Genomic DNA, 72,089 nt, shown 5'->3' with positions numbered 1-72,089 from the left:
CATTCAGCTTTACAATTAAAGCAAGAAAGATCTAATCCATATGTTGCTTATCCTAGTAGGTTATTAGCAAATTTGGTGAACTTATAAGTAGTCTTCTTAGATCAAATAATGACAATGAAAACCAATAATGGTTTTAATTTGAAACAGTAAATCTTTAGTAAATAGAAAATTGGTTTTTGTGCTTCTCTGGCCCTAAGGCATTCAGATTTCTCAATTTTTGAAGTCTTAAAGGGATTGCTAAACCATAATATAACTTTTTCAAAAGAAACTATAGTAATCCTAGTAGTATTTTTATTTCTTTAAAAAATGTGTTGGACATGCATCATGTTTCAGTACTTCAGAATCATCATCTTAATGCGTCGTCACCTGATGATTGTGCTGAAAAATGAAATCTTGAGATGCATAAATAGTGATCAAATGTAAATTTGAAATGATAGCATCATTCATCCCTTAAAAATAATGTCCTAAAAAGCTATGCTGATTTGAAACTTGGCATGGCCATTGGTAATATTATTCATTTAGGAGCACATTAGTCCATGAAAATATTGACCTTATACTCAAGTTTATAGTTGTTCATATATTGAAAATATTTTTATTTGTATCAAACTATAATATCTTAAGGTAAATATGATGTAATCATGATGAGTCGTAGATAAATTCAGGTCCAAATCAGACTGCAATCAATGCATACATCACTTACACTAGACATTTACGATGTATCGTGAAAATGTTCCCTCGTGTTTACAAAATATTTTTTCATGTTGCCATCAGCCACTGGATTCAAATTCCTTATCCCTATTATCCCCATAATATATATTCTTTGGATTTAAATTTTTCACAAATTATGCAGTTGAAACTTAAAGACTTTTGTGCTGTTACTCAATGCATATCTCAAAAATGATTCTCATATCACAAATGTCAATTGTTCAATTGCATTCAAAGGCACAAATGGATTTATCCCAGAAATCAGAATGAATTGAGGTTTAATGTAGGTATCTATCATGATTAAATGGAAAGTACTGTGTACTTGAATGACTGTAATTTTTTAATATTCCTTTGTATTAATGTTTTTATTTCTTTGGCCTCATGATTAAGTATATTTAAATACTTATTTTCTAATTTATTAAAAATGGTTTAAATAGGGAAGTGTAAATGCATAATAATCAAGCTTTACCACTTAGTTTAATTGGAAAAGATTTTCAAACAATGATATTGCCATTTCCATGTTAGTTTGTTCATATTTGTAAACTATTGCAAAAGTTCAGAGAAGCAAATTTAAACAATTGATAGTTATTTTGTAAGCTTACACTGGACAAAAAATGTGGTTATGAATAAACCATCTGGCAGCCAAGCAAAAAATTTAATCAGGGCTTAATTTTGCATGGGAATAGTTGGAACCTCCAGTTCTAGAGGTGTGATTTTCTTTTTGACACAATTCATTAAATTTCAGAAAGATGAAGTATTTCAATCCCCACAGATGGAGACGGCATTCTTTGATGTGTCTGGACATATTAGAATAGCTCTCCTTGCTGTTCTTACACAGATGCTACTTAACTCTTCATAATATTGGTTGATTTTTGTTTTGGAGTGAATTTTTTTATATTAGTGGGTGGTGGTGATAACAGAAACATTATAAATTGGTGTGAAATACTTTCAAACGATTACAACCCATTTTAAGGGAAAAATTCGCGAGCTTGAAAAAATATAAATGCTATGGAACAAAACTTAGGGAAATGTGAGATTATTGCCCCATTCTTTATGTATGCAGTAATAATATGATTCCAAAAGTCCAAATCCTGTAATGAGGATTTTATTTGATATGATAGTAAAATAGTGTCATTTTACATACAGAGTTAATGTATATCTGTTCTGTAAATGAAATGTCATCTCCAAACAGCTCTATGAGAAACCAACTAGGATGTTACAGAATAGGTAGGGTTGTGCTAGTAGTTTATTTGTGGAATACCCCATTTATGTTTATGAATATTTTCAGAAAATGATTCTATGTAAATTAAAAGTTCACAATATTTTGATAAAAATAATTGGATTGGAAAATTCAAGCCTGGAAGTATGCAGGTAACCAGAAATTTTCTTCATTAAATAGAGGTAGAGACAGGATAGAGAAAGAGGCATTGAATGTCCTCTTTTTCACAATCTTGTTCATTCTTGAATACTAGTCTTTATGTTTCTTGTGCTACATATCTTAAACTTCGATTATTAGGATTCATTGTGAATTCTTTTGTTATGCTAATTTTAATTTTCTATCATTCACTATATCCGATCCCTTTCAATAGTTTTGTCTGGTTTGTGCATGTTGCCCGTTTTTGCAAGTTTTTCCTCATCTTGTTAGTTATTTATTATGTTGTAGAACAGTGGATAATAGGGTAGGTGCATTACTTACATTTCTACCTTATAAAAATAAAATTTGCATGTGCTATATTAAGATATTTCAAGAAAAGTAACTTCTACCTACTGACTATTAATTTTAGTCCTCCTTGCTACGGTCATTGTTTTCTATAATATTTTGATAATTTCGATTGCTTCATTTGTGCTCAGTATGTCTTACTTAAAGAATTCATTTTATGCTTACTTACTCATTATTACACTTTAATTAAATTGCTGGGTTTCTATTTTATATGCTCGCAGTATTCTTCTCTTGTCTTGGCCTGCCTTGATGTAAATTTTTAAAGTATTTCACCCTGTCATTACCATTATTGGATGTATATGAAATCATTGGAATGGTAAACATGGTCTGTTTTTTCCATGAATATATCATAGGCCCTTGATTCTACTTATTAATTTTTTATAGTTTTTTTGCACAAAGTTGAGTGAAATATATTATTCTAGTCACTCTGTAATGGATTTTCTATTGAGGCAGAATACTTAAGATATAACTTTGGTCCTTTTGTTATACTTTAATACAGATGTTTGAGGAAATCTTTTTTAAAAGAATACATGAATGAATGCTGATTTCTTCTGTTTGTAATCATTTCATGAATTGAGAGTTCTACACTTTCAATATGTCAGAGTGTAATATTATATAGAATGGAGTGTTTGCTAGTCACTGAAGCAATCGCACTGGTCTACAATTCGGTGTATTACATTTCCTAATACCTTCTTGGTGAATTCTGCAGGATGCTAGGAAAGCAGCATGCGATACCAGCCTGGTACAGGCAACAAACAACATGGAACCAATTGGACGGATACAGATGCGAACCCGGAGGACCCTCAGGGGACATCTTGCTAAGATATATGCAATGCACTGGGGCTCTGATTCGAGGTGACAAACTTTCCCCCACCGGATATCCCTTACACCCTTGTCTTAATGATTATTTTTATTTCATGCAACCTGACATTTTCAATTTAAACTAAAATACTTAAGGAAATGCCGGAAAGAACATAAATTGCTACAGTGACGTCATGACATTTTCTGAACAAGTTTCAAGAATCGTTTTTCTGTCAACTGCCACCACCATATTTGCTTAATAATTTTTATTTTTAGGTGGCATCTTTTTGTTAAATTTTCTATTACTCTTACTAATTCTTATTTTAAAATGAAATTAATACTTTTAGCTGTCCTTTTCATTTGATATAAATCTTGATTGATTAAGAGGGGTAAAATATTCGTTTTTATGATGCTTAGAAAACAACAGGTGTTGACAGCAATAGGTACTCATTATGTTTCAGAAAAAGTGCTGCCAAGAATAAATTGAAAAATATCATTACTATGAATCATGAAAGTTAAATGTCAAGCTTTCAAGTTTAAAAAAAATGACAAAAGAAGCGCACATAATATTTCTGTATGTAAAAGTAGAAATACTCAGACAACAATTTGGCTATCAGACAGCCCTATTCTAAAATTAATAGTTAAAATAAATGATCATAGTATTGTGATCTAAGTAAATTTGCATCAATATAGTATACTAATGTGCATTCATAATTGTCCGAGTATACTGAAAGAACCCTTACTCATAAGCTCCAAAAACTTTCATTGGTTAACTAGACTTGTAAAATGACACTAACTTCAAAAATATACTCCGATATCGTGAGGAATGCTCATATCTGCAAAGGCATGTTTTATCACTTGCAGAATAGGTTATAAAGAATGGAGAGAGGGAAGTAAGCAAAATCAATTATTTCTCTAAATGTTCTCAATCTCTGCTCATGTAATGAACCTTATCACTTACTAAATTAACACTTAGCATAATCTAGAGTAAGTAAATATTTCAAATATTTGAGACTAAATCATTTTAAAAAATTTTATAGGAATGTCACGTCACTATTGTGCAGGCATGTTCATTTCGGTGTGTTAACACGCTAACATGGGCATTTTCTTTCACAAAGAGATTCATTTTGACTAAACGGGAAACCAGATGTCATAATTTTTAGTTTAAAAGTATCAATCAATTACACTATCCAAATTAATTATTCAGTGAGTAGATTTGAATTGCACCAAGGTCTGGTGGAAGTGAACTAAAAAATGTCAGTTAAGTGAAATGTTGTATATTTAAAACTAAGTTCACTTTATTTAACAAGTATATTTCTGCCGTCAAAATATTTGTCCATTTCTCTAAGGAAATGATGAATTATATGTCGAAGCTGACAATTCATTTCTCAAGATAATGTTAAGTGCTTTGTTGAAAGTTGAAGCTCACTTGTTCTTGCCTTTTTCATGCATTGGTACCTACTTGACATCATTCTTATGGGAATCCCCTTTTATCTGATGAATTTATTTTAATATTTCAAGTTTTTCCTGATATACTAAATGCTTCAAGTTATAAAGTTAGCTGAAAATTAAATTAACGAGTCAAGAGTAACTCAAAAATTAAATTTGAAAGTTAACATTAGCATGTACTACCTATCTGATTACACACAATCCATCATATAACCTGTGTTAATAATTCCAATTTGTCCAGGTTTATCAATGAAATATTGGTGAAGAAACATCTGATTTTGTTTTGAAAAATGCATAAAAGTGTGGTCTATTTAAAAAAGAAGAAAATAGTGACCTTCTGTAATAATTAATGTACTGATATATTGGACTTCCCATCTCCAGGAAAAGGAGATCAGAATTTTAAAAGTCATATATTGCCTATATTTCAATATTTTACCAAGGATACAATTTTAAATATTCATAATTCCTATTAACATGTTCATAATCATTTTGGTTTGATTGTGTATATATTTATATCAAAACATTCTAAGTATAATTTAAAAAATTCATTTTTGCTTATAAATGAATAAGTCCTCTAATAATTATAGCCCCAGAAAAATTCACTATCATTTATAATTTAAGGTTCATATCTTTGACAATGACCTTCAGTTGCTAGTTCAAGTAAATGCTCTGGTTACATTATGAATTTATATTCAACTTTTTGTGTTGAATAATTTGTGCTTAATCCAAGGAGCAAAATGGTTCAATTATAATTTAGTTCAATAAAATCAACAGAATGTCATTGTATGTGCTGCATGATAAATAAACAATATGGAGCAGCTTGGTGTTTATTTGCTTAAAAAAATGTTTATTTTGCCGCCGTGAATGTTTATTTTCTGTTTAATCTGGACAGAAAAAGCATTGAAGGTGGCTCGTTCTTTACACCCCTATTTTTTATGTGTGTGTGTCTGGGCATGACCTGCCCATCCCTTTGCCTTGCCCCTTTCGCTTCTCGCGCTCTGCTGCAGGAACCTAGTGTCGGCTTCCCAGGATGGTAAACTCATCGTCTGGGACAGCTATACAACCAACAAGGTGCATGCCATCCCTTTACGGTCAAGTTGGGTTATGACATGTGCCTATGCCCCATCAGGTAGCTATGTAGCCTGTGGAGGTCTCGACAACATCTGCTCCATATATAGGTAAGGAATTCTGCATTTCTGCCTTCTTTCTTGAAAAGTATGATCACTTTCTGTAAATCAAGTTGCATCTTTTCTGATGGCTTATTTGTCAAGCCTCTTGAACAGTCCAAGTAAATTGCTCAGTATTATTTTGGTAGGATAATGAATGATATATCTTTGCTTGAGCTCTTGAATGCCTTGAATGACTAGTTTTCCCAATTAACATTACCAGTAGTAAGAGGTGGTTAAAAAACTTTTGCAATCCTATCTGGAATTATAATAAGCTCTTCTAGACCTTCCTGTTAAATGTCTTGGTTTAAAAAGTTGTAGAATTGTGTTGTATTGAATATGCTATAGTAATTACATTTTTCCCTTGGCATTCTTCGTATATCATAAATTCAAAGTCACATTGATGAAAGATAGAAATACTCATATTGTTTAACCAAATAAAAACTTAACCACATTTGTCTCTCGAAAAAGAGAGAGAGACATAACTGTGAACTAATTTCCTGTTTTAATGGAATATTATTTGTTGACAATTATGTAAAACTTTCTTTGTTAGCATCCTCATTAATATCCTTAATGTGAGATGAACAACTCTCCATTTTCTTTTTTCAGTCTTAAAACTCGAGAAGGAAATGTCAGAGTTAGTCGGGAACTTCCAGGACATACTGGATATCTCAGTTGCTGTCGTTTCCTAGATGATAATCAAATAGTCACAAGTTCAGGGGATATGTCGTGGTAAGTTCATTTTGGTATTTTGTTTTCACATTTAACAAGCATTCTATTTTTTTAAATGCAGTGAAATGAAATTATTATATCAGGCTTATTTGATTCCACAGATCCATTAAAAAACCTGTCTATTAATGCCAAATTGTCTTGATTGATCCAATCAATGTTCAAGTTACATGCATTCTGGGATTCAACTAAAATGTATTTGAGAATAAAGACCGGAAAATTGTGTCCATTTACTTCACATGTGTGTGTGTGTCCTGTATCTTTGGTTGTTTTATTTTATGACTATTGAATGTACTAGTTGCTCCAAGTTTTGTTCAACTTCAAGTAAAACATGAATTCTGTGGTTTTGATTTGTTGTTGACCAAAGGATTGAAAACCCATTTGATAAAACTTGTTTTTAAAGTCTTTGCCATTTTGGAGATCGCTGAATTAATTTCATGAAGATTGTCAATATGCGCATGGAAAAATCTTTGCCAATCCTGTCTTATCTTGAAGTAATTAATATAAAAATTACTAGGAGCTTGGGTAGTCTTCTCATATGATCAGATGGAGAACAAATTATGTAATATCTCAGAAATCGACAGATTTAACGTAATGGATCTTTAAGCCTTTATTTGGGAGGGTATGGGGCTAGTAGTAGCAGTTATTTGCAGGAGGTGACCAACAGACTGAATTCATTAGTGCCATTTAGATTTAAACTTGGTATAGTTGGATTTACAGGGACTGTGGAAAGGGTGGAGAGAGGTCATTAATATCCCTTCCATACTCCACCTGAAGTGCTCTTCATGTAGCATTCCAAATAGGGATTAGGTATCTCTGAAAAATCCTGCCAGTGCTTGGAATGAAACCTAGGACCCCATTTTGGAAAACCATGAGAATACTGTTCCAAACGCCAGTAGATTATGGCTATGTTAATTAAAATTTTTGCTGGAGATTGGTTTGTTGATAATAATTGGCATGATAATCTGTCAGAATGTGTGTTAACCACACACACAGAAAGTATCTCAACCACTTTTAGTGAAAGGTCGTTGTCCTCATTTTACTGCATGTAACAGTAGTATGATATGGACCCCGTTCATTTGGATAATCAACTGTATTTTCAATGACAACGTGCATATGCTGAAGCATTTGTACTGTAAAATTTCTGCCAGACACAAGTGAATCAAGAAGTTTATTTTCATATCCAAATTCACAAAAGCCAATCATCCAAAGTGAATATTTTGGATATATAGTATTTTATTAATATATCCTTGTTCCTAATACCCTAGTCTGCTGATGGCACAATGTATTGTTTGTGAACCCGAACATCTTATATGAATTCAACTAGCAACTTAAGGAAAAAAACTTAAATTAGAGTTATTCTAGAGCTGCTAGTATGCAATTATTATGAGATCCGTCATTAACAATTTTAATACTATGATCTCTTCATCAGTGCGCTGTGGGATATTGAGACGGGACAACAATGCACATCATTTATTGGCCACACAGGAGATGTTATGTCTCTTTCACTTTCTCCAGACATGCGGACATTTGTGTCGGGAGCCTGTGATGCCTCAGCCAAGGTAAATTTTTTGTCTGATGCTTGTTTCTAGCTGCACTTAAGAATGGCTTGCTCAAGTGTAAATGTTACTAACACTTCATTCACCACTCCAGTCAAATTTCTACTATTCATAAATATGTACGAGGGTCATCCGGAAAGTAGTACCCGTTCGTGAAATAAAGACACAAAAGTAAATATTAACAAACATAAAAAATTTTATTTGAAAGAGGATACTTTAAACTACTTCTCAACATAATCTCCAAGCAAATTAAGGCATTTGTCATAACGTGTGACAAGTTTCTGTATTCCTGCTGCATAGTCCTTCGCCGCCAGCTCATTGAGATACGCGAGGGACCCATCTTGCACAAATTTTTGCATAATGCAGATGGTGTTTAACAATTTCATGAACAATTGTTCGAGAAACATTGGGAAAATGCTCACAGATGTCATCAATTGTGACGCGCCGATCGTTCCTCACGAATTCGTCAACTGAGCTCACCAGTTGGTCTGTAATGACAGACGGTCTCCCCGAACGCTCATCGTCGTGTGTGTTCCCCCTCCCCATGTTGAAGTTGCGACACCACCGCCGAACAGACGACTCGTCCATTACATTGTCTCCATACACCTCCTTTAATTGGCGATGAATATCACATGGGCGAACGTTTCTTGCATTGAGGAATTTAATCACTGCCCTCACTTCACAACTGGCGGCGTTCTCAATTTTTTTAAACATTGTAAACAATCACAGAAACAACACAGGCAATGCTAGCGTCACGCAACTTGGCTCAGAGAAGGCAGACAAGCCACTGAAGCTATCTGACCTCGTCCAGCGGCTACTCGCGTCGTCAGCACTTCATGCGGCACGAACGGTTACTACTTTCCGGATGACCCTCGGATGTATTGTAAACTACATTTCCTTTGCTATTTTTAATTTCTTGTAGTTATCCTTATTTATTTTAGAAATGATGTTCAATCTATTTTACTTGTTAAAATAAGTTCACCAAATAAAAGGGTTGTGGAGAGAGGTAACGATTAAATTTTGAGCAGTCTTCATTGAAATTGAGAAACTTCTAGCATTTACAGGTTTTGTATTTAATGACTTGGGGACACAAAAAGTAAATGTGCTAACTAGGAAAGAATTCTAATCAGTATACTTAGTGAAGATAATAGCATTAAAAATAAATATGATATGCAATACTTTATTATGGTATTTGAAAATTATTTTGTTGATTAATAACACTTGTCTTTTATTTCTTTATTTTTCATTTTAATCTTGTGCTGTGGCAGACATAAAAACTATAATAATAATAAACTTTGGCATGTTTGATTTTCTCTCTTATTTGTTCAGATAAAGCAAATATTATCATAAAAAAATATCCATATCAAAAAATGGAATTTGTATGAGTAAGAAATGTCTTAATTTAATTATTTGCTGGCCATGAATATCTTATCAAAAGTATTTCAAGAATGAAAAGGAGCTTAGATTTTCACTTCTGAGATTATTGAATGAGGTGTTTATGAAAATAAAGTAATAACTTGTAATGAGGAACTGAACCTGCTAATCAAGGTAGGTGATAGTGTAAATTGGACCATTTTTTGTGATGAAACTGGTAGCTTGCCAAATAGTTATTAGCTAATAATTAGCCAGCTTCAAATTTCTTTTATTTGATTTTTCTCTATGTATTTTAGTTCAAAAAACTGAATAGTAGCTATCTTAATTATTTATTCTAAACTCTGTGTAGATTGAAATATAGTTGTGTGTGAAGAAATTTTGACAGTTCAGATTTGTTACAAATGTATTTGAAAAGCCTGAATTCTTCAATGTTGGAGTAAGGATGTGAGCAATGGTAGGAATTGCTGCTAAGCATTATCTGTACTATAAATGTGTGCCTAATATATCCAGCTCAATAAAAAATTTCGATGGAATTTTATCTTAATAAATTTAAAATCCATACTTTTAGGTTTTTAATATGGCTCTCCTTTTTAATTTCAGCTTTGGGACATACGGGAGGGTATGTGCAAGCAGACATTCCCAGGTCATGAATCGGACATAAACGCGGTCACTGTGAGTTTGTTTATCGTATTATTTTTTTGCATACCATATACTGACCCTGCATAATCAGAGAGATAATAGATTTGTATTTCCAGGGGTTAATATTCTCAAATCAACTTTTTTTATTAATGATAATGGCCAGGTAAACTCAATGAAGATTGTGCAATATATCCCTTGTCATTAGCATTCATTTAAAATATTTCTTTTATAAATGACTCGAATGAACAATTTTGTGTGATGTAATTTTCATATTATCAGTTTATTTTCCATAAACTGTAACTGAAAGGGTGATAAAGAGGGGAAAATGATTCCCCACAATACAGTGTTTAATTATTTGAAGTTATTGTCACAGTATTAGTGATGAGTTGCAGCGACTCGTAACACTGAATGCTGATATTTTTTCTGTAATATTATTTTTAGATAATTTGCAAGGGCAAATACTTAATCCTATTTTTGTGGCTCAATTTGTTACTCACTCTAAACTTATTTATGGAATTACAAAAAATCACTGGAATCCTAATTACAAATTTAGTGTGTGAAATATTGGGGAATGAAGGGTTGTTAGCTATATTAAGGATTTTTCCCAATCAGGAAAACCTGTATGGATTTGTCTTGCTTTAAATTGTGGAACCCCCTTAAGTTTTTTGCCAGTGAAACAGTATACAAATAAAAAAAAGGAATCATGGACCTGCAGATTAATTTTTATTTTTTGAAACTTTCATTGTTTCTCATGTTAATTTTATGGAATGATTTAGATATATCTGATGTGTTTTTCCTATTAAGTTTCATTCAGATACATTGTTCTTGCAAATATTTTTTCACCTTATAGTATCAAAATGATGGTAGATACCTTAGCTTTTGTTTTCTGTATGCATGACATCATTTTTGAAATTTTTTTCCAAGTTCTTCCCGAATGGCTATGCATTTGCAACTGGCTCAGATGATGCCACATGCCGCCTGTTTGACATCAGAGCAGATCAGGAACTAGCCATGTATTCACATGACAACATTATTTGTGGGATCACCTCTGTGGCATTCTCGAAATCAGGTCGCCTCTTACTCGCCGGTTATGACGACTTCAACTGTAATGTGTGGGACTCAATGAAAACGGAGAGAGCAGGTAAGTTGTTGATAATTGTCAGGGAATGTAAGATAATGGCATTGTGACAGTTGTTGTCATGGTGTATGCCAAATAATACTATGATTGCTATGGATACATTTAATAAGAAACCTTGGATTATGCCTTCTAGGTAGAAGCATTATTGTTTAGAAGAAAAAAAGCTCCTTTTAAAAACCCTCATTTAATTGTGTGGGATTATTTGATATAAAGAAATGATTGATTGTTCATTATGTGGGTGCCTATCATCTTCTATCCCTCATTTTAAAATGTCTTTGTAGCCAAGGAAATGCAGAGTTTGCATATAAACATGTTTTTATTCAGTTGGATGTTTGAGTCATTTTTACAAGTATAATACTGTTAGTATGTGACAATGAATGTTTGCCTCTACTTCTTGGCTCCTTTGTTCAAATATTTGTTTGGCTGAAAGTATCAATTCATTCATAGGATAGAAATAAATCTCAAACATCAGCCTGAAGGTTAGTTTGACAGGTGTTAGCAGTGTTCACATTATACTAATTCCTACTGCATGTGCAATTCATCAAGATATGGGTGTGAATTCCTTTCCATGTTATAGCCATAATAAAATAAAGCCTATATGAAAAGCTTCCTGAAAATGAGTCTCTTCGGCTGCGGAATTCCTGTCAAAGTAATGTTTTCAACTGACACTAAAAAATTTTTCCCCATCAACTTATAAAATGTAGATGTAATGTATTGCAAAAAAATATAATATTTTCTGACATGGTCAGGGTGGTGCAATATAAATTTCCAATTTTATTATTCAGTGGATTGGCAAGAATTACGACGCATGATCATAAAGTAAGGGCCGTTTGGTTACAGGAGAGAATATACTCATATGAAACACATTTTATTGGCACATTTAGTTAGCTACAAACCTACTTCACTTCTCCACATAATCGTCGTTCACTTCTAAGCATTTTTCGTACCGCTGCACCAGCGTCTTTAAACCCTCTGCGTAGAAGCTCACCGCCTGAGATTTGAACCAATGGACAATGCCGTTCGCGAGTTCCTCTTCGTTTTCAAAACTTGTTCCACCGAACCACTGTTTCAAGTGCAAGAAGAGGAAGTAGTCGCTAGGTGCAAGGTCAGGACTGTACGGTGGGGGGCCCAAAAACTCTCGTCCACTAGACATTCTTTGTGGTGGCTGGTGAGCATTTTCGGTACCCACCTTGCACCCAATTTGTGGTATCCGAGGTTTTCCGTGACAATATTGTAGACAGTAGTGTATCCAAGTTGAGGAAATTGTTCTGCCATGCCATTAATCGTTAATCAACGATCACATAGCAGTTTTTGTTCCAATTGCAAAACAATTTCATCTGTCTGAATACTAGGTCTGCCTCTTCGCTCTTCATCATGGACATTTGTTCATCCATTTTTAAAATCACGGCACAATTTTCTAACCTTTCCTTACCTCATAACTGTAGGTCCATAAACTAGGCATAACTCTTGATGAATTTCAGCAGCCGACGATGCTTTTGCGTACAAGTATCATACGACAGAACGCACTTCACTGCTGGTGGGATCAACAATTGTCGCGGACATTGTTGTTTGAATGCACAGACAAGCAAACGACTTCTGAAACAAAACAAATGCTGCTGTAGCTTCTCAATGAATCAATAGTTGGCACTGCAGGAGTAAAAATGTGTTCTGAAGTGCTAATATTTAAATATAAGCAATAGGCCCTTACTTTATAAATATGCCTTATATTTATATTTTTTTAATTGCTGTTTTGAAACTTGGTCTAGACTTTATAAAAATTTGCATTAAACAATGTATATTAATGGTCTTTCATGCCGTTAAGATTGGCATTTTCATTCTGCAAGTAGAGTAAAAAGTAACACTGGATAGCCACAGTTATGTGGGATCCTATGGTAAAGTGTGTACATATTTGTCTTCACATTAACAGAAGGTAGGAGGGGCAGAAGAATACAGTGCAATTCTGTCATTTAGATATAGCCAGGCCCGAATCTTTGTGGCTAAGCATATTTGGTGATCTTACTCCGACAATCCTAAGTGGTTAAAAAAGTCATCTCTCTGCCAATTTAAACCTAGCAAAATATCTAGTACAGGTCTGCTTTCCATCCAATTATTTGAACAAAATATGTATATAAATCCTAGAATTTCTGTCACTGGTAGGGGAAGCAGATATCCAAAATAACATCTTATCTGCTATTTTAATGGAAAAGTTATCACCAAGTTATGTATTTTAGATTTTTATGAAAGTCTACACTTGCTGTGGAATAGAATGAAAATTTTTGGTTAGAAACATTAATACTTTGTTTAGACAGTGAAGTGCCAATTTTCTGATGTCTCATTGCTTAATTGTTTGGCTTTGCTCATATCGAAAGATATTAACTCTCCTCTCATTTAACCCAGACTTCCCCCTATGTCTTGTCTCAATACTAGCAGTTCATTATATTTAATTCACTAGAAAAATTGTCCCTGTCATATTCAAGTAATTTACTTACATATTTTAAATGCATTGCTCTATGTTTAATTTTATACAGCATTGCTCCATATCAGTACAATCCTAGCGAGCAACTGTTTATGCTCCTATCACTGAATTTTGAGTAATCCTCTTATCCTTCAAATTATATGTTTTAGAAAAAAGAGTCAGTGCTCGATTTAGATGTAAAAATTATATGAAAAACATACCGTGAATTTTCATTACATTAGCATGATCTAGTGCATGAAAACATATGAGGATAGATGCAATGAATGCTATTGCATCAGCGAGTGCATTAGTTATCATATTTCTTTTCCTGAAAATTCAGGATATTCAAAAAAATATTTCTGTAGTCAAATTGAATTTTGACCTGGAAATTCTTGAATAGCTATAGGAATATATCTATAAGCCTTTCACTCCTGAATTTATGTGAGTAGTACAATTGGGTAAAATGTTCTTAAATTACTTTTTGTGTGCCTGTGTAGGTATCCTTGCTGGTCATGACAATCGTGTGAGCTGCTTGGGTGTGACAGAAGATGGCATGGCCGTAGCCACTGGATCATGGGACAGCTTCCTCAGAATCTGGAATTAAAAACAGAAGACTGTGAGGGAAGAGGAGGAGAAGGATAAATGTTGGTGTAAAGAAAAGGAAAATCACACAAGAGGTTTGGAAGAGAAGATTTTAAGAAAGAGAACTGGTGGTGACTAAAGTATCACAAGAGAGGATGGAAATTGAATGGACAAATGAAAGAGAGAGAGAGATTAAACACTATAAAAAGTTATTGATGCTATGTTTATGATCGGGAGAGCGACTCACTGGGATTTTTTTCTTTTCTGTTTTTTTTTACAGTCTTCTGTTATCCATGCGGAAAGAAGCGTAAAAAAAATATCACTTCTGCCACCGAAGGTTAATGGCAAATGAGGAATCATGTCATGTGTTTAGGCTGGCATGTTTTGCTGTTAACCCCAGAGTAGGTAAAAAGAGAAGGAATGTAGGAGGAGGAGGCTTTACAGCAGTAGAGAGACTGCTTTCTTCCTCACTGCCCCACCCCCTCTCTCCAGAAATGCCGAAGAGGGGGGAGGGGTCGAGGCCAGCATGGACCTTGTGTCTGGGAAAAGGAAAAAACCAGCTTTATATATATATAAATATAGAAAGATGCTTCAGTCACTCAGGCTCGAGTTCATTAATAGCCACCCTGTTTGAGTGTCAAGTGTGTGGGCAAGTGTGAGTGAATGTGGATATCTGCAATTGTGTCTGTGTGTGGACTACATGCATTTGTGTATATGTGTGTGAGAGAGAGAGAAGTTGGTCTGTATGTGTTTATTTGTGTGCGTAGATGTATGACTCTGTGTGTATGCAATGGCTGGAATTTCCATTCCTATGAGAGGAGGAGGTATCACTAATTGCATTTTTTCAAAGGTATCATGTCTACTAATTCTATGAAAGGGTCTTAGCAATGAGGCTTGAGGGTGTGTAGGTTGAAATTGAGGGGTTTTGGAGAGAACAATTTTCATCGGTCTTTTATACTTTTTACACTTAATTTACTTCAACATACTCCGTTACATTCTATTTGAATACTAATTTCTACACTGCCCAAGTAGTAGCAGTATCTATTGTGATAAAATATTTTTTTCTCTAAAGGTAAACAGTAGTACAATACGCTACATTGCATTCATTTAAAGCTGCTTGTAACTAGCCAATGTGTTAATGTTATGCTGGCTATTATTAATTTCCCCTGCTGTCTATGATCAAAGTGATAAAAAATCAGTAGATTCTTAGTGTTAACTTTTTCATCTGTTGTAATTTGTTTGACAGGAAATTCAGTGAAGCTCAAAGATTTCCCCTCCCCTAAATCAATGGCTATTAGTCTCTCCCTTCACCTATAAAACTTCTGTAGCTGTTACTAAAACTACTCGGTAAGTGAAATTTTAGTATTATTAAGCATTTGGTGAGGGAGAGTGCTTAAAATGTGTCACTGTGCACACCGTTTGCTTTGAAATGGGCAGGTGAGAGGGGAGGTTTGAAGGGGACGGGTTAGATGAAATAAGGTGGCTGGCTGGAGTGCTAGGAAAGAAGATCTTGTAGTAAGCTGAGTATGCAAGCAAGAATTTCAGTGAAAATTGGTGCCACGTTCTCTCTCTATCATATTTTCTCTCTCTCTCTCTCTTTGGGATCCTGTGAGACAATGGCCCAGGACAACCGATTTGATGAGGTTATACATGATTTTCTCCCCTTAAAACTTTGAAGGCAGCAGTACAGTTTCACTACCAATTATTGATTGTGTGGGTGTCAGCCAGGAAAACAAAAGACTTCTTGTAATAGTTATTTATATCATATGGCTATGTGTTCATAAATATGGCAGAGGGAGGGAAACATTGTGCTGCCTTGAAAAAAAATAGTGTAAGTTTACATGTTTACGCAGCACTCTTACAAACACATACTTCCATTAAGAAGAAATTTAGAAGGGTAGAATAAGTGAATGGAGGTGCTTTTGATGATGAAAATACGATTCCACTCATGCATTTGTTGGTAACAGCCTCAAAAAACTCCCCAGTCATCCACTACCACAGGAATTTTTTTATAAATATATATATATATGAATACTACTATACTTGTTGAAAGGAAAAAGTATATCTTTCAGTCCTCATTGAGTGTGTGACTAATTATCCTATTCGGGACCACACAAAGGTAATTGGAATGTACATTTGCATAAGGCATAAGCAAGCATGTGAGAGCATAGAGATTTAGATGGGTGTGATACAACACCAAGACCCATTTCATCTGCCAATTCTCCTGGAATGTTATTTCATGCTCAGTAGGGACAGTTGTAAAAGCATGGCGCGGAGCAGTCCTAGGCATGAATTTTTTATAGGTTTATTTTTTGCTTGAGTGAAGTAAACTCACAGTGGGTTTGAAGTTAACAAAAAAGCCATTTTTTAATTTTTTTAGGTGTCCATAGCTTACCTGTAGCGTAGTGTTCTTAAAGAGGGGATGAAAAAAATCAATAAATAATCTTCATAATTGATCCATCTTAGCTGAGTTGCATGTTGCCAATTTATATTAAATGAGGAAAAAAGATTTTCATATGGAAAGAGGGGGGTAATTAAGGGAAGAATGTGTAAGGTTAAAATTGCAAAATAATAGGTGTTCATGTATCATCACTGCTTAAAGAATGATAGTTAAAAAGAAAAGAATCCTGCTGCTTTGATACAGTACATTTTTAAATGTAGTGTGTTGCATATAAACTTGTGCAAAAAGTGTTTTTGTTTTGTAAAGGAACAGAAATCTCTATCCTTTTTGTGCCATAAATTTACTTCAGAAGAAAGAGAGATCTTAAATAAGCTTATAAAAACCATCCATGAAAAAAAGGCATTTTTTTAATTTAATATTTAAACAGTATATGTGTCATAATTGTGTATGAAAGTAGCTGCTGTGTTGAGTGAATAATTTTGAAAAGAAGGTGGTAAATACATAATTAGTGGAAATATTCTGTATTCCATAAATGCAAGGACATTTATTATGCATTGTTAATTGCTTGGTTCCTAAGGAAGACACGTTAAAGTTATTGTTTCCCTTCATTTTTCCTCTGTAAGTTATGGGAAGCTTTTATTACTACCATTAAAAGAAACCAATGCGCATGCGTACTAAAGTGAGTAGTGAAAGAGGGCATATGGGAAGTTGTGGCATTCATTGTTTAAATAGCAGCCTTGAATTTCTGGCAGTCTTTTGTCTGTATGCCACAATGGTTCATGCACTTTTTTGAAGTGGCAATGGCACAAAGAGAGAAGGAAGAGATGAAGTTAATATGAAGCTGCTCCTCTGCACATTGTTGTCAACAAAGGGCTTTTATAAAAAAAAGAGAGAGAAGCCAAAATGGGTTGTCAATCCTGTGTGTATATGTCCTGTCCATGGGCTTGAGCGAACTGCACCGAAAGAGGATCTTCCCTCCACCTGCATTCTTTTTTTGTCATTATTATTATTAATTATTATCATTATTACCATTATTACCGAGAGGAACTGGAAAGTGTGTATGTGTGTGCTTGTGTTACAAATTGAACTGCTCTTCATCTGGGTGAAACAATTTCCCAACAATGTATTGTTTATTATCGAGCGAGAGTGAGTGGGTGGGTGTGACCGGAGGGAGTTGGAGAGAAACAACACAACATCAACAGCACAATGGATGAGAGTAATCAGTCAACTGCATTCTTTTTTTTTCTCAAATGGAAAACATGGCAGTTGTGGTGCCACACCCTCCATGAACTGTGTTCTCAATTACACGCCATGCCTACTTGCCTCTCTCTGCTCAGTGCAAACACTTTAAAAGTGTTGTAATTTTTTTTATACATATAAATATATATATATATAAATATATATACACAAAAAGAAAAATATGAGGAATCAAGAAGCTTGTTTTTTCCCTGTTGCCTTGGTGCATTTCAGTGTTTGAATGTCTGCTCCCAATGTATAAGCTTATGGTGTGACTGTGAGTGATACTGATATATTAATTGAAAAGGAAATAACTGCGTGAGTTCTCCACGTCAAATTAGATGATGGGTTTTTTTCTTTGTGAGAAGTAAGTTATTTATAATCCTGTATAAATTTTTGTTCCAAAATATGTAATAATGTTTTTTAGCCAACTCATTGTATGTGTAAACAAAGCACATCAGGTTCCAAAGTTGGTATATGCTAGTTGGATGGAAATTCATGTGGCAAAATTTGTCATCTTGGTGATATATATTGAGCAGTTGATTGAAAGAACATTAAAACCGTTCTTTGGGTGCATGACTTGTTATTGTTCTATTTATCATCCAGTTGAAGAGTGGTAGCCTTGCATTTTTACCCATTTGTGTGGTGAAAATTGCATGAGCACTTTTTATCCCAACTAGCATATAAGTATGGAGAAAGAAATAGATATTCCCAGCGTTGACATTGAGGCATTTTTAGAGGTATATGAAAATATATATATATAAGTATAGAAAATGTCACTTTTCACAACATTCATGCTGCCAGAACTGTGTGTGTACTGTTGCTTGTTTGTTACTTTGATTTGTTTTTCTTTTGATCTTCTTAATGTCAACTCTGTGAAAATGTTTGGGAGGCAAGTGGTGTTGATGAACATGAGCAAGTTGGAGAGTTGGATGTGTCCCCTAAATTTCTTAATAATATGGTAGTAAAAAAAAGGTTTATTCCAGATGCAAATGGAAGTGTAATACGTATACCTTTGTAGTAAAAGAGATGAGGAACTTCCCAAACAAAATCCATACCTGAAAAAGTCTTGTGCTCCCCGTCGTCCCCCCCTCTCCTTATTATTCCCTTGGCTGCTTGGAAAACCCGTTTTCACAACCGAGTTTATTCATATTTGTTATTGTCATTATTTTGGCCCATTTTTGGACTTACAGAAAACAGGGAGAAAGTGAACAATGGAAAAAATGCACGTATAGGTTGTGTTTAATAGCCTCCTCCATGACTGTTTCATATCATTGAACTGACAAAGGGGTGTGAAACACTGCCTGGAATATCTTGAATGAAACTTGTAACATTTATAAAGATTTTAAACAGTTTATGGAGAGACGTGACTTTTGTTTCCAGTGACTTCCAAAATTCAGGCAAACCTGCTTATATGATAAATTTTGATAGATAAGAGGCTGCAACACACGAGCTATGCTCTCCTTATTTGATGCGGATGGGCAGCATATTTTTTATAGATATAGATAATGCCTTTTTGTCTCTTTCTTCCTATCCCATTATTAAAAGCTTCATTCAAGGGGTCATACCCATACTTCTTCACACCTCTAGCCTTTGGCTTTGAAAGGCTACTGAGTTAACCAAACCTGCTCCCTTGCTTGTGGGAAATTAAACTTAACCTTGTATTTCTGGACACTAAAATGTTGAAAGCTTGGTGAGGGAGCAGTGCATCTGAGTGGAAAATTCAAGTAGTTCTTTTCATTTGAACAATTTCAAAGTGTAGCTTATGGAGGTCCTGTTTGTGATTTGTCTTGTAAGTAAATATCTCACTTGTCCAATAAAGCTATTTGTCTTTAAAAGACTCCAAAATTAATTTTTCTTTTCTCCTCGATTTTTCATCTACTGAAATTTTACATTTTTAAACCTTTATATCAGGGTTTGATGTCTTAATTGATGATGTCTACCACACCATTTTTTTTGTATAATTTGTTGAAGGATTATCATTTTTTTTCAATAGGAAGATGATCTAGAGAATTGCATAGCTATAAATTTTCTGTTTTAGTAAAATCCATTTTACATTGAATTCAGTAATGATTTTTGGGAAGTTAATTTTTATGATGGAAGATAACCTTATTCTTGTCTAAGTTTCTTGAGAACCTCAGTAGGTCAAGTTGATGAGTTGCAAGGAGGGTATTTCTGTTTATTTTTTACCAGAAAATAAGTTAAATCCATTTAGAATACCTTCAATTTGACACTCATATATATTGAATGAGCATGAACTGAAAGAATTTTTTTAAATAATATTTCAATATAATATTCTACTCATTCATTGGACCTTAAACTAGTATTACTCATTGATGAAGCAACTGCAGGAAGCATCTACAACAAATAGGCATTCCAAGACGGCAGGTCCACCTGCCTGGAAACCTACTCAAAATTCAGGCTATATGTTCTGTAGAAATCAGTTTATTATGCATTTTAAGGGTAAAAGTTTTCAGCATGTAATTAAGAGGTGCATAATAAGTTCACTAAAATGCTCTAAAGGAGACTTACGGTGGCAGTGATGCACTTGTAATCTAATAGTTCCTTTTCTTGCCCCTTTGAGTGATAATGTTCAAGTGCTGAGTTCCTTCTGCCATTGAGAGGAAATGTCATGTTCATTATTTTACCAATAGTTTCCTGGAAATTATTTTCTTTGTGCTTGTTACATTTATGATTCCTCCAACCTCACTTTTTAGTCTTATATAGACTATATATCTTAGTGTATTATCATAGTGGAAAGCTGCAAAATACCCTTAAAAAATTATGTTGGGAAAAACTGGAATTTTTTAATGAAAGAAAAAAGGACACCCAAATAGGGGAGACCTATAATTGGACAGAATCACTCTTAAAATAAATGAAGTGACGCATGTTGAACCATGACTGCATTAATTCTGTACAATACTCCATCACTACAAACATACTGCATTATGAAGTTCAAAGTTGTGTGTGTTAGGTATGCAGATGTTGCCTGTACACTTGTGTATTAGGTAAGTACAGCTGTTCTCTTTTTATGTCAGCAAGTTTTTCTATGGCTGGTGCGAACAATCTGAATGGAATTTAAAGATTCATAAGTTCTTATGCTGTTAAATAGGGTTTTTAATGCTAGAGTGCATAAATGAACAATAATTTAGAATAGTGGTTCCACATCTAGAATGCAAAATTAGGCAGTTATTTGTAAAGTGCTCCATATGGCATTTATCTAACATTATTTTTTAAGTATTAAATTCTGAACTATAAAATTTTCAATCTACTTACTAATAACTTCTACCTTAATGGCATTAAGAATCATTCAAGGCCCATTTAAAATATCTGAAGTATGAATTTGATGGTTTGAGACTCTACTTCTTAAAAATTCATGGATACTGAATAAATAAACTTAGAATTTTCACCCCATAAACTTAGTGATACTCCCAGTTTTGATGCATAGGTGATATTATCGTGTATAAATATCCTAGCCATGTATGATTATATATCTGATGATTTTATTACTATGAGTTGAAACATAGTATTATAGTTTTTTTTTAATTATGAAGTTTATATATTCAATCTCTCAGGTATGTTTAACACCTTTCTAAACTTGTGTGACCCTGGTAAAATGTTAAAATTATAATTTTGTCAAATTTGACGACCCTTCGATATTTTTGCTCCAAATGAAATGGTCAACTGTAGGAAGTAAAATTTCTTTGGCAGAGGATTTCTGTTAAATGTTTTAAGATCCTCTATTTTAAGACGATATTATTGCCATTTCACGAATGAATTGTCTCTTGGGGAAATAGGGTTTTGGTGTGCATCATTCTCAGAAACTATTATGTGTGTCAATGAACCTCAACTACCATTTGAAAAATTTTATAGTGCATACATACTTTATACCAGTAAGTTGAATAATTAGCTTGGAAGTTGGACATGGTAAATTTTGGTTTCATTTGTCATATTAATTATATGTTTGTGGTTTCTATGCATAGGAACACCTGAAATAATGTCTCTTAATAATCGTACGATAAAATCTCCTTCCTGTAATATCTAGGCTTAGAAAAGCATGCACTATAGGAGGGAGAGTTAACACCTGATTTTTATTGTGATCATATTATTTTGGAATGATATACATTATATCATTATTCAAGTATCATGTTTCCAACTAGAAAAGTTGAGAAAATTTTCTGGCAAGGCTTATTATCAGCATTTACAAACTATGCACAAATATTTCATAGTGCTTATACATGGTTTTAAATTTTTTTAAGGGGCCAGTATGTTAGAATGCTTAAAGCTACTGTAGTAATCCAAACACTTTCAATTAGATGTCCTCTCTGAAAGTGGAAAAATCAAAATAAGCTTGCATGAGGTTGTCAAGGACTTGAGTGCAAATACGTGCATTAAGCAAATTACCATAGATATTGCATAATATTTCCGAATGGCTAGATTGTTTTATTAGAGACTTGAAGAAAATTAAACTATAGCTGGAATAAAATATTCATGACTTCAAAATATATTCTTAGTTACAAATTGAATTGTGCATTGAAGTAAGTTTTTATGAATGATTTTTGTCATTCACTGAAATGAGCTGAGTTTTTATTGCTTGCATATTATCCTAAGTTGGGTTAATTCTCTTTTCCAGAAGTTGAGACAGATTAAGTCAACCTGGATTAGAAATGGTAATCCTGTTTAGAGGCTGGATACTAAATAAGTATACAAAGAACAGGAAAAGAAAAATTACTTCAACATAAATCTCAGCAGTAACACCACAATAATGCAAAGCACAAGAATGGTGGTAAGTTTTTTGCCCAACAAATTAGCTGCAAACCCTAGAAATGTCTGATATCTAACTTTGGCCGATCAAGTTAAATATTTGGGGGTAGTTCTAAGACCACGCCTGTCATGGGGAGCACATATCAGGACAGCATGCTGATCCGCCTTAAAGAAACTCAGTCTCATTAAAGGGTGGTTGAGAAATACAGGGTGCGGCAACATAACTTCCTTTTTTGTAAGTGTTTTATAGTGAAAAAAGGAAGTTATGTTGCTTCACCCTGTATAATGAGGAAGTAAAAGAGAAGTGTTATTTCTCTCTAGTTAGGCCTCATTTGGGATATGCTGCAAGTATTTAGGATTCTTGGGAGAAAATTTGGCAAAAAGAATTAGATCAAGTCCAAAGAAAATCTTCCAGATTCGTGAAGAATTGTTATAATAAGAAGACGAGTGTGACAGACCTTTTAGGGGAATTAGGCTTGGAGTCACTTGAGATAAGAAGAGAACAAGAGAGACTGAGGATTTTAGAAAGACTTAGAACAAACGAGTCTAAAAATGACACTAAAGGAATTATTATGGCCCCACACTATTTAGGTGGATCAGACCACAAAGATAAGATGGGAAATAAATTCCAGTGGGGTTGGATACAAATACTCATTCTTTCCCCATAAAATCAGGAATCTTAATGGTAAGAAACCAAAGTCGCTATAGAAATATGGAAGATATTTTATTTGCAAGTCAGGACAAGATTAAACATTGAATAGACATGTGGTATATTATATTTGTTGGAGCATGTGTTAGTTAGTTAATAGCATATATACATTTGCATAAGTATTAGTTACAAAAGTTTTTGCAAAGCTTTGTGGGAGTAGATTGGTATGAATATGTGGGTTTTGCATGTGGTTTTATTCTCTGTTATGCGTGGTGACCTAACAACCCCCAACCACATGCCCTTGAGGTGGGTTACTATGCAGATATAAGTTGCACATGTATTCCACCCGAAAATCAATGATGAATTGCTCATTTTCATGTGGGAATATGTGGATGTTATCTATTGATAATTTGCCCATCTCTTGGTATTTTTTATCAGGCAGAGAGGTTTCTAACATCACTTCTAAATCATACATACCAACAATATAGAGAAAAATCATCCAAAACTTTGAATGGCTAACAAGGCGGCAATTTATTGGCTTCAGGTTGCTTGTTGCATAAGTAGGAAACAGCTATTATCAAAAAAGCAGTATTTTCTGGTCCATTCAATTCTGTATATGTAAAATTTTTAAAACTTAACTCCCTGGATCAATATTTTAGTATAATGACTGTTTAAATTTTAGTATTGCTTCCATAGCATTAATTATGTTAATTCTCTGTTTGCAATTACAAAAGGTTTTTCTTACTGTAAGCTTGAGTATTAAGGTTTTCTAAACATTAAATTTTAAAGGTCTTATTTAGCATGCAATAGACCAGACTAGGATTCCTGAAAGTGTCAGTAGACTTGAGGTTATTGTTACTGCCCAGTTGTTAAAGTATTGAGTGGGGATGTCTACTTATCAGAGATTCAATGTGTTCCATAATGGGATCTACTTCTGATTACTTTATGTCGTAATCAATGCTTTCCATAGTAGTGACCTCCATTTCCAGGAGTCATCAGGACTCAAAAGAATTATCCAAAGTCCGTACATTTTTTGGTCATGCTGATTTTCTATGGTCTCAGCAAGTTCTTGATCTCATATCTGTCATATTCACCATGAAATCAAGGCAACAAGTGTGTTTTTGACACCATGCTGGCTTATGAGGATAAAAACTGGTTGTTGTCTTCATTCCTGCAGAATGTAGTAAGGTAATTGACAGCTCCCTTGAAGTCTTATGTTTCAATAGAAATATCTATGCATGGATATAGCTTTACATCAGATCGGAGTACTTCTGAGCAAGATATGCCATGCATTGGTGGTAGAATGAATTAGAAGTCATGATGGTGTTTCATAACAAATAATAAATCTCACTTCCGTACTTTCACCATTTTTTCTAAGGTAGTTTAACACGTGTGTTTGATTTATTCTTACTCAGAATTATCTATGCAATCATACCACAACCAATTGTGTGTAATCTGACATTTTATTCATCTTTATGACAATAAACCTAAATGCATGCATTTGGTGAGTTTTTTCAACATTGAACATTATTTCCAGTTAAGACTGAACAGTATGAAACTTAATTTTATTCTACGATGCCTGGTCAGCATCATGACTAAACGCACACTATGCAATACAAACATGAACACCAATGCCGATGAAGTAACTTTTGACAGCTCCCAAAATAAATGTAAAGCTGCCTGGTCAATCTTAAGGAAAATAGGACCTTCAACTAATGTAACAAAAGATACTGCAATAAATACCTCTGAACTAAATAACTTCTTCATGAGTTCCTTGGGAAATATTCTTTATAAAATCTGCAATTTCAATCTAGATATTAAAGGTTGCCTCAATAGATCTCCTCCTGAAACTATTTGCTGGAATCAGGTCTCTCTAAGGATATTATAAAGACCATTGTTCATCAAATTTCCTTACCCCTGTCTGTAGTCATCAATTCCTGTTTCTGGACTGAACACTTTCCTGATGCCCTTAAATACTCTTAAAGTAATAACAATTTATAAGTGGGGTGATAAAAATGACCCAAAAAATTACTGACTCCAATTCCATCATTCCTGTGATTGGCAAAGTTATTGGTAGTGCCCAAATACTTAAGGATCTCGAAAGAAAACTAATTCAGTTCAAAATTTGGCTTTAGACCTTGAAAGTCTACAGAGCAAGCTGGTGAATATGTCTTAAAACAATACTGTGCTTTTGAAGATAGGCTGTGCTAATCTCGCTCATTGTTTGACCTCTCCTTGGCATTGACTGTGTAGACTGCCAAATCCTCATTCAAAAGCTGCAGTATTATAGCATCCAGGGCTCGTAACTACAATTCTTGACCTCACATTTAACAAATCACAAACAAATGGTAGCAGTAAATGGCTGTAAGTCAACATTTCTTAGAGTTAACAATAGTGAGCCCCAAGGGTCTATTATTTGGTCCTCCATAATTTCTACTGATGATCAACGACTTACCAAGTAACATACATGCTGAGTGTATCCTGATGACACTACTTTTATAAATAATTGTAAAAATCCTGAACCGGCACATGAACTGAAAGACGAGCTAATGACTGGTTTTTAGCTAATTAACTATTTAAATTGTTAAAAAACAATATCTTATATGTAACCTTAGTAGTGCTGGTAAAGCTCAAAGGTCTGCCAAGCTCCTAGGGTTTTTTATTGACTAATCTGTCCTGGAAAATTCAGGTAACTGCAATATCCAAAAAACTTTCCATGGATCTCTTCCTAATCAGGAGACTTAAAAGAGCTGTGTTCCTGAGGAGCATTTAAGACTTGCCTTTTTCTGAAGTCACCTAAGTTATGGCCTAAAGCTTTGGGGACATACAAGTGACACAAAAGTTCTGCTTATGTTGCAAAAGAAGGCAGTTAGGATTATAACCAGCCCTGGCCGTCATGATCACTGTCATCCACTATTTGTTAGGTTAAGAGTGATGATGGTCTCACATATACCAGTGCTTAATTCATGTAAAAGATAATGTAAATCACTATGCATTAAGAGGCAATATACGCAGCCATAATACACGTCAAGGAATATGTTAGGCATTTCCGAATGCAGATTGTCCAAGACCGTCAACCAGTCGGATAACCTTATCTTAAAGTTTTATAACAAATTCCCACACACTCCAAGACTGACTGGCTGTAATAGGTTCAAAATGTACTTGATAATTGGTTGATTTCAAACTCCTAGTACTCTTTAAGTGAATATTTTGAGCTGAACTTCTCATGAGTGAAAATATAATACGTGTATCTATTCACTTTGAGTTATGCAAGTAATGCGTATATACTGCAATGAATGTATGCATTTATGTTTTTCTTTTGTCGACACCTATATTGGCAAATGCTGCTCTTCGATAAATAAAGATTATTATTATTACCCACCAGTCTAACTAGTTATTTCGTTCAATATGTCAATATTGGCGCTAAATATATAATCCTGCTTTTTTCCGTTTCGTTTTCCCCTCTACATCGAAACCTAAGTTTAATTTTAATTAACATCATTTCGGTATTAAATTAAGGTCTAATCTAACTGTTGAATTCGTGGTGTGGCTCAAAAATGTTTAATTATTTCAGTTTTTTTCAATAGAGAGCACAAGTTACTAAAACGAAGTGACAAAAACAGTGAAGACGTTATTTTCGTAATTCGCTATGGGCGAGATAGTGAACTATTCGCAAATTGAAAATTAACATGCTTCCCAATATTGAATTTGCGTAAAATATAATAATCATGAAATATATTCTCCGTAGTGGCTTGTATTCTGATTTCAGCCGTCAATGTATGAAATATCCCGCGTATTCGGACAGAAGGTTGTCACCAACGCCACCATCAGTCAACATGAACAAACTGATTAGCACGATGAACGTTAATAGAATCAAATAGAATAGCGCCTAAAGTTTGGAGGGATTTGATGTTATGTGGTTATTTTATGTTTAATGGTGAATTAGTCATTCAATCATCAAGATGCCGAATGAAATGATTACACTGCAGCTTGGACAGTGTGGGAACCAAAGTAAGTTTCAAATTTTTGTGACTAGGAAATAACTTAAAATATTTTAATTAATTATGAATGCGTTTCCTCTGCAGTTGGATTTGAGTTTTGGAAAAAGTTGTGTGCAGAACATGGAATAAATCCTGAAGGAATATTGGAAAGCTTTGCTACTGAAGGAACAGATCGAAAAGATGTATTTTTTTACCAGGTTAGATATTGTTAATGTAGCGAAGAAGTTCACCATTGCAATATTTATGAGTAGAAATGATAATACCTTTTTGAATTTAGGCCGATGATGAGCACTATATACCAAGAGCGGTTTTACTTGATCTGGAGCCTCGAGTTATCCATTCAATTATGAACTCCCAATATGCAAAGGTATTTACTTTCCCAGTTCGATGCTTAAGTTTTTAACTCTGCATTGCCTATTATTTACTGTTTTAATTTGTATTTACAGCTTTACAACCCAGAAAATATATATATATCAAAGTCTGGTGGCGGAGCTGGCAATAATTGGGCCTCTGGATTCAGCCAAGGCGGGAAGTTAAGCGAAGAAATATTTGATATCATTGATAGAGAAGCCGATGGCAGTGACAGCCTGGAGGTTTGTAATATCTAGTATTGTCAATTCCACGTTTATCAAAAGGCAAATAAAAATGTATGTATCATCATATTGGAATTAAAAATACACTTTTTTATTCAGGGATTTGTCTTGTGTCATTCCATTGCTGGAGGAACTGGATCCGGAATGGGGTCATATTTGCTGGAGAGGCTTACCGATCACTTCCCAAAAAAATTAATTGAAACCTATAGCGTATTCCCAAACCAAGATGAAATTAGGTTTGTTTCGTAATTTATACTAACCTAATTTTAGTTTGTACCAGTCGCAGATAAACAATTGGCCAATAACAGCATGTCTTTGTCAATCATAACATATTGATTTTTTTCGCATTTTATCAATTCATGGTTTTAAGTGCACCCGTGTAATCAGTTTTATTAGAAAAACTGCTACTTGCTATCCTTCAAACTTTCCAGTCAATTTATCCGGTACACATGCATATTCATTATCTTTTTGTGTTTATTTTGGTATTGTGTACAATTATTCTCCATTTTGTGTTTTTGTTTTTACCATAATAATGATACAATCCATTATATTAATGTAAATACGCACATGCTTTGAAAACATACCCTTCTGATTAATCAAATTTTTGGAATAGGCATTAAATATTATGTGAAATCAGTGGAATCAAATGGAATAGTTTGCTGTTGTACTCCATGATATCATAAATTCATCACAAGTCCAAGCAGCCCACACATTCATTCAAATATTTATACAGGAATATTCCACTTACAGGGAGCCAATTGGCTGCCCTTTTCTAAACAATGTCGTGCATCTCTTGCATAATTTTTTTTGTCACCATGCTACCTTAGTTTGAGTTATAAACATTTAACAACAGTTTCTGAAAACTGGAAGGAATGGAAATATATTTCTTTCTATCAATTATTGAATATCAAAGTTGGATATATAGAAATATTGTTCATGGTCCTCAAAATCATGAAAGCTTGGTCATTGTGATGCAAAAAGTATGATCAATGTTACAAGTGTGCTATGCCACTGAGGTAAATTGCATTTAATATTTGGTGATTGGCCAATGTGGAGAAACTGTGGGAGATGCCTTGACAGCTACTGTTAATAGTCATCTGCTAATCCGCATTACATTTCACCAATTGCAAAGTGTAAAAATCATTCATTGAATTTGTCAAGAAAGGTGAACACCCTAATTTTAAAAGTTGGCTTTGACCTCGCTGACTGTGGTGCAATACATATGACTACAGATACCTTTGACATTGTATGTATGGTATTTTGTTATCACATCGTATTCCTTCAAAGCCCTCAAAATTTCGGTGTGTAAAAGGATGCCTCAGTAGCTTAACGGGTTTAAGCATGGTGAATGATTTTTACCCTTTGAAATTGTCCCATAGTTATTTGGTGATTATCTTAACAAGATATTTGGAGTCTCCTTATGGATTGCGGATGCTTCCCTCTCTCTAAGTTGCACTGATTCCAGTTGCACAAGAGCTGAGCTTGATCAATTCCTTGGGTGCTGCACTGTTAACACAAGGCACCAGACTAACAAACATGGGCAGAGGAGAGAAGGATGGGGAAATAATTCCAATGAATCGAAAAGGAAAACTGTTTTCTCTGAACTTATCACTGTACCTGAAAAATTTAAACAACCAGTGAACGTAGATAATAATGTTAGCATTGTTCACCCATCATTATACTAGTGTATTCTAGGGTTATTGTAAAATTTCTGAGCTCCCATCTGAAACCCTTTCAGCATATTCGCAGTAGGGCATTAAGTTTGTGCTTGATTGACACTACCCCTTAATGATTAACAGGAGGAGGTCTGTGTGTATCTTTATCTGAGACAGCAAGGTGGTTCATTGCTAGTCTCTATTGATTTGTCCATCGTGAAGAAGGGCTATACAAATTATGACAGGATTTGGGAATGCCCTTGACTGCTGAGAGACAGCAGAATTTTAAGGGCATATTTTCAGGTCAAAAGGTTAAACCTTTATTAGTTCTATAAAATGCAAAGTATTTTAATATGGATGCACAAACCTTATTTATTAAATGTTTTAATTTGCATCAAAAGTGTGGAGAAACTAAAAATTAACTCAACTGAAAATTTAAAGGTGCTGATTTTTAAAATTCATTGTTCAAATTTCTTTTTTGAAAAACTTATTAAATAATGATTTGTTAACGTTTTTAATAAATCAAATTATCATTAATTTTTAAAGAGTTAATGCCTAAGCCTGATAATCATTAAGGCAAGTGTAAATTCATGCAATCCTCAGTCTTTAAAAAATATATCGATGGTACATGTAAAGTGATTAGTAACTCAGAAATTATTTTTACTTGTGGTCCATCAGTTATTTCTCTGCCTGCAGTTAAAAATTTAAATCTTAGGATTCACTTAATCATTTGCTTTGTGCAAAAGCTGACATAGAAATCATATTTTAATCTCAGGCCTTTAAGTAAATACTTGCTGGGAAACTTGGAAGTCATTATCCATTTGCAGAGTATTATGTTTCTTTTTTGTTATTTCAGTGATGTTGTGGTGCAGCCATATAACTCTCTTCTAACTCTCAAAAGACTTACTCAGAGTGCTGATTGTGTGGTTGTATTGGACAACACAGCATTGAATCGAATTGCCTCTGACAGATTGCACATCCAGAATCCATCATTTACACAAATAAATACCCTTGTGTCAACCATAATGTCTGTGAGCACGACTACTTTAAGGTATGTGAAAGCAAGGGATGTACATATGTGATGAAAATCTTTGCTGAAGTGGAATATTTTAGCAAATTTGCCTTAAAGGGCTGATACACAATTCCAGACCTTTTCAATTATGGCCACTGAATGAAAGATCCAAAGTTTCTCCATTGAAGTAATTATTTGAGATAGTTTTATCATGCAAATAAGATCACTCGGACTCAACTGAATTATATTCTTTCAATCTATCAAAAATGAATGTTATTTAATTGAATAATTTTCCAGGACAAATATAATTGCATTCATAAAATATGAGGCAAGGTTTTCTTGATGAATTCCATTAATTTTTGTGATTTTTTCGATGTATATTTATTGTTGAAGATATACCTGTATTCTAGTGCTCATTGAAAATTAATGGTACTATTGCTACAATCTTAATTGATTTAAGTTTTTTCTAGAAATAAGATATGAAAAATATGTATCATTTGCTGTAAAGGTGGTGTCATTATGGGATTGCATTGTATATTTTTTTAACTTGATGAATAATAATTCAAGAAAGCCGATGGGGTAAGTAAAATGTTTCAAAGTGCAAATAATCTGGACTACATGGCTATAAATAACCCCCATGTTTAAAAATGAAACATTGTGTCTGTGAAAGATTGTTGTCAATTAGAATTCGTTTTTTATTTTACATTTAAGTAATTTTCTTACCATCTTTTGTATCATAATGTAAATTAATTCTGCAAATATTTTGTTAGTGATTGACCTGACAAAATTATTATACAGTCCCTAAAAACTACAGTTACACACCCACATTTATTTTTTAAGTAATGTACTGGTTTAGGTAGGTTTTGGATGGACACAACTACCAAATAAATATTTTTTGGCTCCTAACAAAGCACTATCCAGCAACCTATGCCACATCAAATGCCTCTTCATCTCCGAGTACTTCCTTCCTGCATCCCATTCAACATCCCTATCCTGTTCCTGCCCTTTCCTCGTTTGCTCAATATTCTCCCCTCTATTACAGTTTTCAGCATCCCACTGCCGATCAATATACCCTTCATCCAATTTTTCCTACCTCATTCGGATTTCTCCCAGCAAACTTCTCTCCTTGCCCACCATGCCTAGTACTATCTCATTTGTTTTCCTATCAGTGCACTTCACCTTCTCCATCCTTCTCCACCCCCACATTTCAAAAGCCTCCAATCTGTGTCTATCCTCCTGCTTCAGTGACCAGGTTTCCGCGCCGTACATAACTATGCTTTATATCAAAGTTTTTACAAGGCTTTTCTTAACATCCTTAATCAACATCCCTGTCATCAACTCCCCCCTTCTTGTGAAAGCCTCCTTTCCTGGGGCAATTCTCCTCCTTACGCCCCTACTGCTTTGACCATGTTGATCCAAAACACTTCCAAGATTCATAAACTGTTCTACCTGCTCTAGTTTTTGCCCTCCTCTTTTAATGTTTAGAGTAGCCATTTTCTTTCTAGAAAATCGCATAACCTTCATTTTATTAATATTGATTCTCATCCCATATCTATTGCACTGATTCTCCAATTCACTCAGCAATGCTTGTAACCCCTTGGCTGACTGACAAACTAGAGCTTGGTCATCACCAAACCTAACTGATTTTATGAATTCCCCTCCTGCTTTCGTTCCTTCCTCCAGTTCTTCCCATGCCTCTTTAATCATTTCCTCCACATGTATGTTGAACAGTACCGGTGATAGTGGGCTACCCTGCCTTAGTTCCTAGCCCAAAAAATGTAAAGGCGACAGTATGTGGGGACTACAGAACAATAAGTCTGATTTCCCACTCAGCTAAAGTTGTTCTCAGGATGATCAACAAAATGATAGAGTGGGGAAAATGATTACTTAGGGGATGATCAGCACTGCAATGGCACATGGGATGCTATTGCAGTAATGAGATCACTAATTGAGAGGAATATAGAATACAATCAGGACATATTTACCTGTTTCGTGGATTTTGAAAAGGCATTTGATAGAGTGAATTGGGGAAAACTAATGAGTATATTGCATAAAATAGGAATAGATTGGAGGGGCAGGAGGCTAATCCACAACCTGTACTTGTCTCAGACTATTCAGGTACAAGTGGGGAATGGAGAGTCCTGATGGGCAGTGTTAGGAAGAGGTTTAAGGCAGGGTTACGCACATACATATCCTATGAAATTACTGAGGTGCTAATGCACATGCTGCCTTTTTCCTTAAAGTACTGCATTTCTCATGGTCCATTGTGGCTGCTCTCCTTAAATACCTGAAAAAAATCATAGTATGTCATTGAGTGTGAAAAACTGAGGATATTTTACCAAACACCATGAATTTCTCAGATTGATGGCACATTTAATATAAAGTTAATATCTGTCCTTCTCAAGTCTAGCATAAGCATGATAAGGTAAAAGTAAATTAATCATTTATTTCAGTTTGTATTTAAAAATTTTATTTCATGCTTATTTCAGCTCTCAGTTCTTCATATAAATTCAGGCTGGTATTGAGAGTTCCACTCCTCAATGTAGTGGAAAAATTGTTTTTCCTCTTATCAATTTGAAATGTTTTTTCTTCATGCTCACTCTGAATATTGTATTTAAAATCTTGAGTTAACAATTGATAATATTAAAGCTGAAATCAAAATATCCAGCTGAAATGAAATCACTTCAATTTGCTTTCACTATTAAGTCAATTTGAGAGTAGATATTCAAAGTGAACCTTTGAAAAAGAATTTATATGCTTTCATTCTTTGTTCTTAAATCTCCTTGTCATTTGTTAGTAATATTGTCATTGCCTCTGTAGATAAATATATTTATTCTTTTTTTACGCTGTTACCACACCTATTTACTTTTTTTCATTTGTGACTGTGGATAACATAGATGAACATTCCAATAACTTGTATTTGTCTGCAATATTTGCCATCAGTGTGATGTGTTCCATACATGTCCCTAACGTGTATTTTAGGAAACGGTGAAAATCATGATTGTCATGGTTATTTGATTATATAAACTTTTCCAAGAATTTTACAGCTTCATTTGCGTAAAAAATATCGGTGAATCTGAAGTAAAAAATTTTTATTGCAAATCATTGCTGGAAGATGGAGAAATGCACTGTGCAATTTGGCTTTCTGTCTTTTATGATGTCCTCATTGTGTAAGATATTCCTATGGCTGTGTTTATATAAGTCCCAATACTGTCCATCTTATATACTTTTCCCACCTCTTTCTTATGCGTTGCATTTTCCTCTCCTAATTGTTACTAGATTCTCCAAGATAGGTCTGCAATGACAAATTTTTATCTAAATCACAGCAAAAAGAAGGCATTTCTGCAGAAAACTTAGGAGTTTACCTAAAAGTCATATGAATATACATTAGCTACATAATAGTAGTAGTAGTTTTAGGGGTTTGTAGGGTGCGTCGACAGCTATGGTCATTTTGCTACATAATAGTTTACCACTGTTGGCTGGCATTGTGTATCCCATGTGTATAATATTGACTTGCCTTGAGTTTTCTTACCTATGAACTTAGAAGTAGATTTCATTGCCAACCAAGCCAAATAATATATATCAAGCTGTATTTTGAGTATGTCCCTATTATACAAAGTTATTAAATGTAACTCCAATTTATCATGTAGAATGAGCATGGTGTTATAGTACATATCATGGTAAAAGTGATTACTTTCATTTGATTTTTACTTCCCCTCTTTACATATTTTACATTTAAAGGGTTGTTCATACGAACCAAATATGAAGCATTTCTCTTTTTGTTTTTTTGCTCCGTGAATAGTTTGTGAGCTTGAAATTTGTGAGTCACTTGGTGGAACATTCCTTTCATAGCTCTTTTGATTTTACTCGTATACTATTTATTCTCTGTCATTTCTATCTTCACATGAAGGATCTGGTAAACTTCCCTCCTATTCATTACCTCCCTCTAATGTTGGGCTTGTAATATGTACTAGATATTAATTCATGACAATAAGCAATTGCTTTTGATTCAATCGACTTAAGCTTTCTATGGTGAGAATTAGAAAGTATAATGGGCTCTTCTAAAATACTCCGTATTATCATAGGTATGTACGTATAATAGCTCCAAGCACAGCAGTAAACCCTAAGGTTTTTTTTGGATAGATAAATATGTGGCTCTTCCCAAACTAAGCCTCAAGTGTGTGAAATTCACACATTCACAATAGGGGATCCAGTTTCATTCCTCTTGTTACCATTTGGTTTCCCACTGTGTTCTTGTAACCAGATTCTTGTGGTGATGTAAACGAATACCTAGGATTTCAACCCAGGACCCTTTTTTCAATGGCTGAAACCCATGCATAGCTAACATAGCTCCTACTAATAGCAGCTGTGCAGAGCAAAGTAGTGTCAGGTTTAAGTGCCTGCCAACCTGAGAAACTATGGAATTGTGCTCTTCTGTAAGACTTGGGAAATGTGGTGAATGTTCTGAAGAAATCTGTTTTTGAAACATTTTATGTTAGAAATACCACAATTTGTGATGCCACCAATGCATGCCTAAGTTAATCTCTGTTCTTCACAGCCCTCCTCTTACTTGATCGAATGACTTGGTTCATCCCTATATGTTCTCCCCAGGGTGAGGTTTCACCAGCTAAGAGATGAGTGAAAATGCTCTGTCTCGGTTGTCAAAATATCAGCTAAAGATTGCTTGTAAATGGCAAGGTTACCTCATCTGTTGTCTTTATAATATTACCCTTGTAAGGTTTCAGGGGTCTTTGCTTTTACTTGCAGGAGGTTAAATCCCTTGTCTATTTGCCTACAACCTATTTCTCATATAGTCACGTACTGAACAACCCCTCTCCTTTCTTCATTCCTCTGTGAGATCATATAAGGCATGTAGTTTTTTGTCTTGAATCTGATGATGCCATGACATGTAGAAATATGTCATAGCTAATAAATTAAGATTTGGTGCTTTCCCGGCATATCTGCTTGATGAAGTTCTCTCGGGTCTTCCACCGGGTCAGGGGTTCCATGTTGGCCGACGTTTCAATGCGCGACTCATGCATCGTCTTCAGGGATGATCATCCCTGAAGACGATGCACAAGTCGGGCATCGAAACGTTGGCCAACATGGAACCCCTGACCCGGTGGAAGACCCGAGAGAGCTTCATTAAGCTAATAAATTGCTTATGAAAAATTGTTAAACCGTTATTATGACTACCGTTAAATGATTTAGACCTAGATGGGTTTTTTTAATTGTAGCTAAAAAGTAAAAAAGATCCCACTTTTTGAAAAGAGAGGCTGGGCCTGCACATTGAGCTATTCAAATGATGTTGGCTATGTAAAATGCTTGAGTGTCGCCATCGTCCTGTAGGGGTAACGCATGGTCAGCTGTGCATGCACTGCTGTCTTTATGCAACCGTAAGAACGTTAATGAATGAAATATCGAAGGAAATTCATGCACTCTCTCTATATGTGTTACTAGAGCACGTTGAAATTCTGTCCACATTAAGGACCTATTCCAAAAATAATTCACTCAATATTTAAACGAATGATTATAAAAAGCTGTTATAAGTGTCACAAAATTGCTACTTTGCTCTGACACTACCTTGTCTATTTAATTGGGCAACGGATATTTTCCAAGTTTTCTAGCCACAAAAGGAAAATTATCATAAATGCAGAAATTTTTGCATTTGAATTATGTTATTACAAGTATAAACATTAACCAAAACAACAATTTAACAACAACATGATTGATATTTATTGGGAAATCTCAAAATGATGTGAAATTGCCAATATTATGCACTTAAAAACAAGCCAACATTGGTGATTGTGGGCCGCATAATAAGCTGTGGTGGCCCTCATATGAGTTATATGGCCGCCATTGTAGAGTGAAGCCATTTATGAAGGCTGCCAAAAACATTTAGTTATGTCAATGCTCACATATTAGTATTTAGTATAATCCAAAAACCCTTCCAATTTTATTAATTTGATGTTTCATTTTGTGTGGAAAATTGTAGGGATGAATGTTCAGAGTTATAGCACATCTCATAAGATTTCATTACATAATTTAGGTGTTAAATTGTATATATTGTCTGTTGCTATAGCAATAAAAAGTATGTTGCCAATGAATATTCGAGATAATTTTGTAATCTTTCAGCGACTTAATATTAAGTTAATTTTTGAAAAGCATGGTGTTCCTGCAGTTGGAACTTAACCCTCTTAGTGCGGCGGGAATTCCGGGGGTACTAGTGAGAAGTGCGAAGGGTAATTTCAGAAAATGTATCACCTTAGGAAAAAAAACATTATGAAGTTATTTGTTTAGATATCTATTTGCAGTTTTTTTATTTTAAAATAAAATATTGTAGTTAATAATGATGTTATACATTCACATCATCTGAAAAATAAATGTAGTTATTACAGTATTATAAATTTGAAGAATATTTTTTTAGCAATAATATTACGATTTTTAGACACAATACTAATATTTTTTTAAAAACATTTTTCAATAAAACTACCATATTTAAATATAAGAAAGAATCAAAAAGACATGTAGAAAAAATTATAAATAAATAAAGAAAAACCAGTGAATTGCAAATTTTTTTGTCAACCTCTGCATAGTTCGATTTTGTTTAAAAGGCTGATCTCACTGAGTCCAATTGGAACTTTTCTCCTTTTCATCGGGCAGTTCATTTAGCACCTATGGTTAACCAAACAAATGCTGTGCACACCTTTTTCGCACTTTATGCACACTGTGCGGGACCTTTTTCTCTTTTGGCCATGTTTTCCACTACAAACCACACAATTTTTTTCTTTTATCCCCGGTAGTTGCTGCAGTCCAGCTCTTGATCCATGTGCACTAGGAGATGAGTCACTCTCTGTCTTTCTGAGCCATTCCTGCTCAAGAGACTCTATAATACATGATGTATATTGAAGTCTTGTCATTTTTCTAATGGGATTATTTTCTTTGTATATTATATAGGAATTGAGAACCATGCGAGCAATTACACAAAATACAACTTTCTTCCAATACTTTACGGTACGTCTTTCATCCAAGTATGAATACACCATCATATCAGATGTATCAATCCCTCCCATGTAACTATTATATAAATTTATTATTTGTGGCCTAACCATTTCTTTGATTTTACCATGCCTCTTCTTACTTAGATGAGTGCTTTGCGCTGTAGCTTTTGTGGAAAGCAGCAGAACAGGATTTTTTTGGGATTTTTTTTCCCTTTGCCCTAAAAAAAGAATTTCACCACTTCTATAATATTTTCTTTCCCCCACGCTAAACTTTCCTTTCAATTCTTTGGGAATGTTCTTTCTATTCCTTCTCAATGTTCCTGTCAAAAACGTTTGTTTTTTATACAACTCACGTGCCAGATCAACACTAGAAAAAAAGTTGTCCACAACAACATGGTACCCTTTCATAAAATAATTACCTACAGTCAAAAGATTTTTTACGACCACAAAACTTAGTCCATGCTCCTGCAAGTCTTTCTTATCTTCTTTATTCTTCGCACCACGATAGCAGTAGAAGGCCAGACAGTAGTTCACCACAGAATCGCAGAGCATCCAAAATTTTATGCCCCATTTGTGGTGATGTTTATTTGAATGGCTTTTAGTACCAACTAATGTTTCGTCTATGCTAAGGTGTTCATGGGGTGTATAATGATGCCGAAATAGGCAATTAGCATGATCAACAATGGGCTGAAATTTAGCACAAGGGTCATACTTTTCATTGCCTAGTGGGAAAAGTTTGGAACTATCTGTGAGATGGAAGAACCTCAGAAGTAATTGAAAACGATCTCTAGTCATCATTTTACTGAACGACGGTATGGTGCGAGAATTTTTTGCCCAGTAAGAAAATATGGTTTGCCTCTTTGTTATTCCCATTTCTAGTAAAATTGCAAGGAATGCTTTCATCTCGGTCACTGTCACTTCCCGCCACTGCCTAACTCTTGATCTTTGCGACAATGTTTCTTGGGCGGCTAGGAACTGTGCTGCATACCTGTTGGTTTCCTGTGTAAATAGATTCCATAGCACGGGGGTAAAAAACAAATTGAAATATGCCCTGGGGTCAGCAGTAGATGATGGCGCATGCTTGGGACCCGGTACTTCTGCATAACTGAAGGCATTAGTACTCCCAAGTGTCACCGCCTTCAGAGATAACTTGGAACTCTGGTGGTGGAATTGCATTGGTCACATCATAGTTCCTATCATCATCACTTTCTTCAATAAATCTTGGCTTTTTTCTCTGAATCACAATTTCGGAGTCACTAGAGTCAGAGTTCACTTCATCATTCTCACTCTCTTCATCTTTCTCCGAGTAATCGTCGTCACTGATTGATAACAAGTAGTTAACCAATTCTTCATCTACTTTATCTTTCGAAGTCTTTTTAGTTGCCATTTCAATCAACAAAAATGAACAGAAAATTGAAAAAATATGTAAATGCTTGAAATCACATTTGATTCAATCTCACTCTCGCAAGGAGAAAACCATACTGAACTTCCTCAGCCAAGAGAGAAGAGACTGCAGCAATGTGCTTACAATCTAAAGGCAGAAAAAAACGAAATTCTAACTCAGAGAGAACTGCTGACAATGTAATCCAATACACAAGGCGCAAATGATTAGAAAGAATGGACGGCAAGAGAAACCAAAATGATTACAAAGATGTGCTCTCATTTCCATCGTATCAACAAAGTCTGAATAAGCAGTTATATATACACCACCACACCATAAAACATTCAAAAGATTACAGATGAAAACAGATTAGTAGCCTTTCAGTGGCTTTTCATAGTGGGAACCCCACTCAGCAAAAAAAACGAGCAGACAATTAGGCTGAGCTTCCCGACATGTACAAAACAGAATGTAAAATTATAGCAAGAATTATACTTTTTGAAAAGCATTTAAAATTGCTAATAAAAATTTAAAAATGTGTTATATAATTGTATAGAACTCACCCTATCGATAGCACAAAAACCATAAATTATTAAGGAAAAAACAATAAATTACAGCGATTTAAACAATAGCCTACGCAAGAGCCGATATATTGGCCCGCCGCACTTTCCGCCAGGGATACAAAAGCCGATATATCGGCCCGCCGCACTAAGAGGGTTAAGTTAAAATGTTATTTTATTTTTATTTAATGTGTTTGTAATCTTCAGATACAATTTTATAGGAAAGAATCAAAGGTTTAATGCTATCAGTATTTAGTGTTACTAATGAAGAATGGTTTCTTACCAATACTGTCTTTTGTTCTTCCTTGTAAATATATTATGCTCTGTATCTTAATTACTTTATTTAAAATCCTCTTGATATTTAAGGACTGGATTGCAGTATCTACATCAAAGTACTTTTCATTCCATAGGTATCCATCATACATGAACAATGACTTAATAGGTTTAATAGCACCATTGATTCCAACGCCTCGTCTTCATTTCCTAATGACTGGATACACTCCTCTTACAAATGATCAAGAGGTAAGACCATTTATGGATCTATCAGATTTACTTTTTTCTGTATCATCTTTTGATGTGAAAAAATAAGTGGAAATTTTTGTCATATTGACTAGAATTTTTAGTGGTGTAGATATGTGTTAGGTGTTCAATCACAGTAGGTATAGTTTTCAGCTACTTATAGGGAGGGTGTGAATGCAAGTCTATGTGACTCTGGGCTTCATCAGCTTTACCAAAGCTGTGTGATTTTTTCAGTTTCAAGTTTTCCTGGTAAACTAGGTATTAGAGGGAAAGAAACTAGCCTATAAATATGTGCAATGTCAAACAATGCATTAAATTCAAACCTCTGGAGTTAAATACAATTTTTTCTTGAATTATTGCATTCATCTTATAATTTGTCACAAAGTGGCCGTATGAATTATAATTGTGTGTATAAATGTAACCTTTTTCTCATGCATTACTCTTAGGGTTTTACGTAAAACTTCATATCTTCATGTTTATTGTGAATAAGAGATTCATTAGGCTGGTTTTTTTGGGAAAATCATTTGGAGATAAACTTGTAAGTGCAAAAGGGCAGTAATTATGTACGAGGTCTGTTCAAAAAGTATTGTGACTTTTGTGGGTTTTTTCAAAAATTATTTATTTATTCACGTATATCTATTGTGTCAAATTAATTCCCATCAAATTAATCCCCATTAGATATTATACACTTGTGCCAACGTTTTTTCCAATCCTCGAAGTACTTCAAAAAATCATTTATTGTGATCCTGTTCAGCTCCTCTTTCGATGCAGTCTTAATCTCGTCAATCATAGCGTAGCGTAGTCCTTTCATGGGCCTCCTCAGTTTCAGGAACAAGAAAAAGTCACTGGGGGCCAGATCTGGGTGGCTGCGGCATCATTAGTGTGTTGCTTTTGGCCAGTAATTCGCTGACAAGTAACAATGTGTGAGCAGGGCGTTGTCATGGTGCAAAAGCCAAATTTTGTTCTTCCACAAATCCAGGGGTTATGGCAGATTGCTTCGCGCAAATCGCGCATAACTTGAAGGTAATATTCCTTATTTACCCTGTGGCAAGAACTCATGATGCACCACGCCCCTGCAATCGAAGAAAACTGTAAACAGAACTCACATTTGACCGAACCTGGCGCGCTTCTTTCGGTCTTGGCTCGTGCTGATTGGAATGATAAGCATTGGGATGATTGAGAGTTTAGGAGTTTCCGCGTCGTGACTATAAATTCATGATTCGTCATCAGTTATGACCCTCTGAAGCAAATTTGGGTCGTCCAGGACAGAGTTAGCAATGTTAATGTGTTGCTGTTGTTGGTCAAAATTGAGCAATTTTGGTACAAATTTCGCGGCGACCCATGTCATTGCCAAATCATTGGTAAAAATTGAATGGTATGAGCCAATCGATATGTTTAGGTCCTCAGCAACTTCTATAATGGTGATTCGACGATTGGCCGAAACTATTGATCGCTTCATCAATTTTTTTGCCTGTTGTTGACGTGCTCGGGCATCCAGCATGCTCTTCATCGCTCACATCTTCTCGGGCCTCTGAGAACATTTCATATAGCCGATAAATGTTGCGTTGGTCCAAGGTAGCTTCTCTTAAGCCACAGTCAACATTTAGAATGCGTATGTGCACTTAATTTTGTTTTTCACACAGATTCTTTGATCTATTTTTTGGAACAGGCAAAAATTGAAGACTGGCCAAAACACGTCCAAGCAAAACAGCTGGCAACAATCAACTGAGCATTGAAAATGGCCAAATGTTTCGGCATAAGTACCAACATAGTGCCACAAAAAATTGAAAATCAAATATATGTAACCCACAAAAATTCAAAATTTGCAATTTTTTTTTAACAGACCTTGTACTTATGCATGACTGTATGTAATTTGTTAACAAGAACAGCTTGAAGGATTTTTATAAAACTTTGTGTCCTAAGGTTTTTTTAGAGGCCAAAAAAATGATTATGATAGTGATAATGATGCTAAGATTAATTATTTAATGTTAAATAGTTTATTGATATGTGTACAATTGTCAGAATCACAAAATAAGTATCAAGTCTTCCTAATGAAATCCAAATTTTCAGTTATCCCATGATATCACTGCTAAAAATCACTTATTTCTCCAGCTTTCTCTTTTTTAAGAATTCCTAAATTAATTATTTTTATTTATTAGGCTGTCTCAGTTCGTCGCACAACTGTATTGGATGTTATGAGGCGGCTCCTCCAACCCAAAAATATGATGGTCTCAGCTGCACATGAAAGATCTGCTCAGGATCGAAATATTCAGCACTGTTATATATCTATACTTAACATAATTCAGGTTGGTGCACTGAATATTAAATATGTATTTAATAATAAGTATTTAATTATATGCATTTAATTATGTGTATATATTTGCTCTATATTATTATCATGAAGAAAATTTCTAATTCACATGAGGCAATTTCGTTCTGTGCTAAATCAGAATTTATAATTCTGTAATAATGTTTTATCAGTGTAAGGAAATTAAAATTAAATTGACTTGGAATCCTGTAATTTGGAGTGATTTAACCTAATAATTATTTATAAATTGTTTGTTAAGTGAAATTAGGCTCTGGTTAAGATAGTAAGGAAATAATGAATAATGTACCTTTTTTATGATTCTGTGATCTCTGGAGCATAGTAGTCCTATAATTAAGTTTTTAGTTTGGTACACATTTTCTGTGTGAGGAATTTGTCTATGGCCAATTTAACAAGAAGCTTTGATTTTTTGGCTGTTTAAGAAAGCAAATGACTCTTATTGGGACATATCTAATGCATTTTATTTTGTTCCATTCTATAGTCTGTATGTTGTGAATTTTCTAGAATATGGCATTTTGCTAATTAGAATTTTATTTTATTCAGGGGGACATAGAGCCTACCCAGGTGCACAAATCTTTGCAGAGAATAAGAGAGCGTAAATTGGCACAATTTATACCATGGGGACCAGCCAGTATCCAAGTGGCTTTGTCCCGTAAATCTCCATATATACAGAGTGCACACAGAGTATCAGGCCTCATGCTTGCAAACCACACCAACATTTCCTCAGTAAGTTTTAATTTGTACAAGTTCCAACGATGAGCTACTGATGTGATTTTATTTCCCCTACTTGCTCTCTGTCTGGCCCAAATTGGGCAATCAATTTCATTGTGATCATATGCTTAAGTGCTATCAAATGCCATTGGTTGTTTGAGCATTAAAGATGCAGATTGAAGCTGAGACATGTATTACACTAGAGCATTGATTGGCCATGGTAATTAAAGGGAAGAGGCTTCTGGGTAATTTAAAATGATAGATAATCCATCATATTAAGTTTCAAGTCTTATTATATCTGCATTTTTTGCAATTTACTATATATGTAGAAGTGTCCTATGCATCCTTTTGTGAATTGACTAGTTTTTCCTCATTTTGTTGATCAATTTGTTCATTCCATTCAGTCGTCCATAAAATTTCACATAGATTGTTAAAATTACCCGTTGTTGATTACTTGTAGATTATATAGTTAATCATTACCCTAACCCTAATATGCTAGCATCATATTATAGTGTGATCATTTCTTAATGTCAGAGAGCAGACACACTGCATTGAATAAAATTTAAATATATCAGTTAGGAAACAGTGACCTTGCTGATTTGTTTATTCCTGGCAAACAATTCTGGTGCTAATATACCAACTACTTTGTATAATGCTCTATGGTAGTGCAGTACTGAATAATAGTCATCTCTAGAGGGTAATTTGAAATTGACTAATACAACCTTGAAGAAAATTTTTTGAAACTATAGAGTCATGTAAATATAAGTAAATGTAATTGCTTTATTAGTTTCTATGTTAATGCTGTCATTCTAAACTGAGGGATGAAGAAAGGGGAATACTAATATTTGAACTTAGTACAGAATACCTTCACATGGCAAATGGGTTACATTTTTTAGACTGCATCATCTTGCAGAATCAGAGAAATAAATTAAATGGAGGATACAGAGTTTTGTTCTTGGATTATGAGCCTGATGGTCAGTGGTCAAAATATTTTTGCTCATAATGCAAATTACTCAATTATGAGGTACTCGTTATGCAAGATTCCACTGTAAATAACATTACTGGTAGCGATTATGAGCATTAGTTTTTTATCACTTGATGAAGGATGATGCTTAGATGGAAAAGTCTCTATTTACATATTCCTTATTTGATGGTTGTTATTTAATGGTATGCTTTTGTTTTTGCAATCTTGAATCGACATGGGTTATTGAAAAGGTGTGAAATGTAAATTTCTTTGTCAGAAGTAGCCCTCAAAATCTCTCCCTACTGGGAAGACCCATCAGGTCTCATGGACTTGGGTAGGTAGAGGTAAATGCATCTTGTTTAAATCACATCATATGTATTAGGGCTATGTGACAGTTCACTATATCTTTTACTATTATTATTAAAATGCACATGTGCAGATAGACAATGTCAGGTGGCACATAAGTCCCAAGCATTGCAATCTAACTTGGCTTGGAAAAATAACATAATATCTCAAATCCAATTAATATCACAAAAGATAATAAATAAAATCAGTCAGAAAAATAACAATACACTTGAAGTAAGCATATCTAGCACAAAAAATCCCTATCTTTACATCAGTTTCCCTATCAAAGAGAAAAAAATCACAACTCAGCTTTTTCATACAATTTTACACAACACATCAATCATATTATTATAAAAATTGTTTACATGTTTTCTTGAAAGTATTTACCCTGTTAGGAACAGGCTCAAATAGTTTCAAGGTAAACTGTTCCAATCAACAATTGTTTTATTAAAAAATGAATTTTTTTTTATTTTTTCTTTGTGCCCAGAATGTTTCCTTTAATTTTTTACCATTTATCACAAAAAATTTGGATTTCCCTCCTCTTTCCTTAGTTCTGCCCAAGCACTCTCTCCCTTCAGAATTCTGAACATTTCATTAAGCCTGCTTATTTTTCTTCTACTTATTGAAGGTTCCCAGTCTAGCTTTTTAACATTTCAGTCACAATCTCCATCCTCCTATTCAGTCACAATCTCCATCCTTCCCCAGTACATATCTGGCAGCCTTTCTTTGGACCTTCTCCTGTTTTGTAATATGTCCTTCTTCATGTGGGTCCCATTTAAGTAATGAGTACTCTAAAATTGGTCTTAACAGGGACTTGTGTGTCTTTTCCTCAGTTGCTCTAATGCTCACTGTGAGGTTTCTTCTCACCCAACGCAGAATTTTGTACGCTTTCTTAACTGTGTATTCAACTTTCAGCCCTCACCCTAAATCATTAATTATATAAACACCTAAGTATTTACAGCTATCACTTCTATGAATGACATTTTCAAAGAATTTGTTATCCTATTGGTTCCATTTACCTTGTTACTAAAAATGATGGATTTGCATATGCTAACATTTATTCTCCATCCCATTATTTGCAACACAATCCACCATTTTATTTATATCCCTTTGCAGTACTTCGCGGTCACTCTCATTCTTGACTTGCCTGTAGATTCCAAAGAAACTGCAGGAAATGCCGCCGCAGTAACTTTGAACGGAGTCATCTGCTAATGTGCATTTCAATGCAACAATTTCAGAGTGTAAAAATCATTTGCCTTGACCGGTATCCCGGTCAAGGCAAACTCTGAAATTGTTGCATACAACATTGAAATCACTCTGAAATTTTATATTATACTCTGAAATTGTTGCATTTCCTGTAGATAATGCAGTCATCCACGAAAAGTCTTATTTGTGATTTAATTTTTTTCCGGGAGATCATTTATGTAGATTGAAAACAAGAGCGGGCAAAGTACACTACCTCTTGGGCATCTCAATGTTACCCTCATTTTTTCAGAACCCATTCTCTTATTTTGACCCTTTGTGTTAGACTTTTAATGAAATTTTTGACCCACGAGATTACTCTTCCATTTGTGTGTAGTGCTAATTGGCCTATCTTAAGCATTAGGTGATGATGGTCAACTTTTTCAAAGGCATCTGACTGGTCGACTATTAAAGCATCGACTTCTATTTCCAGATCCATAGAGTTGGAAATTTCATGGCAGAATCCTAATAGCTGAGTTTCTCTTTTCTGAAACCATGTTGGTGACTGTACAACCAATTCTCACTCTCCCACTGATCCCAGACATAAACAGCATTTATCTTTTCTAATATTTTGCAAACAACTGATGTCAACCTTAACAGTCTATCATTAGCAACTAATGCCTTGTCTCCTCCTTTGACAATTGGTGTTACTTATGCCTCCTTCCAAGCATATGGCAAGGCATTATTGTTTATGGTAACTTTGAATAAATGATATATATAATTTGAAACTACTCTACCACCCAATTTAAGCAAGTCAATTGAAATACCATCTGACCCTTTTGATTTATTGACCCTCATTTACCTAATTTTTTCATAAATGTCTGCACTTGTCATTTTAATACTTCTAGTATTTAATATGTTTTCACCTCCATGACTACTCATGTGTTTACAGAATCCTTTTTTTTTACCATCCTCTTAAATACACTTGCATGCCAATTGTTGAATGCATTCATCTTCTGGTCACCCTTAAATCTTCTGGTTTCCTCTTGTGACACCTTTGGCCAAAGTGAAGATCAGCTTCGACTTGTTGTTTCACCCACCGCCTCATCTCTGCCAATGATGCTTTCAGTTCCTCATTTTCAGCAGAAAGGCTGGAAGTTGTCTTTTGAGCAATGCTGAAATTGGCTCACAGCTTTTCAAGAGCAAAATTCATACATTGGACTCCATTTCTCAATTTTCTATGGCAAACAATACACTTATCATCCACCGCCATGCCCTTTCCCATTTTGCCCTTCTAGCAGTCGCTAATCCTTTTGAGTGGTCGCTAAGAATCTGCCTAAAAACACATTGTTTTCCCTTGAAGGTCTGTCAGAGAGTGATCTTACAGGGATTGCAAGCTCAATTCTCTAACATCACTTGATTTCAAAATGTATCACTACACCTAATTAATCATTTATGGTCAATACCTCCATTGTTGATGTATTTAGAAGATACATTGTCCCTGACTGATGCTGTTTGTTCATCCCAAAAATGTCTGCTTGAGTTGAAGATTGAGAATGTCAGTATAAAACTTTTTTGGACTGATTTTTGGGTCAGATTCACTATTTTTGCGACCAGCAACTTATAGATTACTTCAGTAAAAATGACAGTAAACATTTTTTGAGTGGTTGCTCATATAATTTACATTCACAATGAATGAATATAATTAAATTAAAAATGACAGTAAACATTTTTTGAGTGGTTGCTCATATAATTTACATTCACAATGAATGAATATAATTAAATTAAAATATAATGTTCTCTTCATGGGGTAAAAAAGTTGATTTCATGCCATAAAAATAAGAATTAGTTTTACTTAAGAAAAACTAAGTGAGGTGTTCTTGTTATGTATTTGAATTTCCTGCGTGGAATATGTAAGCTTGTAAACTTTGTAAGAATGTCATGGCCCCTAAAATTGTTCACAGCACCCAAAAAAGTTGCGGAGGTGCTATTTTATTGATAGTCAGGAAATGGCATAATTGTTTAATGACATTTGGAGAATTAGCACCACTGTAAAGTGCACTCTTATAGAATGCATGCACTGTTTCTAAGCATCAAAATAAAGAAAAATCTCTTGATGACTGTGCATTTCCTGAAAATATTGTTAAGATGGTAGCATAATTATATCAGAAACAGTTCATGAATAGTGAAGCCATTGCCACAGTTTTGTCCATTTTGAAATCGTCCTAAGGTGTGAAAACCTACCAGATACCTAAATTAGAATAAAAAAATGAGATCAATGCTGCAGAATTCCTTATGCAGAATAATTAATGAATATTTTGAGGAGCTCATTTTTACCGACCTTTAATCTTTATATTTTTTCTGGTAGCTATTATATTTCAATGCATTGACTTTAAAAGGAATTATAAGTTGGAGAATCATAACCTATATGTTTGATACCATGGGCTTGAAATTTAGTGGCAAGTTGCATTTTTGTTCCTTCCATTTTTAGAAAAAATGTGGCTAACCTTTGTGTGGTCATTGCATTTATCATGTGGGAATATGATCCAATACTGTATGTTAAAGGAACCATTCTTTAATTATGAGGTTCAGGTTTTTGTGGGTATTGTTTTGTTTGCCTGGTCATCATTGGTGAACAGAAAATCTTATGTTTTTTTTAAGAAATCTAAAAGATAAGAGACCAGGATGAAGAGGTAGTATTAATATTGTGTTGAGAATTTAGTGAACAGTGCTGGTAATATCATTGCCAGTAATGGAATTCTTCTCCTCATGTTGAAGTACGAAAACCCATGCTTTCTTATATTTGGTGTCTTGTATAAGTTGTGCAAATTCTTTTTTGGAAAATATATTTTCATGCTTTGATTCAACTTTTAAAGAAGTCATAAGGCTTCGTTCATGGTCGTACATACTTAAGGTCATTCTGGAATGTATATGAGTTCCATGCTAGAAAAGTGTATTTCATGTTTTAATTGAAACAGTTTTATCTGGAATTTTTTAATTAAAAGGAATGTTTCTTTTATTTTCTCAGTTATTTGAACGAGCATTACAACAGTTTGATAAGTTACGTAAAAGGGAAGCTTTTCTTGAGCAGTTCCGCAAGGAGAATGTTTTTGAGGATAGCTTGGATGAGCTTGATGATTCTCGAGATGTGGTACAAGAGCTGGTCGATGAATACCAGGCAGCCACTCGTGCAGATTACCTCTCATGGGGTACTAACACAGCTTCTGGTGCACAAGCTTCCGCGGTAAGTAGTGTAATAAGAGCTAGTGGAATCTATGACTGTCGCATAAGCCATTAGCCATTATTATTATTATTATTATTATTATTATTATTATTATTATTATTATTATTATTATTATTATTATTATTAAAAATACACATGTGCTGGTAGACATTGTCAGGTGGCACACAAGTCCCAAATAATTGCAAAAGATAATACATAAAACTAGACTTCAAAACACAAATCTCTTTAACAAAACAAGTGAATCCCCATCCCATTTACAACCATTAATCAGCAAGAAAAAAAAAGATAAATTAAAAAAAATTAAGCTATTACATATAATACCATACACCACACATCAATCAAATTATTACATATATGCCTTACATCTATTCTTAAAAGTATACACTCTGTTAGGAAAGGGCTCGAATATTTTTGCAGGTAAGGTGTTCCACTCAACAATTGTTCTATTTAGAAAAGAAAATTTTTTTTATTTGTCCTCTGTGCCCGGCATTTTATCTTAAATTTGTGATCATATCTGCCTATAAAATTTGGGTTCCCCGCCTCTTTCCTAAGATCTGCCCAAGCTTTCTCCCCCTTCAAAATTCGGAACATTCCACAAAGTCTGCTTACTTTTCTTCTAGATTCTAGAGGTTCCCAGCCCAGCGTTTCTAGCTTGTCAGACACACTCTCCATCCTCCTATGCTTCCCCAGTACATATCGGGCAGCCTTTCTTTGCACCTTTTCCAGTTTTTTAATATGACCTTCTTCATGAGGGTCCCATACAAGAGAAGTGTACTCTAAAATTGGTCTTACTAGGGTCTGATAAGCCTTCTCCTTGGTTGCTCTAACGCTCCCTTTGAGGTTTCTCATTACCCAATGAAGAGTTTTGAAAGCTTTCTTATAGATGTACTCCACATTTAGCCCCCACCCTAAGTCCTTAGCTAAATATACACCTAAGTATTTGACAGTATCGCTTCTAGAGTGGAGTGACATTTTCTGAGAATTTATATTCCCTATTGTTTCCATTTACCTTATTGCTAAAAGTGATGGATTTGCATTTGTTAACATTAATATCCATCCCATTTTTTGTCACCCAATCTGCCATTTTATTAATGTCCCTTTGAAGTTTGTCACGGTCTGTGTCATTTTCGACTTTCCTGTAGATAATACAGTCGTCTGCAATAAGTCTTATCTGAGAATTAATATTTATTGGGAGGTCATTTATATATATTAAAAACAAGAGCGGGCCAAGTACGCTTCCTTGTGGGACTCCCGATGTTACCCTTGCTTTTTCAGAATACACTTCTCCTAATTTGACCCTTTGTGTTCGACCTTCCATGAAATTTCTGACCCAAGAGATTACTCTTCCATCTGTGTGTAGTGGCAATTGGCCCATCTTAAGCATTAAGCGATCGTGGTCAACTTTGTCAAAGGCTTTTGACAGGTCGACTATTATAGCATCCACCTCTATTCCCGCATCCATAGAGTCGAACATTTCTTGGCAGAACCCTAATAGCTGAGTTTCACAAGAGTGCCCTTTTCTAAAACCGTATTGGCGACTATACAACCAATTCTCACTCTCCCACAGGTCCCAGAGATAATCAGCCATTATCTTTTCTAATACAACTGATGTCAAGCTTACCGGTCTATAATTATCAACTAGTGCCTTATCTCCTCCTATGAAAATTGGCGTAACATATGCCTCCTTCCAAGCATTTGGCAGGGCATTATTGTTTAACTTAACATTGAATAAATGATTTATATAATTTGAAACTACACTACCACCCAATTTAAGCAAGTCAATTGAGATACCATCTGGTCCTTTTGATTTATTTGCCCTCATTTTCATAATTTTTTTATAAATTTCTGCGCTCGTCGTTTTAATACTTTTGGTATTTAATATTTTTTTGCCTCCTTGTTGACTCAGAGATGAATCTACAGGATCCTTTTTATTTACCATAACCTTAAATACACTTGCATACCAATTATTAAACGTATTAGCCTTTTCCTTATCATCAACGATTAGTGTCCCATCCTCTTTTTTTAAAGCTGTTATATTTTCCCTGTTGTCTTTCCTCCTCCGGAGGTACTTGTAAAATTTATTTCCATTATCTATCCCGATTATTTTCTGTCGAAAACTATCTTTGGCTATTTTCTTTTCTCTATTCAATTCACGAACTAATTTTTTGTAAATTATGAGCCATTCCGAGCTCTCGTTCCGTTTTTTGTGAATCACTCTCAGTTTTTTCTTCAAGGATCTAATTTTGCGGTTGTAGAACTCTGGATCAGTATTTTCTTTAAGAATTTTTTTCGGGACAAATTTATTTAATCCCTCCTCCATTATCCCCTTAAATGTTTTCCAGATTTCTTCTACATTCTGCCCACCACTTACCCATTCCGAATACTTTTTCCCTTAAAAAGGTCTGGAACCCTTCCCTATCACCCCGTTGCTTGCACATAATGCTTAAAATATAAGAAAAATCAGAGTTGCTGGGCAATTATTGTTTTTCATCGTGGGATTAAGCAAAAATGAAATGTTTGCTTCAAAATGTTTCTTCGAAGAAAAAAAACCTTTAAAAGCCTTAACTCTAATATTTTGAGAGTGAAATTACTTCATCATTTTATCCATCTATTAAAATATGAAGCAAATTTCCTGGCATGAGAGTCATTTAATTTTTATATGCTATTATTGGGCAGTGTTTTCAGCTGCATGTATTTAGTAAAAGAGAAAATGAACACCTAGCTATGAGTATGAATTGATAAACAGTGAGCTTCCACCTACCCTTGCTTATAAAATCACCAAGGGATGCCCTAGTAAGTACCGTGATAAATTATGCATTATATGAAGTTTTTTGGTGATATGAGGCCTAGTGCTTGCCATTCCTTACATGAAAACCAATTGACTGTATTGCTATTTCATGGTGCAAACCATTTACTCAATGTATAACCCTTCCGTGGATCTCATGTTGCATCACATAATCAATAAGTAGATAATGAAGGTGGTACCTAAGGAGAAAATCTGATTTGATTCTTTGATGTAGTTGAACCCGTTTAAATATATCTGCAGAAGATGTTATCACATCTAAGATGTTCTTTCTCAGTCCTCAATATTTTCATTTAAAGGCAATTGTAAAATGTAGATTTAAGTCAACCTATTAGCTACTTTAAATGCTCAATTAATGTCTAGTGGATCTGCAACCCTCTAGATGTTCATCCACCCCCCTCAGTTGAAAGAAAGTAGTGCAAAGATAAAAATAGCTTGCATTATTGTCAGCTTTGTCCTTTCCTCTCTCTTTCCTTATCACATCTTTTACATTGAGCTATTGAAAAGGTAATCATTCAGTACCAAACAGGTAAACTGTTCACTTGCACAGATGATATGCATAATATGAAATGATAGAGATGCATACTATGAAATAGATATGAAATGGGCTCTTACAGTAGAACTTGCTGTCTACCAATTATGGCATAAAGGCTTGTACAAATAGTATGATGAAGTGAGGCCTAAGGCCATCAGAAAGTCAGGGAAACCAGAATGGTAAATGAACTTCCGGAGATTTTTCCATGATTTTTCAGCTTACAAGAAAGCATGGATGACTGGTTGGGGTAATTTTATAATGCTACTTATTATGGCACTGTATTCAGGCATAGAGTAAATGAGTGTTAATTAGGCATCATACTCAAATGTTAAAATTTTAGTTTGCAATTTTACACTGATTGAATAACAACTAATATAAGGAAAAAGAATTTCTAACTGCCAGCATGTAGACACGAAATATCTATTGAAAAAGGATCAAGTGTTAAGGTTGGCATTTTTACTCATGACATTTAGTTTATCATCCTTAAACTTCACATTTAGTTGTTCATTACCATGGTGCAGAATCCATCCTCTTGCTTTGAAATGTGGTCTTTGGTGATTAATAAGGTCTTGGAAAATTTACAGTTCATCTCTATAGTATGCTTCATTTAATTGTTTGCATGCTGGTACAACATGCTAATACATAGAGTATTTCCAAAATACCAAAAAAAACATGACTAGCAAAGCAATTAATCTAGCAGAAGCTAGCACTTCGGCTTCTTTGGTGTTTGTAATGCTGGGGATTGCATTCTCAGCTTTGCTGTTTGCTCTCAGGATCAAAATGTAGCCAAGTTTCATTTACAATGATAACCTTTGGAAGAAGCTCTTCATTTTCCTGTGGCATCAATTCAAACTGTGAACAAATGTATATGCAAGCATCTTGTAGTTTGGGTATGTGAGTAGTCTGACAATGTACCTGACAAAAATAAGTCTCGTTGGCAATATTTCTGTAACCAATGTGTCAGTGGCACCCAAAAAAAATTTTTAATATTTCTGATAGTGCTCTGAGAATTTTCTTTTGTTTAGTTTCTCTCTCAATAGCTGCAGTGTTGTTAATGTCTCCTTCCAAAGAGGAGCAAAACCTTCCCCAGACTTCTACGCATTATACTAAGCCACAATATCATAAACAGTTGATCTGGGGTACCAGAAGAAGTGAACTATTTCAAAATATAATGCCCAGTGCGAGCACTTTTGATAATAGCGGCTCTTCGATTCTACTTTGAACCTGTACACAATATCTCAGCCATTTTGAGGTTATGACTATGCCCATAGATTTCAAGAACGTCAATCACGACCTACAGTGTAACTGCGATATGGTGGGAAATTGAAATTGTCCGTATTTAAGCGTAGCACCCTTTAGAAGCACTGCATAAAAAGGTAATAGGATTAATTGTCAGGAAGAAAAAAGTTGTACTTTTCATAAGAGATGGGACAGGGAAATTATTGATATTGCCAACTGAGATTCACCGATAGTGAAAAGAATATGAGGAAATTGATTGTTGTTAGGATATTAGGCTGGCCAGTTTGGAAATAGAAAAGTAATGTGATGTAGATGGATAGCCTAGCTCCATGAGTACTATATGGTGAGATAGGAAAAGTACTAAGCAAGATGATGTTGAATATTGCAGTAGGAATAATAGATAATATTAGCATTATGTTAACATATACTTGTAGAATAAGATAAGCCAAAAAATAAAAATGTATGTAGAAACATAAACAATACATAAAATATATTCAGGTCACTGCAGTATAATATCTATAAGATATTATGAGGAAGAGCTTGAGCTTGGAATAAAAGTGGGCTGCAAAATGATGAAGTCAGTGAGGTTTGCAGATGTACAAGCAGTAGTGAGTCATACAGCCAAGGGATCACAGTTATTATTGAGTGCTTTACAAAAACAATGTGAAAGTAATGGGATAAGAATGAATGAGAAGAAAGCAAAAGCAATGGGATTCTCAAGAATGAGAGAATATGTTGGATCAAGAGGATGACAAAAGCTGAGACTTTAAATTGGGGGGCAAAGAGAGGAAGTCACAGGAAAATCCAAAGAAGGCAAGGAAGGTGGAAGGAGGAAATTTTGAAAGTTTGTGGGATTTTGAAGGCTCTGAATGAAGGGATGAATCACGGCAAGCAGGTTGGAGGAGAAAGAAGGTAGGATTTTTAAACAGCATGAAAGCAGGCAGAAGAAATAAAGAAAGAAATAATGTAAGGTAGAGGAGAAGAAAGTTCTCACAATGCCCATAAGTAAATACTTGTTAGGGATTGTCCTACATTTAAATAAGTTGAACACCTTGAGGGAATGAGGTGAATCTATTATGTTCAAGTGCAAGAAATCCATTTGTCTACGTCCTTATGTAGGGAAGAGTCCTTAGAAGGCAGTATTGCTATTCACTAAAAGAGTCATTAGTTTTGTTTTAATAAATACAGGGGTGCTAGTTTTGGGCATCCACAGTGACAACTGTTGTGAAATTTAAAAATAATTATGATTGATAAAAGAAGACTCTGGTCATACTTTTTGGTTGCTGAGGTTTACAATAGTTTTGGGTTATTGATGTTTTCTGGTGGGAAAGTGATTAACTTCACTTACTGAGGGTCTGTGGAAAAACTTATTCTTTTAGAGGTGGAATGTCTTGAATTAATTAATAATAGTTGATCCTGTTACACTATACTTTTCCTTTGCCAAATACTGATCTTCTCAAACTTTCTTCATAGAATTCCCATATTTTTTTATTACCTATATTTGAAAAGGGATGTTGACCTTCTTTCACCTTGTCTTTGTTCTGAATGTGGTAATTTTAAATGTAGCATATAAGGCGTGCAGTACATATTAATAGGAAGTGGTTAATTTGTGATGCTGTTACAAATTAACCACTTTTCATTTATTGATGACAATAAATTCACTAAAATTTCAAATGTATTCAACAAAAGTATATTTCAATATAATAGTTTTTATTTAAAACTTTTTGAAGGTAATCTTTGCCAAATCAAATTTCAATTTTATTGTACTGATAATAACATAATGCATAAAATTTAATCCATTTCCATGAAAAAATGACTATCATAGAGCACAAACATTTTTGAAAAATTAGTGTTGAAGCAAACCTATGTAGCAAAAGGATTATATGTTTTAAAGAGTAACCTTTTCCTCGATAGATGTTTTTGCCCCACTTTATTGTTACTATATTTCCTGCCCCATGATATTTACTTTTTTCACTCCAAAATGTGCTCCAAGGGACAGCCTGGCTGGTTATTATGAATGTTTTATTTCCACGGGTATCACTTAGACTTACAAGTGCAAGGTGCAAGGGCAAAAAAGTTCTTACTAATGAGTATATTTTCCAACATCAGGCTTCAAAAATGGTTGCCTTGATTACAAATTTCGATAATGTTACCGTATTGAGTCAGTAGTAAGCAGTGGAGTTAATGCTTCCTAAATAATTCTTAAATTTATACAATGTAGCACATTTAGTTTCATGTCAGATGCAGTCCTGCCACATAACTTAATATGCCTTGGGCTAACAGGAATGTTGCCCCTCTGCTAATGCATTCATTTTATCTCTCCTGATAAACTCTGTGTCTACAGGCATTCAACCTTAAGTACTATGAGAGTGCCTGCCGTAAAAGCATTGAAAATAGTTACTTTTAATACAGCTTTCAATAATATTTAAGTAATAACAGAAACTAGGGATCACATAAAAAGTTTAAATGATAATCATCTCATGGGATCATAAGAAAGAAGATTGTCAATGCAGTATTGCATTTTAACTTGAATTCGTGAATTATGGTCATAAACACAGAACAAGGCAGCTTTACACATTCTACCTGGTGTGCAATTTTCTTTGCATGCACTCATGGCGGTAGGGTGTCTCAAAATATTCTGTATCTGGCGGCGTTGAAAAATTAAAAAAATTATTTTTTACTCGGTATTTATTTTATTCTATTCTATGTAATTGTTTAGGTAGAGATTAAAATTTTATATATCACATAATCATGGATTACTAACAAACCCTGGAGCCAAGATTTCCCTGTCTGACAGCAAGACCCACCTGTGGGCACATCAAGTAATGTTATTTTTTCACAGTCAACGCTAGATTGAGAGGCATCGAGTGGCACCAAAACTTGAATTCCCAACTCGGACTGTCCAAAAATAATAGATCTAGTAATTCTTATCTTTCAAATGATTTCGATGTACACACAAGCCTTCGTCATTCATTGCTATTTCTGGCCATCCCTCAAATCCAAATGAAATCACATTGATTGTCTTGTGTCGTTGTTCTGAGTGAATTGGAGTTGAAATTCCGAATCATGGCAGTGAGACTTTGCATTGCATTCCATTGTAATTGCATTACTACAAAGTTATAAGCTTTGCCTACCCAAAGGCTACAGATATAATGTCATTTTATATCCTGGAAAAAGATAGATTCATCATAAAAGGGAAATGCATTAGACACAGTGATGAGGACAATGTGTGTGGACTCTTATTATATATGGACAGTTTCTACAGAAGTGTTCCTCTAGCTAAAGAGTTCTTAGAGAAAAACATATACCTGTGTGGTACAGTATGCACCAACAGGAAATTTGAACCCGAGGACAAAAAAGGGGTGACATATTAGGCTTACAAAATTCATCTGGAATAAATTCTATGAAATATGACAGACAAGAGGCCTGTACTTATGTTGACAACATGCAAAACACGCAATTGTATTCAATTGTTCACGGCTCAACTTTGTGGAAGTTGATGCTTATTAAATGAAGAACACAATGTATATTTCTACTGTTATTTATTTACGTACAACTAGTTTCAATGCTTAGGCATCACATCATCAGGTGACATCAACATCATCAATGATGATGCCTTAATGTTGAAAGTAGTTGTACGTAAATAAAGAACAGTGGAAATGTACATTGTGTTCTTCATTTAATGATCATGCAATTGTACTTTGATTGACATGAACACAATCATTAGAAAATCCATTACCGTTGTAGCCCTGGTGTGTATTCACAACAGAGCTAACCTGCAAGGCACAAACCCACTAACCTGCAAGGCACACACCCTAGTGGTGGCTTGCAGGTTACTAAAATATCAAATTTTAAAAAATTAGTTACAATGCTGCCAAGAAAGGTGTTGACTCATCTAACCAGATGTCTTGATATTGATATTTGATATTTTATTACCCTACAAGCCACCGCGAGGATGTCTCTTCATGTTATACATCTTTGAGGAAGACGGTGAAGTAATGTAAAAAGATAGTAATTGAGCTAATTTGTGACACCATGAATTCTTGGTGTATTCTGAAAGAAGTTAGGGAGTGTGAAAAATCTGAGCATTTTGCAATTTCGTGAGAGCATTATTTTTGCTTTACTTGATCAACATACAATTGCTCCTTCACCACATTCACCAAAGAAAAAGCTGAATTACCTAAAGAAATATGAAGGAAATATATATGCGACTTGATCAACACAAAAAAGCTGTAAAGAGTGAAATTATACTATTAACAAAATAGGAAGGGGAAATGAAAAAAACTAAAAAGGTTATAACTTATTGCCCAAATTGAGATTATGCCTGGAATGTTTTACTAAAATACATTTTTAGTGTACTTAGAAAAAGTTTTAAATGATTTTCCTCTTTTTTTACTGCCTAACATATAAACTACGTAATTATTCTCTGAGAAGTGAATGAATCCCAATTCAGAGGTAATTTCACTTCTTTTTCTCGTAATTTGGCAATTTTAGGGCAAATATCCAAAATATAACAAATTAACATGAAACAATTATTTATCTGGCAGGAGACACTCCTATATTCTTTACTACCCAATGGCTGCCTTCAAACATCTATTGGCCCAGTGATGTTAAATTTCTGGGATTCTGCAATGAATAAACATTTGCATATGTGTATGAGCTTATTTTTTGATGTAAATGTTCAAGTTGATTCGCATTTAGTGTTAACATCAAAATACTTTTTTTTTCGATCCAAGTGTTTTCAGAAATTCTAACCTGAAAAATCTGTGAATCTTATGCACCAGTTCATCTAATGGGTTGGGAAATATGGTACATAATTGTGACATTAAGTGAAACTTTTTTCCTAATTTTTTAGTTCTTTCATACCATTTTAAGGTAGTTAATTTAAATATGCTATTTATGGTAATAATCTATCTTTAAAATAAGTTAAAGATAATTTAGTGGGTATTTGTTTCAGTGCTTTTTATGCATGGAAATAGCTGACATTTTGTTATATTTTCTTTTCAGGCATCCAAGGGGTAACTATTTTGATGTCTGAATGATTTGGTAAGCCAGCTAAGACATGTGCCAATTTCTACTTTATGTTTTAATAATGTATTGATTAAACAGTTAAACATGTATTCAGTACTAATTATCAAATATTAATCTGTGATTATAAAATTACTGTGGAACTGTTTTGAAGAACATGTTCTGTGTTACCTACAAATTTTTGTAGCATAATAAAGCTGTTTCTTAGCAATCTCATGAATTTTTAGCATATAGTTTATCATCACATGTTGCCGCATTTTGATCTGTTTTAAGAGTTAGGCTCATTTTACTCATCCTGGCATTTATGTAGTGATTATAAGTATTTTGTATTAAATTTGAATGTTTCACTAAGCATTTATTTAAATGCTAATAGATGTGATTAATTTATTTTTGGCTTTCAATCCATTAGGTGAAACATGTACATAGTGTGCAATTGTTCCAATTTGCTTGGTATTTTTAATACATTATATAAATTTTGTATGGGTGTCGCTGATTCTCATATCATTGGTTAAATAATTCACGAGCCATCACTACCCATCAATAAGGATCATTGTCATCTGATATAATGTCATTCAGCTATTTTACAAGGTGTTAATACAATTGCTGTTTATGCCTCTTGAAAATTTTATATGGATTCACAGTGACCCTTTGACCATGACTATATATATGCAAAGATTGTAAGCCAACAGAAAACATTATCTTTGATATGATATTTGACCATTGATGAGACAAATATTCAAAATAGGGCCTAAAATGCCCCACAATCTGATGTTATTTGTGGTATGAAATTAGTTTTTGAGCACCATTTTATGCAGATTGGCTCATTGGAAGTGGATGTCACCTGTCGATTTGGTGAGGATAGTATGAGGCATTGATTGATTTGGCTAAGTGACCACAAGTGCAGTCCTATACGTTTATATGTATTGGTGTATATGCCTTAGGGCACTTGATTGATACCTTACTTTTGTCTTCCTGAACATCTTGTTGCTCAAAATTTTTTTGTCCATTATTTACTGTTCTTCCTTGGCATGACCTAAATTTGGGCCACATTTGTGTGCATTTTACTTGTTCTGCCTTGAACGTATGTTCTCCGGAGAGCATAAGTTCAAGGCAGTGCCATATTTCAGACAAATATTTTTAAAAATGTGTTGTGAGTTCATAAATTGTGTCCTTGTAATTTGCCAAATCAATCCATGAAACAAAATTTTTTTGGGTTTCTGTGTCAATGCCCTCGACTGTCCATGATGAAACTATTCATGTGATTTGCTGGGAAAGTTATGTGGTAGTATAGTACTACATGCTTAAGATGGTTTCATTTTTTGCTGTATTTAATTTAGGATCATCAATTTCAATTGTCTGACACCAATTTCATGCATATATCAGACTTTCCAAATTTGTCAAATCCCTATTTTCTCAACTTTTCATTGTCGGGATAGTCCAAGTTATAGACATAGATACGCGATGGCTTTCATGGATACTATTTCTGCAACTCTACTTTGCTGTGATGCATCTGCCTGATCAAGGTTATACTGTGTAAATAACTCCCAGAGTCTCAATGAAAATATGTACCAGTAGACTTACATTAAGTTAATTCTCCAATTAATTTATTGTCCTTACCCTCTTTTTTAGTTACAATAAATGGGCCATTTCTTGAAAGTAATACCTGTAGTGGTACATTAGTTTTTAGACTACACGGTGTTCATGATTTCTCAATGGCAGATAGTACTGTCCTAAAAACATGCATAAAATATTGAAGATTGCAACATCATTTTTAGTTTTAAGTGCCTCAAAGGCATATGCATTTATTTAAATGTGATGTAAAAATTTCTGCATGATACTGTACCTAAAAATTACAGTTAATGGCTGAATTTCCCTGATACATTTTTTCTTTAAAAAATACAGCTTTTTTGAGATTGATAGATACATTTTTAAGTGCACTTAAGATGACTAGACCTGGCCTCTTACCTATCACTTGAAAGAGTTCAGGGCAGAAACGTAGATACTTTGAAAGTAGATACTTTGATGTCCAGATCACTTGATGTCAGACCCAAGGGGTCAATGAATAATCCCTGAATTGTTTGTACTTCTCTCTTGCAAATGGTATTGTTTTGACCAAATGATTATATCATTAAAAATATTTGTGTTGATATTCCCCTGTTCTCATATAAAATAATATTACCTTATGTACTCCATGGTGATGTGAAGAATGATTTCATCATAAAAGCATTTCCAAGTTTTTCAGGTTAATTGGAGTAAAGGCTCTTGAGTCATGTCAGAAGTGATTTTTTAAGATTTATTTTTAATGTTCAGCTGTATAATTTTTCTTCTTATGGATGATTTATTTTTTATAGTGCTTTGGGGGGTATATTGTGGAGATTAATATTTCCTTTTTATGTACAAAAGAGGTCTATTTCATAAGGTTTCTTGTAGTAATTGAGGTACCCTTAGTAACTCAATTTTTGTCTCATCATATCCAGCATAAAGGACCCTGGATTCAAGTAAACTTAATTATATTTCCATGTGTATAATTTGTTTCTGAGAAAGCCTAAAAGTCATTGGTATATCATTGAATTTCTGAGCCTGGAGTTTCACTGCATCAAAATAATGAAAGAGGTATACTACTTATGAACTTGGACTCTATTATATCTTTTCAATTGCATGGAATGTTATCAGGGTTAAAATGTTTGGCATTTGTATTGGACCATTGAATTTTGGTGATGACATAGGTGATGTACAAATAAATGCTGGCTCAGCATGCTATAATAATGCTAGAGTGATCGAAACAAGTTATTTCTACTGTAGATATTGGAAAAGGGGTTCCTTGCTGACCTCAAGGGTCTTTATCTTAATAATCAGATTGGAGGGAAACTTTGCTCCGGGAAAATGACTGGAAACAGACTTGATTTTAACTCCTTCACAAACAGTAGGCCATACCAATGCACATTTACTGTAACCATTCTTCAAAATATATCTCCGCATTAAGTGATGCATCTTTTTACAATTTGTATAGCCACGGTGCCTTTGAACATAATACCATGCTGGCAGTAATTTAGTATCATGTTGGAACTGAAAATTTTAAAAAAACTGCGCATGCTTGCAGTAAAAAATGATTGTATGCTTATTTATTGTAAAATGTGGCATTATTCAAATAATGAAGTGGGCTGTTGCCAGTTAACATTTATTGTGTTTTCCTGTATCACTTGTGAGGTGGCCTAAAATACTTTTTTGATTCTGGCTCACACCAATATTGTTGTTATTATATTTAATAATTGTACTGGTAAAAATAAATAATCAAATATTGCAGTTAATGAAAGTATTCTCTTGATAAGTACCTAGTATTCAGCATATGGAAGGTAATGTTAATGCTTTGATAATAGAGCAATATACTTGATATTATCTGCATTTTCTGTGACATATGTAATCTTAAATTCCCAATATTCATGTAGTTATGTGTTAAAATCATTCTCATTTTGTAAAATAGAATATGCATCTTGTGGATGGACCTGACATATTGATTCGGCTATCTGTGGAAATAATTTATTTTTAGGGAGGCCTATGAAATGTAATGAATAATTTGCTCTGCTGAAATCATGTTTGAATACACTCATACTGTTAAAAGATAATTGTAAAGAAAGACATCAAGTGTATGCACATACTCTGAATATTCATGTGGTTTTCATGTTTTCAGAGCTCCTCCAAGTGATACAAAGCTTTCAAAATGGACTGATGAATAATATAGTAAGAGCATTATGCACGAACCAGGGTTTAAAAAGAAAATCTGCCTTTTATTTAAATATGCTCATTAATATGCATTTCTATGGTTATAAGTTCGATGATTTTGACAATACTAAAAGCACAAGAAGAGGAAACTCATATCAGATAAGAACTTGAAGGCAGTTATTTATTTGAAAATGAGAAGTATTTTTCTTAAATGTCCCCCTTTCCTTCCAATTGTTAAACATTTGTAAATATTTTGAGTTGAATGGAAGCTATGTGGATATTAGGCACTCTTAATGCCCATTGGTGTTGTGTGGAAAATGACAAGGTAAATCCATGTTTAAAAGTCCTTGTACAGTATTATTTGTATTTAAAATAAATGTTATACCCGTAATACCTGCCTTTCTCTAGACCCTTTTACTTTTTGTGTCTTTTTGAATCGACTGCCCAAAAGAGTACTTCGATTTAAGTTAATAATTTGTTTACATTACTATTAAATTTGACCCTGACTTATCTGGTATATTTTATTTATAGTCCTGGTAAAAACTTATACTGATGCTTAGTACTTAGAAACTGAAGTTGGAAGGTCTGTTTGATATACTAAATTATTAATTCCTAATGATGAAAATGACTTTAATGAGTTGTTAATTTTTTGGCATTGTAGTTTAAATTTTGTATTAAATTCAATATTAAACATGCAGTTGCTCTCAGGGTGAATTGAATTTTTTTAAGTAATCTACCAGTTAAGGTAGGTTTTGGATGAACACAGCTACCAAACAACAATCTCCTAACAAAAACACATTTCAGCATCCTTCTCCAAAACAAGTCCCTCTTCATCTCTGTGTACACCCTTCATCCCGTTCAAAATCCCTCTCCTATTCCTGCCGTTTCATCATTTGCCTAACATTCTCCCCTTTATTACAGTCTTCAATTGTATGGATGGACACCCAGTCAATCTGCTTTTCATCCATTTTTCCTGCCTCCTCATGATTTCTCCCAACAATCCCCTCACCTCACCCCTCATTCCTAGTTCTTCCTCAGTTGTTTTTCTTTTGGTCCATTTTGCCTTCTCCTAACCCACATTTCAAAAACCTCCAATCTACGTCTATTCTGCTGAAGTGACAATTTTTCTGCACCGTACATAACTATGCTCTGTATCAAAGTTTTGACGAGCCTTTTCTTAGCATCCTTACTCAACATCCTTGTCATCAACTCCCTCTTGTGAAGCCTCTTTGCCTAGTGCAATTCTTCTTCTTCTCACATCCTTACTTTTTTACTACTACTTCTATTTTGGTCCAAAACACTCGAGATATGCAAACTGTTCCACCTGCTGTAGTCTTTGCCCTCCTATTTTAATGTTAACTTTGGCCTTAACCTTTCTGGATAATCTCATAACCTTTGTTTTATTTATATTGATTCTCATCCTGTATATATCACACTGAGTTTCCAATTCACTCAGCAATGCTTGCAACCCCTTGACTGACTGACAAACTAGAGCTTGGTCATCAGCAAACCTAACTGATTTTACAAATTCCCCACCCACTTTCATTCCTACTTCCAATTCTTCCCATGCCTCTTCAATCATTTCCTCTACATAATGGTTGAACAGCAACGGTGATAATGGGCAACCTTGCCTTACACCTCTTCCTAACACTGCCCATCCGGACTCCCCGTTCCCCACTCGCACCTGAGTAGTCTGAGACATGTACAGGTTGCAGATTAGCCTCCTTTCCCTCCAATCTATTCATATTTTCAGCAATATACTCATTAATTTTTCCCAATTCAGTCTATCAAACGTGTTTTCAAAATCTACAAAACAGGCTCCTGGTTGTGTTCTATATCCCTCTCAATTAATAATCTCATTACTGCAATGGCATCATGTGTACCTTTCCCCTTCCTAAACCCAAACTGATCATCCCCTAAGTAATCATTTGCCCTACTCTCTATCCTTTTGTTGATGATCCTGAGAACAGTTTTAGCTGCGTGGGATATCAAACTTATTGTCCTGTAGTCCTCACATGATGTAGCCTTTACCTTTTTCGGAATAGGAACTAAAACTGATCTCACAAAGTCTTCCGGCCAGATTCCTTCCTAATAGATACTGCGAATGAGCCCATATGGCCTCTTCCTCCCAAATTTTCCTAAACATTTTAATAGTTCAGCGGGAATGTTATCCACCCCCATGGCCTTATTGAGTTTCATCTCCCTTAATGCCCTTACTATTTCATCGTCGAGTATACCTGGACCGAAGCTATCTTACTCTACGTCATGCTCTCTTTCTATGTTTAACCTTGCTGGACTAAGTTCTTTCCTACTCAGTTCTTTTATGTCTTCCTTCCATCTCTCTTTGATCTTTTCTGTTTCAACTATTATCCTGCCCGACTTATCTCTAACTGTTAGCACAAGTCTTCCTTTCTTACTTCCCTATTGTGTTTTGACCTTGTATAGTGCAGCAATTTCATCCTTGGTCAAACTTTTCATATCCTCGCACTGCATCTTCCACCATGCTTCGTTTGCTTTATTTGTTACCCTTCTCAATTTATTATTTAACTCTTAGTACTTCCTTCCAACGGTATGAATTGTCATCTACGTCTACCTAAATGTTTACTTCAATCAGTGGAGGCCTTGTGGTATTTTAAATGACACACTTCTCATTACAAATGCATGCCGTGGTTTATAACAGTGAGGATACTCCAATCAAAGATTTGTCTTATTTTGGGTTGCTGGTGTACCAACCTGTCAAAAATCTCAAAGATTAATTAACTAATGGATAGGAAAATTTTTGAAGAGGACCAAATCTTGATGCAAGAAGTGTCTTTGTTCTTGGAGTGGTCTGCAAAAGTACTTTTTGTGACTGGGGATTAATTTTGCCACTCTGTGGCTAGCTGGAGTAAATCTCTCATTTCGTACATGTACAATATATTTTACATTTATTATGATATTCTGCATTAATTAATGAAGTAACTTACCACTTAAATTAAGAGATGATGTAAATTGCACATGGATATAATTATTTCTAAATTGTATTATTTCCTAGTTCTAATTGTTAATTAATTTGTTTTTCTTATGTTAATTATTAAATTTTCAATTTTACAATAGATAAAATGTTTTAATGAAACTTGTATAACTTAAAATTATCCGTGAATGTTCATAATTGCGTGCATCACTTAAAGTAAAATATTTTGTAAACCTAAGCTTGAAACTTCATCAGATAACAAAAATTGCTGATAAATAATATTATTTAACTTTCCCCTGAAGACTGCTACAATTTTCATGATATAATTTCAGAAAAAAACTGTTGTAATTTCGACAGGTAGCCAGCATAAAAGTGTGGGAAGGTATCCATTTTGGTTTGGCGAGAAACGGAGGCAGCAGCATGTCCCATTAACCCTTTTAGTGTGCCAGGCCAATATATCAGATTTTGCATCTCGGGCGAAAAGTGCAGCATGCCGATATATCGGCCCAAACGTAAGCTATTGGTAATGATAGTTGACTAAAACAATTGCGATTTTTTGTAAGATAATGTCAAATTCATCCAGAAGTACTAGCTAAATCACTTAATATGTAATAGAAAACTTTGGATATCTTTAAAAATGACTGCAAAATATTTTTTTCTCTCAGATGAAGCATTTGATTAAATTGTCCTCACTTTTCGCCAATACCGCTGGCAGGACAGCTCTAAGCGAGTTCGCTAGCAATGAAGATCTAATTCCACTGTAATTAACCAAAGGTTCTAAATCTCACTGCTGTCAAATATTTTTGAGAGAATATGAAAAGGATGGATGGATGGACCAATTATGATCTCATTCCTGAAAGTTGAAAGAGGTATGCACCATTACTCTAGAAGTTATCTATTATTTGTTGTGTAGCTATTGAAAGTATTTGAAATTAACTATGACTAGCTAGTCCATTAAGTTAATGTTTTAACAAATGAACTACTTCGCCAAGTAGGTCATTTGACATCCATGCAATATTCAAATGCCCATGGGTATTTCTTCGATTTTAATGATATAGATATTCAAAGATAATTTTTTTGAACTATTATATAATATTGTGTGAGCAATCAAAACTTATACACGTTGAATATTAAATGAGCGTTTTATGAATATTTAGAATTTTGGGGCTGGAAAGAAGAATCTTTCCGTATCAAATATTTTCATAAATATTCCATGTTATGGATTTTGTAAACATTTTTAATGTATTTCAGTTGTCCTAATTTTATAAGAGTATTTTACTGAAAAATTATGTTCAGGAAGATATGTGTAATTATTGTTTACACTGTTGAATTCAGTTAGGTGTCTAGTTTATAGACAGCTGAGACCCTCATCTTCACAGCAGCGGGGGCTCCCATTTGTTATGGTGAGTTTTCTATCACTGAGATAGTATTTGAAATGTTGCTATGTTATAGTCTTCATCAAGTTCCAACCCAAACCCCTCAATACAAAAAAAAATTGATGTACAAAATGGCTTGTCCATGAGGGCTTCCAAACCATAATGCAAGAAACGATTTCACTCTTGCTTCAAACCTTCATGGTGCCTTTAGAGAGGTAGTCAAGGAGAAGGTAAACTTTTCATTATAGTTAAGGATTAATGAGGAAATATTTTATTTGACTTAGAACAAGCCAGATATTTGAGAATGTGGTCCAAGAAGCAGTCTAAGTTGCAATGAAGATTTCAGTTTGGTACTTGGACAACCCAATTGAAAACTCATCCTTGAGTGATTACATTGCCCATAAATATTTCCAATATTTTCAGAATGGAAAGAGATTTCTTTTTTCTGATTTACTCTCTGTGTGACTGGGGTATCACTCATGCAGAGCCAAGAGTTTATTCTGATAAACCAAAATATAAAATAACATAAGCATAGTTTTTTCTTAAAAGAGGATATTATGTGTAGGAAATGTCTTAATAACTAGTTAGAAAATCAAAAAATACGTCCATGACCTCTTCCAGAAAGAGGGCTGGTAATTTAGACCCTTATATGGAATTGTGACTTCAATGATTCTATTGCAAATACCTATGCAATGTTGTGAAGATGTTCAAAATCTAACATTGACCTTTCTTGAATATTTTGAACCTTTTTGAATATTCTTACAAAATTATAAACAATGTAAGGAGGAGTCACAAGTAGCTAGGTTGGTGTCATACTAAACCACTGGCATAATAAAGACATGTAAATTGTTAGATAATGAGTTAAAAAAGCAAAGCATGCAGTGTGGTATATTTTGTCAGTATATTTTTGGTAATTAAATTTTTTGTATCATGGCATTTGAAAAGAAATAGCATTAGTCACAAGGTGGATTACAGTAGCTTTTGGTCAATCCATGACTATGACTTTTCCTGGAGTGCAATCCAGGAAAACTGAAAGAAATTAAGGGGTAACATTTTTTGAGTAAAGCCATGAAATAAGTACCATTGTTCTAATGAATAGAAAATACAATATTTTTGAATTTTCATGTATAATTTGAAATTGTACGGACATGTTCATTTATTTTAGTGATGTCTTAGGCAAATGTGGCGGGTGTTCTACTGATTGCGCCAGTGTGTCAACACCAAGCTACCACTAATTGGCATTTAAGGTAATTTTATTTACTTCTTATAAACCATTAGCTACTATTAAAATTTTGCTTGATTAACCATTGAAGCCCACCAATGGGATAAAGACTAGCTAATCAGGAGAGAGAGACAATATTGTTCTGGTCTGAATATAAAATGTTGATGGATTTCTGTGTAGAGACAATGGTTTAGGATTTTATGAGGCGTCAGTCTGTGGTATATATGGAGTGTTTGGTATCAGTTTGATGTTTGGTGATGCTGGATTTTCCATGTCTATTGTATCTAAAATGAGCTAAATATCCAATCATAGCCTCTCACAATTAACGTACTCTCAACTTCCTCTTACCTATGTGACATTTCTTATCCACCATTCTAGCTTTACTTTCCCTTGATAAATTATGCAGTAATTAAATGCCCATGCCTTGCATGAGGGGATGTGGTAGTCCAGGGGTAGAGCATTGGACTGTTGACTGCTGGGCACAGGTTCAATTCCCAGGTATGCCTCTGGGCACCCTCAGCATCCTCTTAGCTGAAAGATTTTTGGTTACCAAAATTTCCTGGTAAACCATAGATGGCTTGCAAGATGAAGATTGCATTGATATTGAAATCAAGCTGTCTTCCTCATTCTCTCTCTCCTCTCCTTTCCCTTATTCCTCGACCCCTTAGACACCTTTTGGCCCTCGACCCTCATCTTTCTATACATCACATCCTTATCCTGGTGACCCTATCCCCACCCCATGGACTGCAAAATTGAAGTGATGGAAGGCCTTGTGAATTCTGATTACAAGGTTAGAGACCAACTGAAAGGTAGTTCACGCAGCATTGGTTCCTCATGGAGGCAACTGCCAAGGTATCTGATCCCAGTGGGGCTGCTATTTGAGTGAAAGGTGTTAAATTAAAAACGCCATTAAGATACTGGTATAAATGAAAGAAGACTGACTTTGCTAATTGCACTGAATTTGTATTTTTCACAGCCATGGTTTCATCGCACGGCACCATTATCAGGTGACATTAAGGGAGGAGTACAGAGTAGGTGGATCAGAGTAGCTTTTTTTAAGTTCTTACTGTGTATGAAGCTACTCTCACTTCCTCCATTGTATTTTAAGGGATAAGTTTCTGAGAGAAGAGATTCAGTGTCATTTCTGTCTGCTGTGTATGCACGAGGCAGAGGAGACTCTGCCTCCAGCTCCACTCAGAATAGTAAGTTAGTTGAATTGTGAGAGTAAAGTTATTATTTCTTCATTTACCCCTAATATGAAAGACTTCCACTCAGTAATGCCTGAGACAGTGTTGTATGCCATTAAGAAAGGTAATGAGAAATCACCTCAATAATTTATCCCAAGAAGATGATGGACAAATGTGTGGAAATGAGTCCTGGAAACTACAGGACTCAGCCCACTGGGTTGTGTGCCGTGCCTGGCAGCAGGAGAGGAAAGGCTTCCATGGTCCTCGTCACATAAAGTACTTGTGAAGGAGAGTCGACAGCAGCAGTAGAAAAGAAGATTTAGAAGAGGATCAAATTAATTAGAATTGGGACTTAGAATGTTAGGATGATGTTGAGGACAGGGAAATTAAATAATATGAAGCAGGAGATGGAGAGAGGAAATACAGATCTTTCAGGATTATGTGAGGTGAGATGGAAAGACAGCAGGCATTATTGGGACAGTAATTTTAGAGTAATATGCAGTGAAGAGCAAGGCTTGGCAGTAGAATTGAACAAAAAGGGAGGAAGAGTATTCTAAACATTGAGCAGGTGAGTGATAAAATCTTATTAGTGAAGGTAAAAGCTGAACCAATGGACTTGGTCATTCCTTAAGTTGCATAGTGAGGAAAAAAATAGGGTATGAGATCTAATGCCGGAAATAACTGCATGTGTCCCTGAAGGAAATATTTGATGGTGGTCAGGGATTGGAATGCATGTGTGGGTGAAGGCAGAGGTTGTAATTAGGTAGGGGACTGCAGTTCAGGTATAAAGAACAACCATGGAGAAATAAACAGAATTCTGTAGAAGTAATGAAAACTGCCCAAGGATTCGAGAAAGATGCATCAGTTAGACTGTATTTTGGTTTGTTTGGCACAGATTTAGGACTAGCATAATTAATTCACTCAGTTTTCTGGGAGCTGATGGGGATTCAGATCATAATTTAGTGCTTTTATTTTGTGAGATTTAACTGGATAAAATAGGGAAGAAGGTAAGGTAATGGAATGTGGAAGCATTAACAAGGATGAAAACAGAGGAGTACAGGAGGCAGTGGAAAACTAAATGAATGACTAGGAGACAGGTGAAGTAGAAGAAAGATGAGAATGCCTCAAAAAAGGATATTGAAAGCTGCAATCACAACTATATATAAACAGAAAAATGACAAGGAAAGGTTGCAGATAAGATGATTAAGAAAATATACGAGAGAAAGAAAATTTAAGATGTGAATAGAGAATGAGGATGAAGGAAGTACATAGAGTAGAACCTGGAGGGTTTACAGAGGATGGGTGAAATGGCTGTGCTGTGCAGACAGGTAAAAGATAAGGAAGTAAGAAGGGTTACAGTTAAAGGTATTGCAGGAAAATTGTTAATTGAACCAGGACAGATTCCAGAGATACAAAAAGAAAAAAATGTAGGATCTTTTTCGTATAGATGTTTGGCAAGAAAGTTTTAACATAGAATATACGAGGGTCATCCGGAAAGTAGTACCCGTTCGTGAAATAAAGACACAAAAGTTAATATTAACAAACATAAAAAATTTTATTTGAAAGAGGATACTTTAAACTACTTCTCAACATAATCTCCAAGCAAATTAAGGCATTTGTCATAACGTGTGACAAGTTTCTGTATTCCTGCTGCATAGTCCTTCGCCGCCAGCTCATTGAGATACGCGAGGGACCCATCTTGCACAAATTTTTGCATAATGCAGATGGTGTTTAACAATTTCATGAACAATTGTTCGAGAAACATTGGGAAAATGCTCACAGATGTCATCAATTGTGACGCGCCGATCGTTCCTCACGAATTCGTCAACTGAGCTCACCAGTTGGTCTGTAATGACAGACGGTCTCTCCGAACGCTCATCGTCGTGTGTGTTCCCCCTCCCCATGTTGAAGTTGCGACACCACCGCCGAACAGACGACTCGTCCATTACATTGTCTCCATACACCTCCTTTAATTGGCGATGAATATCACATGGGCGAACGTTTCTTGCATTGAGGAATTTAATCACTGCCCTCACTTCACAACTGGCGGCGTTCTCAATTTTTTTAAACATTGTAAACAATCACAGAAACAACACAGGCAATGCTAGCGTCACGCAACTTGGCTCAGAGAAGGCAGACAAGCCACTGAAGCTATCTGACCTCGTCCAGCGGCTACTCGCGTCGTCAGCACTTCATGAACTTTCACGAACGGGTACTACTTTCCGGATGACCCTCGTATAACATAGATAGAGATAGCTTAGTACCAAGAACACTTGATTGCAAGATACTTTTAGAGTGGGCATTAAGGGAATTGAAATCAGGTAAGGTTGTGGCAATAGCTGGTATCCCTGGCAAACTACATAATGTGGAAGGAAAATTTTTTATGGGTTAATTCATATAGATTATGAGGAAGGAACTTAGCTAGGAGATATAATTAGATTAGTGAAAGTTCCAGCCACATGTTAGCTCAAATAGGTATAGGCAGCCACATGTGAGGGCTAGAGAACAGCAAGTTTAATTTTGCTCCCTGAAAAAGTGGTACTTATAATCATCAATCAGAGGAAAGAGACGAGGGCTGATTATTACATGAGAGATGACCAGTGTGGGTTGAAGATAGGTAGACGGTATCTTTATTTTGGGAAGAGATTGAGACTATGGGTTCTCTTCCACTACCTATCCCCTAAGGTTACTATGGTTCAGTTACAAGGATGGGCATGTCTGCGAGTGATGCAATATCATTAATGAGATCTCCGATAGAAAGGGACATATAGTACAATCCAGATGTATTTTTTTTTATCATGGGTTTCAAGAAGCCATTTGTTAGAGTAAATTAGCTGGAAGAAAATGAATGTATTACAGAAGTAAGGAGTAGGTTGGAGGGATAAGGTATTCCTCAATTGCTTTTTCCACATATTCATTCCTTCTACCTGAGCCATAGTGACCCTACCTCACTCCCATCTCTCCCTTTGCTCATCACTGCATTTCAATCCCCCATATTTATTAAAATTTTCCCCCTAATCTACTCTGAACTACAGTGTCCTACTTCACTTCCATCTCTCCCTCGACCCACCACCATATTCCAATTCCCCATAACTATTTAATTTTTCCTTTCAATGTCACCCACAATTATTTACTCAAATTCATTGTATATTGTCTATTTTTCTTCCT

At 34.6% G+C, this 72,089-nt stretch overlaps 2 protein-coding genes across 4 annotated transcripts in view; both read left to right on the top strand.

Annotated features, from left to right (window-relative positions):
* Gbeta13F (guanine nucleotide-binding protein subunit beta-1) overlaps nucleotides 1–19,792 on the top strand; it is a 92,231-nt gene extending 72,439 nt beyond the window's left edge. For 2 of the 3 annotated variants that reach the window (XM_071598525.1, XM_071598524.1), the window contains exons 3-9: nucleotides 3,135–3,280; nucleotides 5,677–5,853; nucleotides 6,451–6,573; nucleotides 8,003–8,132; nucleotides 10,104–10,175; nucleotides 11,067–11,283; nucleotides 14,233–19,792. In XM_071598525.1, the coding sequence (XP_071454626.1) occupies nucleotides 3,135–3,280; nucleotides 5,677–5,853; nucleotides 6,451–6,573; nucleotides 8,003–8,132; nucleotides 10,104–10,175; nucleotides 11,067–11,283; nucleotides 14,233–14,339 (972 nt within the window). In that variant the 3' untranslated portion in view covers nucleotides 14,340–19,792. The remainder of the gene's footprint in view (nucleotides 1–3,134; nucleotides 3,281–5,676; nucleotides 5,854–6,450; nucleotides 6,574–8,002; nucleotides 8,133–10,103; nucleotides 10,176–11,066; nucleotides 11,284–14,232) is intronic. The other variant, XM_071598527.1, reaches the window with a different exon arrangement.
* A 7,455-nt stretch (nucleotides 19,793–27,247) lies between these two features.
* LOC139700053 (tubulin gamma-2 chain) lies at nucleotides 27,248–62,659 on the top strand. Its single transcript, XM_071598523.1, has 11 exons — nucleotides 27,248–27,378; nucleotides 27,453–27,565; nucleotides 27,646–27,735; nucleotides 27,815–27,961; nucleotides 28,061–28,197; nucleotides 30,473–30,667; nucleotides 39,978–40,089; nucleotides 42,246–42,392; nucleotides 42,956–43,138; nucleotides 48,643–48,858; nucleotides 58,443–62,659. Exons 1-11 carry the CDS (start codon nucleotides 27,330–27,332, stop codon nucleotides 58,455–58,457), a joined length of 1,404 nt encoding a protein of 467 aa, XP_071454624.1. The 5' UTR covers nucleotides 27,248–27,329; the 3' UTR covers nucleotides 58,458–62,659.
* Nucleotides 62,660–72,089: the final 9,430 nt, after the last annotated feature.

This window comes from Hetaerina americana, unplaced genomic scaffold (assembly GCF_022747635.1).
Source record: "Hetaerina americana unplaced genomic scaffold, ioHetAmer1.1.p SCAF_10, whole genome shotgun sequence".
In the NCBI taxonomy this organism is placed as follows: Eukaryota; Metazoa; Arthropoda; class Insecta; order Odonata; family Calopterygidae; genus Hetaerina; species Hetaerina americana.
This window is presented reverse-complemented; position numbering and strand designations above follow the sequence as displayed.

Excerpts from the sequence above, each read along its gene's own strand:
- LOC139700053 (XM_071598523.1), top strand. The coding sequence starts at position 27,330 with ATGCCGAATGAAATGATTACACTGCAGCTTGGACAGTGTGGGAACCAA. Across the intron at positions 27,736-27,814 it reads TGAACTCCCAATATGCAAAG|CTTTACAACCCAGAAAATAT; the intron begins GTATTTACTTTC and ends TTGTATTTACAG. Across the intron at positions 27,962-28,060 it reads ATGGCAGTGACAGCCTGGAG|GGATTTGTCTTGTGTCATTC; the intron begins GTTTGTAATATC and ends TTTTTTATTCAG.